This window comes from Salmo salar, chromosome ssa22, assembly GCF_905237065.1.
Source record: "Salmo salar chromosome ssa22, Ssal_v3.1, whole genome shotgun sequence".
In the NCBI taxonomy this organism is placed as follows: domain Eukaryota; kingdom Metazoa; phylum Chordata; class Actinopteri; order Salmoniformes; family Salmonidae; genus Salmo; species Salmo salar.
The window spans coordinates 6,569,252-6,630,199 of NC_059463.1; the positions used below are offsets into that span (position 1 = coordinate 6,569,252).

The following is a 60,948-nucleotide window of genomic DNA, read 5'->3' on the forward strand; positions in this document are numbered from 1 at the left end:
TGAAACACAAGGAAATTAACACAAATAATCAAACAAAAAAACAAGTGTCCTCTCTCTCTCCCCCTCCTCTCTTCTCTTCTCACACGGCAAACAGATATCCTCTCTGTAATCAGCTACAGCCACGCCCACCATCGTTAGCCGCAACTCGGTACACCTGTAATGCCCAAGACAAACACACTAGCAGGGGAAAAATGGGGAACAAGAAAAACGTAACACGTAACACGCCCCCCCAAAAAGAGTAAACCCCTGGGTTTATGATAAAACCCTTACATACATATATATATTTTTTTACAACAGCGAAGTTATCAATGCCTGGTGCTATTAGTATTTTTTTTTTTTTTTTTACTAGGCACGGGACAAGGCATCCGCAACGATGTTTTCCGAACCCTTTATGTGCTGAATTTGTAAATTATAACCCTGTATAACCAACGCCCAACGCATAAGACGTTGGTTGTGGTTATACATGCGGCTCAAGAAAGTTAAAGGGTTGTGGTCTGTGTATACCACAACAGGCAACACACTGGAGCCAACATAAACTTCAAAAATTGTAGGGCAAATAACAGCGCCAGGGTCTCCTGTTCGATAGTGGAATACCTTGACTGACAGCTGTTGAATTTTCGAGAGAAGTAGCAAACTGGGTGATCTAGACCATCGTGTTCCTGTAATAGTACAGCACCTGCACCCACTGAACTGGCATCCACCTCCAACTTAAATGGTTTCTGGAAATCAGGGGCAGAAAGAACAGGAGAAGTACACAATAGTGCTTTTACAGAGTCAAAAGCAGATTGACACTCAGCGGTCCACTCAAAGGATACTGAAGGACTGAGTAACCTAGTCAGTGGGGCTACAACTGTTGAGAAATTCCTACAAAATGTACGATAATAACCCGTCATGCCTAAAAATCTGCGTAATTCTCGGCGAGTGGCAGGGGCAGGAAACCGGGTGATAGCATCCACCTTAGCTGCTACGGTACGCACCTGACCCCGACCTACCTCTTTACCCAAATATGTAACAGTTGCCTTTCCAAACTCACATTTGGCTAAGTTAAGGGTCAAAGAAGCGTTGGCCAAGCGTGCAAACACAGCCCTCAATGTGCTCAGGTGATCAAGCCAGGTAGTCGAATGAACAACCAGGTCATCCAGATATGCAGTACAATCAGGAACATCAGCCAACACAATATTTACCAAACGTTGAAACGTGGCTGTAGCATTCCTCATTCCAAAAGCCATCACTGTGTACTGACAGAAACTGTCAGGAGTTACAAAAGCAGACACCTCAGAGGCACGAAGGGTTAAAGGCACCTGCCAATAACCTTTTAACAAGTCAAGCTTAGTAACATACGCAGCCGATCCAATGGTGTCTATACAGTCATCCATGCGAGGTAAAGGGAATGAGTCAGGTATAGTAACATTATTCACTTTCCTGTAGTCAGTGCAAAATCTTTGAGTCCCGTCAGGCTTTGGAATCAGCAGACAGGGGGAACTCCAAGGACTGCCACTGGGGATTGCCATCTCATTTTCCAGTAAATAAGTTACCTCTTTCTTCATCACTCCTCTCTTGATTGAATTCACACGATAAGGGTGCTGTTTGATTGGAGCAGCATCACCTACATTTATATCATGTTTCAACACATTGGTACGACTGGGAACATCCTGAAAGAGACTTGGAAAATCAGTGATTAGTAACTCAATATCAGATCTCTGCTGATCATTCAAATGCAACAACTGGGTTGGGAGAGACGCCACCATCTCAGAATTACACAAACGAGCACACTGCTCAGGAGTATTCCGCATCACCAAACCGTCCTCATCATTTAGGCTGACTCCTGGGTGAGTAACCAGGCTCACAGAAGCAACAGAGGATACAACAGGTTTTTCACTGGTAATGGGAGACTCGGTACCACCTCTAACAAGATAGGCTTTAATCATGTTAATGTGACATACCCTAAATGGTCGTCTACGGTCTGGCGTTTTGATAACATAATCAGTATCACTGAGTTTTCGGTCCACTACATATGGGCCAGAGAAACTGGAAGAGAGACACGAGCCGGGTACCGGCAACAACACCAAGACTTGGTCACCTGGTTGAAAAGAACGAAACACAGATTTAACATCAAAATGACGTTTCATTTTCTTTTGTGTGGAAGACAGATTTTCTCTGGCTACAGCACAGGCGTCATGCAACCGCTCCCGGACTTGACTAACATAGTCTAGTACATTAGTAGAGGACCCAACTGAATCATCAGCCATAAGTTGTTCTTTCAGTACCTTGAGAGGCCCTCTCACGGTATGACCAAAGATTAGCTCAGCTGGGCTAAACCCAAGAGACTCCTGTACGGTCTCCCGAATAGCAAACAGCACGTAGGGCACCCCCTCATCCCAATCTTTTCCTGTGTCCATACAGTATTTACGCAACATAGCTTTTAGCGTCTGATGCCAACGTTCCAGCGCGCCCTGACTCTCCGGGTGATAAGCGCTAGACATCTGATGGGACACTGACAAGGACTTCAACACACTTCCAAACAATTTTGATGTAAAATTTGTGCCTTGATCTGTCTGTACAATTTTTGGAAATCCAAAGGTAGAGAAATACTTAATCAGCGCCTTCACAATTGCCTTACTTGTGATTTTACGCATAGGAATCGCCTCTGGGTACCTTGTAGCAGTGCACATTATTGTTAACAAGAATTGATTACCCGACTTAGTCCTGGGTAAGGGACCAACACAATCAATGATTACCTTCTCAAACGGCTCTCCCATGACCGGAATAGGGCAGAGAGGAGCCGGGGAAATTACCTGGTTAGGCTTCCCCACCACCTGGCAAGTACTACATGTACGGCAATAGCGAGCCACATCCCGTTTCATTCCCGGCCAGAAGAAATGACGGAGGAGTCGGTCGTAGGTTTTAGTCACCCCTAGATGACCAGACCAGGGAATATCATGAGCTAGGGACAACACCTTTGTCTGAAACGGGGCAGGAACTACAATCTGGCTAACGGAACTCCAATCATTTTCTAGGTCAGCACGGGGAGTCCATTTTCTCATCAGAAGCCCCTTTTCAAAGAAATACGTCACACCTTTCCTGTTTTTGTCACTCAAAGGTAACATGGAGGAAAAACATTTGGCCAAGCCCACATCCTCTATCTGGGCAGCTATTAGCTCCTCCCGAGTAACTGGCAACCTTAAACAGTCCACCGAGGAAGCCATTGTCTTGTCTTTATTTCCATCATCATGATCAGAACTCACTGGGAACACAGGAGTAGAACACTGAATATCTTCCCCATTCAACATAGGTGCAAGCACAGAGTCAGCTAAGTCTACCATGGTACCTAAGCGACGTGACTGCGCCCGCGTAATGGCACACGCTGGAAATGCGTCGGGAAACGTAGTTCCCAAAACATCAGCACTTAACTGAGCATCAGGCTTGTCTAGTACTTCTAACACAGGCACAACTTTGCCTCCTGCTAGATCGTTACCCATGATTAGGTCAACCCCATGTACGGGAAGCTCGGACTGTACACCGATTCTGAAATATCCACTCACTAGATCAGAAGTCAAATGGACAGTATGTAACGGAACAGGCACACAACCCATTTCGATCCCCCTCAATAATACACTAGAGCCACAATAAGACTCTTCTGACCAAGGCAGAACACTCGAGAGAATTACAGACTGAGCCGCACCAGTATCTCTCAATATCAAAACTGGCTTTTGGTCTCCAGAATCACCTGTCAGGGAAACAAAGCCTTTAAATATGAACGGGTCGTATGATTGATCAGGACGACTTAGTACAACTTCAGGACTCTCCTTTACAGAGCTCTTATTGGTTACTTTAATCAAACCCACACTTTTATGGAGTTTAGGGGTTGAAGCTGGTGACTTGTGTTTTAGAGACATACATTCTGAAATTACGTGTCCTACTTTATGACAGTAAAAACATGCGCGTTCCTCCTTTTGATTCAGCCGTGTACTTCCTGAGTAACGGGGTGAATAGTAGACAGAAGAGGATACAACCGGTCTAGTCTCACTACGGTGTGTGGGAAACACCGTTTTATGTGTTAACACAAATTCATCTGCAAGCACCGCGGCGTCAGATAACTTTAACACTTTCTGTTCATTAATGTATACAACCAACCGCTCTGGGAGGCTGTTTTTAAATTCTTCCAATAACATTAATTCACGAAGACCTTCAAAGTCATTGATTTTACTCGCTGAGCACCATTTGTCAAAGAGAGACTCCTTCTCTCTAGCGAATTCAACAAAAGTTTTTATAGAGGATTTGGAGTGCTTTCTAAACTTTTGTCTATAAGCCTCTGGCACAAGCTCATACCCACGGAGCACAGTAGCCTTAACTATGTCATAATTAAGACTATCAGCGAGAGAAAGAGTACCCAATACCTCCTGCGCTTTACCGGACAATTTACATTGGAGTAGAAGCGGCCACACGTCCCTAGGCCAATTCAAAGCCACTGCTATGCGTTCGAATGCACAAAAGTAAGAGTCAACCTCAGACTCACGGAATTGTGGAACTAAAGCAATATGCCGGCTAATGTCAAAGGTAGAGGCAGATCCTGGGGTGGAAAACACACTATTGGAAATGGCAGGGACAGCGGCCAGCCTCGCCATCTCCGCCTCTAATTCCAATTTGCGCATTTCGAAGTCCATCTGCCTTATCTTAAGGTCCTTTTCTGCTTCCAACTCCAGTCGGCGCATCTCCAACTTGAGATGTAGCTCATCCTTTCGGATTTGTGCTCGCTCTTCTGCCTCCATCTGCAAATGTACAGCCGTAGGCATAGGAGAAAGAGGGTCAAATCGAGGCAAGGTGTCCGGGGATTTATACTCGACCTCATCGTCGGGCCTAGTCGGGGTACCCAGAGCATCCACCACCTCTCCAACCGTAGGCCGAGGCAAAACCAACACCTGCTTTTCCATCAGTGCCGCTAATACCAATGCCTTTACCTCCGCCTTAACAAAACCCCTAGGCACGGAGATATCGAAATGGTCTGCCAAAGTCTCTAAATTCACTCTCCTACAATTCTCAAAACCCTCCCACGTTGGGTTATCCAGAAAAACTTCAGGTTAAAGTTGGCCATATTCTAAATCCACCACCTAACTACTACACAGCACTAAACACTACACCAAACACAACAACCACCCAATCCACCTTTACTACCCTAGTGTGCAGGCACAAGCTGGATCAAAAATATCCCGGATGAGCCCCCATCTTACGTTCTCCCCTCGGGTGTAGCTCGTCTGAGGAGGAGACGTAAATGCCTGGGCCTAAACACACCAGGTAATACAGATGAAAAGGGAAGAAATGTGGGGTGCAATGAGCGATAAATAAATCAGACCACAACCAGAACTCAATTTTAACCCTCAGGGGATGTTTAGTGAATTAGTTAAATAAACAATATAACACACCCATAAATAATTAATAAGAAACAAAACAACCACAACAAGGGAAGGTAAGAGAAGGGAAATGTTTGGGTTCGGGGTCCAAGTAATGAAAATAAACAAAAGGTCCCTCCTCTTCTACACACCTAATCCTTCCTAACACATTCTAAACCCTAACCCACTGTCCTACCTGGTTCCAAGAAAAATACAAGGGTGACACCCGCCCGGCTAACCTAGTGTATAAAACAATGGGTTATCTACGTGAGAATGTACACCCATGGGCAGATCTACCTTTTCCCTTCTCCAGGACCTAGGTAGGGTGGAGCGCCTCAGGAGGACAGGCTGAAACACAAGGAAATTAACACAAATAATCAAACAAAAAAACAAGTGTCCTCTCTCTCTCCCCCTCCTCTCTTCTCTTCTCACACGGCAAACAGATATCCTCTCTGTAATCAGCTACAGCCACGCCCACCATCGTTAGCCGCAACTCGGTACACCTGTAATGCCCAAGACAAACACACTAGCAGGGGAAAAATGGGGAACAAGAAAAACGTAACACGTAACAATCTTCATTCATTATTGTCTCTCACTTTTGTCTCAAATGCTAAATTCAATGTAGAATCAGTTTAACAGCTGACAAAAGTTATTTTACTATTGTAACATGCAGTGGGAAGAAATATATTGTACCCGTCAGGAGCCCAGGCTTTTGCCACAGATTATATAGAGTTATCGTCTCTGAACCACACAAAATGTAGATTGCATTCTGCTAAGGCACTTGTCTCTCTCTACATCGGTCAGCTACGTTGGGGACCAGAGTGGGATCCTTTAGATGTGCCTATGGGGCCTGGGAACACAAATGCTCCTAGAGAGAAGGGGGAATACTGAAGCATGGTTAACAGTTCTTCAGTCTTCATCAGAGGCCCAGGCTTTGGGCATAGATGGTAAAGCTCTTTTCTGGACTGCAACATTGTAAGATTGTGACCTCCACGGCAATTGATATGCATTGATTGGTAGGTTACACTATATTTAGATATTTGAAATACTGCCTGAGACTTCTTTGCTATTTGTCTCCAGACTCAACAAATTGTGATGTTCTTTTTTCAAATGTATGTTCCCGAAAAGGTGTATTTGGCGCATGCACCCGTGGTCAAAAACAATACATAGATAATTTCCAGAGAAAAGGCTTTTTTTCTCGTTTGATTCTACATTTGAATGTATACCTTTTTTGGAAGTACTTACCGGGCATGACTGCAGTAAATGACAATAGTTGCTCAGCGAAACTCCATATTTGCGGAATATAATGAACGTATTCTGACATTATAACGCTTGCAAAGCTGTCCACTGGGAAAATAAATGGTAGCTAACTGTGCTAGTGAGGAGACTGGTCATATTCATCGTCTCCTCTGCCCAGACACTGGTTCAGCAGCTAGCCTACTACACGACATGATGTATACTAAAATGACCAGTTCCTAGGTGTATTGTACTAAGAGTAATTTATTGATATTGCTATATTTTTACTGGCTTCATGGGGGAGTAAGTTCACATCAGATTGATCTTAAATTGGTCAGCAATATTGAAAACATTATGGGATCACGCATTAACTTCTCCAGCTTTACATTATAGTAATCGACAAGTATTTTTGTACTTGAAACATTACATGAAAATATACGCCATCCCATCTGGTTTGTGCTTAGTGGGACTATCATTTGATTTTCAACAGGACAATGACCCAAAGCACACCTCCAGGCTGTGTAAGTAATTTACCAAGAAGAGTGATGAAGTGCTGCATCAGATGACCTGGTCTCCACAATCACCCGACCTCAACCCAATTGAGATGGTTTGGGATGAGTTGGACCGCAGAGTGAAGGTAAAGCAGCCAACAAGTGCTCAGAATATGTGGTAAGTCCTTCAAGACTGTTGGAACAGCATTCCTTACGAAGCTGTTTGAGAGAACGCCAAGAGTGAGGAAAGCTGTCATCAAGGCAAAAAGTGACTCATTTGAAAAATCTAAAATACATATTTTTTTGGTTACTACATGATTCCATATGTGTTATTTCATAGTTTTGATGTCTTCACTATTATTCTACAATGTAGAAAATAGTAAAAATAAAGAGAGAACCTTGAATGAGTAGGCGTGTCCAAACTTTTGACTGGGACTGTATACATCATTGGGTAAAACATTCTCAAAGAGTTGCAAGATTGAAAGAATTGCACACACGCACACACACACCTTGGAGCTTTATGTCCAAGTTTGGTACTCTATATCTATAGCTATGGGGGAGCTTCTCTCCGACTCAACCTTGAAGTCCTACATAGCGCATACACTATAGATGCTAGGGAAACCACATTCTGATTTCATCATGCATCTTGTGACTTGGGGATGGAGGATTTTAAATACATTCTATCAAATAACATTTTGTGACAGTGACATCTCTCCCCTCACTTCTAATAGACTAGACACAGAACAGAGGACAGGACAGCGTAACGAGTGTTCGAGGAGGCAATGATATAAAGATGGAGTGAAATAAAAACAGAGAGAAGGGTAGAAGAAAAAAAGAGATTAAATAAGTTAAAAGGGGCAGGATAAGCAAAAACAAACTCCCCAGTCCTCTACCCCCTCTCTCTTTCTGTGTGATTGAATTAGAGAGAAAAGATGGACATCAAAAGGTTGTATCCTCATTCTCATAAGGGACACGCCATGCTGAGATGAATCCACCTGATTGGGCATGGAACCTGCCAGTCATTCCTAAACGGTTCCTGTCACTAGGGGCAGTGTTCTAAATCAGTGCGCAAAGGGTGGGCGATGCTATGTGCTCTATTATAATAGTGACTTCTAGGCAGTATTACTGTGTGCATAGTACCATTTATTTACAAGAGTGCAGCCTTATTTACATATGTAAAACACTGGCAGGCATAACAACAGCGTACAGTTTGACTGTGGAGACAGAAGGTTTGTCATAGAAGGGCAGAGGTGATTTACACGGTTGGGTTTCCTACCGAATTCGATCCAAAAGGACGTAAAATAACATTTGGCTATACACTACCAACCTAAAATCATAAATAAATGTTTGAAGGTACCAGTGGTTTGTTAAATGAAATAATGTGGTTGATTGTTTTTGCCATATTGAACTGAGCACCTTTTCCAGGAATTTATTAAATAAGATACTTTTTAGCAAATAATGTAAAAATCTGAAGCTAACTTAACAGATATTCTAAACACACAAACAGTAGATACAATATTACAAAGTAATTTCCTCAGTTCGGCCCAGAGACCAAAACATAGACAATATAATATAATACAGCAAGCGGGAGGGTTGGGTCGGTCTCCTTTAACCCTTGATCTCTAACCCGAGAGTGACCCCAGAAATGAACGACGGCAGGCACTTGAATGTCGTGGTTTCCTGTTTGTTTGTTAAATAGTCCGGAGAGTTGATAGTCCTCACACAAGGTTGTGTGCTCTGGGAGGAAGTTGCCTCTAAATTCTGATCTAAGATAAGCTCAACCTACTCCCAGATCCTAACGTAAACCATTAGGGGAGGAAACGCATAACTGGCCCGAGGTCAAGGTCTACATGCCACTTCCTCCTCAACACAATTCCATAAGAGAAGGAAAAGAAGGCGAGATTATCAACGACGTCACCCTAGTTCCCTCAGGACTCCATCTCGTCTCCGTCGAATGGCGGGGTCTCGAAGCTGCAAACCTCCTCATAGGTCAACCCTGAGAGAAAGATAGCGATCAGAAGTGGCCAGAGTAGACATCAGTTTAGTGCGAGTATCATGTTATGTTAAACCTAAATTATTTTATCATCCTCCCTCCACACGGAGCCATTTCCCTCTCTCCCCCCGTCACATACTTTTCCACTCCTCTATCTCCAGCTGACGGCTCTCAAAGCTCTGGTCGTATGGCTCAGACTCTGGTTCATCGTCTGGGTCGTGGTACTGGGAGAAGTAGGGGTGGGCCAGGGCCTCTGACGCTGTGATCCGCTTATCAGTGTCCAGAACCAACATCTTCTCTAACAGATCCACCGCTGGAAGGGGGAAAGAGAGAGAGAGAGAATGTAAACGGAGTGTCTGTTTAGACAGTGTGAATGTGTGTGTTTGTGAGACACTAGACAGACTACCCCATTATTACCTAGTGGGTTAGCGCCAATGAACACATCAGCAAAGTTCCTCTTGGGCATCTGGGGAAGGGAGTTAATGTAGTTTCTGGCCTGTTAGAGAGATACACAGAACTGTTCAACACACACTGGATGGGGAACACACAACACTTGAACTGCTTCTGAAATCAAGCGATACCACATGTCGGCAGTGAAGACAGATTATTTCTGTACACTTAGGGCTCGAATCCTAACTTGAGATCAGAATGTGTAAATCACGCATTGATGCCAATAGGAGACTGAGTTACATGCCCTGTGTACGAATGTATCAAGCGTCTCAGTGTAGGAGTGCCGATTTAAGATCAGTTTAGCCTTTTACATCACAATGAATAGGATTACATGGACAGACAGGGGGAACCTGATCCTAGATCAGCACGCCTACTCTGAGACGCTTGATAAATGGCCCCAGATCTCAAGATAGGAATCCCATAGAGCACATCTAAAGGGTTATGAAGAATTCTGTAGTCTGGAGCTGTAGTTTGGAAGAGCACCCCTGTACACAACAACCAAACACATCATATACTATCAGAACACTCCAGATCACAGAGGGGCAAGGCCAGAAAAAACTAGTCAGGAATTAGGGATTGCAAAGCACTCTGGAAAGTGGTGAGATTACGTCAGAGATGCATGTCAGACAAAAAGCAGTCGGGTGCAGAGAGTAGGGGAGGGTTGGAAGAGCTCTGTAGGGCCTAACAAAAGACTGGGGGCATCATAGAGATCCTATTAAATTACTAGAGGGGCTATGTCATAAACGCTCAAAATTCCAGGATGGGGTAGCCATATTGGTCAGGGAGAAATCCAAACCAGTCTAATCGGAAAGAATGGCAGTAGAGGCATAATCCTGATTTTACTTATGCAGGAAAATAAAGTAAGACATGTGATATCAGAAATTGTGTAATAGAATTTAACCTAAAATACTGTCATACAATCATAAATACAGTTCATACAGTTTTATATGCATTTTCTGTATAAATAGTATCTAAAATATAAGTCAACGACCAGAAAAGTCTACATTTTTGTTTTCCTGGAAAACTGTGAGTGCTATTATATGATACAATATCAGTACTTGTTGCATTTATAATTTGGGCGACCCTGGGAAGGACATCTCATAGTGTCTCACCTCGTGGCTGGGCATCCGGCTAATGACAGAGGCCGGGGGCGTTCCTGTCAGCCTCATGATCTGCTGCAGCTGGTTAATATCTACAGCAGCCCAGGGTCAAGGGTCATAGGTCATACTGTCACATAGGTGAGAGGGTCACAGGGATGTCAAAGTGTCCCTAAACTAAATAATTTTGTTTCGTGGGGAGAAGGGGGGGGGGGAGATAAGGGGATGAGAGTGAAGGGTAAAAGTTGACATGCTGTATGAGGTATTATTGAATAGAGACACAACAACATGCTTTTAGAACACAGCCAGAGGAACGAGTGTCAGAAGAACAGAGCAACCCAAGATGAGAGGTCTCAAGGGGGCAGCTTTACTCAATAACAACTAGGTCAAGGTTCTCTTGGCTTCTGAAACAGCAGCCCATGTAGCTGTAAGTACATGGGGCGGCAGTGTAGCCTAGTGGTTAGAGTGTTAGAGTGTTGGACTAGTAACCGCAAGGTTACAAGTTCAAATCCCCGAGCTGACAAGGTACAAATCTGTCGTTCTGCCCCTGAACAAGGCAGTTAACCCACTGTTCCTAGGCCGTCATTGAAAATAACAATTTGTTCTTAACTGACTTGCTTAAACAAAGGTAAATAAAAGTACACAGGAAGTGGTGTTGAGTTACAGTGGCTATATAATGACAGGAAGAGAGTATAGTAGTAACAGCTCAATAAGGAGGCACAACCCAAACGCAGGCAGGCAGACGGGCGAGGGCAGAGTGGAACAGAACATGGTCTAACACGACAGAACACTCACAGACTCAGGAGATTTTTCATCAAGAGCTCAGGTTCCGGGGTTCGCATGAGGAGCATTATAAGCTTCAACTGACCAATGTCTATACCATACCAACATCAAGGGAAAACTGAGGGATGGAAGGATGGTAAGAAGGGAGGGTAGGGAAAAGTAAGAGGGAAAGATGGAGAAGTAGGAGGAGGGATACTTCTATGAGAACCTAAGACATATACTACCTGGTTTACCCATGCATGTAGTTAGTTATTTAGCTAAATGCACACAACTGGGTGTAGTGGATAGGGGTCAATATGGAATTGGGCCATGACAACAAGTGCTACACTTTTCTATGTCACCAAGACGACAGTGAAAGGATACGGTCGGTGCCGGGGAATAACGTCCTTCCGGTTAGCAGCTCCGCCATGATGCAGCCCACCGACCAGATGTCAACTACAACAACAAAAACAACACTTAGTGTTCAGCTAGAAACACATATCCCTAAAATTATTTGGTATGACCATTTACACCTGCAAAACTATTTTGGGGGATGTAAAAAAATACAATAAAACCTGGCCTATAGAATATACAGTATATTACTTATAGGTCATACCGGTCATATTGCAGAGATAGACTAATATACAGTGGATTCGGAAAGTATTCAGCTCCCTTCACTTTTTCAACATTTTGTTACATTACAGCCTTATTCTAAAATGGATTAAACCGTTTTTTTCTCATCAATCTACACACAATACCCCATAATGACAAAGCAATACATTTTTTTGAAATGTTGGCAAATTTATTACAAATAAAAAACTGAAATATAACATTTACATAAGTTTTCAGACACTTTACTCAGTACTTAGTTGAAGCACCTTTGGCAGCGATTACAGCCTCGAATCTTCTTGGGTATAACGCTACAAGCTTGGTACACCTGTATTTGAGGAGTTTCTCCCATTCTTCTCATTCTTCTCTGCAGATCCTCTCAAAACCCACTTCTGCATTGTCTTGACTGTGTGCTTAGGGTTGTTGTCCTTGTGGAAGGTGATCCTTCGCCCCCAGTCGGAGATCCTGAGCACTCTGGAGCAGGTTTTAATCAAGGATCTCTCTGTACTTTGCTCTGTTCATCTTTCCCTCGATCCTGACTAGTCTCCTAGTCCCTACCGTTTAAAAACATCCCCACAGTATGATGCTGCCACCACCATGCTTCACCGTAGTGATGGTGCTAGGTTTCCTCTAGACGTGACGCTTGGCATTAGGGCCAAAGAGTTCAATCTTGGTTTCATCAGAACAGAGAATTTTGTTTCTCATGGTCTCAGAGTCCTTTAGGTGCCTTTTGGAAAACTCCAAGCGGGCTGTCATGTGTCTTTTACTGAGGAGTGGCTTCCGTCTGCCCACTCTACCATAAAGGCCTGATTAGTGGAGTGCTGCAGAGATGGTAGAAATTTCAACTAGCTTTTTCATACAGAAATTTGCATCCTATAGCTCTAACTCCAGAACGTTTTGGGACACTGAAAAGTCCATGGAGAAAAATAGAACCTCCTCCCAGCTGCCCACTGCACTGAGGCTAGGAAACACTGTCACCACCGATAAATCCACGATAATCGAGAATTTCAATAAGCATCTCTCTACGGCTGGCCATGCTTTCCTCCTGGCTATCCCAACAAACAGCTCCGCACCCCCCACAGCTACTTGCCCAAGCCTCCCCAGCTTCTCCTTCACCCAAATCCAGATAGCAGATGTTCTGAAAGAGCTGCAAAACCTGGACCCATAGCGGGGCTAGACAATCTGGACCCTCTCTTTCTAAAATTATCCGCCGCCATTGTTGTAACCCCTATTACCAGTCTGTTCAACCTCTCTTTCGTATCATCATTGATTCCTAAAGATTGGAAAGCTGCCGCGGTCATCCCTCTCTTCAAAAGGGGGTTACACTAGACCCAAACTGTTACAGACCTATATCCATCCTGCCCTGCATTTCTAAAGTCTTCGAAAGCCAAGTTAACAAACAGATCACCGATCATTTCAAATCCCACCGTACCTTCTCCGCTGTGCAATCTGGTTTCCGAGCTGGTCACGGATGCACCTCAGCCACGCTCAAGGTACTAAACGATATCATAACCACCATCGATAAAAGACAGTACTGTGCGGCCGTCTTCATCGACCTGGCCAAGGCTTTCGACTCTGTCAATCACCGTATTCTTGTCGGCAGACTCAACAGCCTTGGTTTCTCAAATGACTGCCTCGCCTGGTTCACCAACTACTTCTCAGATTGAGTACAGTGTGTCAAATCTGAAAGCCTGTTGTCCGGACCTGTTGGCAGTCTATGGGGGGTACAACAAGGTTCAATTCTCGGGCCGACTCCTTTCTCTGTATATATCAACAATGCGGGCGATTCCTTGATCCACCTCTACGCAGACGACACCATTCTGTATACATCTGGCCCTTCTTTGGACACTGTGTTAACAAACCTCCAAACAAGCTTCAATGCCATACAACACTCCTTCCGTGGCCTCCAACTTCTCTAAAACGCTAGTAAAACTAAATGCATGCTCTTCAACCGATCGCTGCCCGCACCCGCCCGCCCGACTAGCACTCTACTCTGGACGGTTCTGACTTAGAATATGTGGACAACTACAAATACCTAGGTGTCTGGCTAGATTGTAAACTCTCCTTCCAGACTCTTATTAAACATCTCCAATCCAAAATGAAATCTAGAATCAGCTTCCTATTTCGCAACAAAGCCTCCTTCACTCACGCTGCCAAACATACCCTCGTAAAACTGACTATGCTACCGATCCTCGGCGATGTCATTTACAAAATAGCCTCCAACACTCTACTCAGCAAACTGGATGCAGTCGATCACAGTGCCATCTGTTTTGTTACCAAAGCCCCATATACCACCCACCACTGCGACCTGTATGCTCTCGTCGGCTGGCGCTCGCTACATATTCGTCACCAGACCCACTGGCTCCAGTTCATCTATAAGTCTTTGCTAGGTAAAGCTCTGCCTCATCTCAGCTCACTGGTCACCATAACAACAACCACCCGTAGCACGCGCTCCAGCAGGTATATCTCACTGGTCATCCCCAAAGCCAACACCTCCTTCGGCCGCCTTTCCTTCCAGTTCTCTGCTGCCAATGACTAGAACAAATTGCACAAATCGCTGAAGTTGGAGACTTATATCTCCCTCATTAACTTTAAGCATCAGCTATCTGAGCAGCTTACCGATCGCTGCTGCTGTACACAGCCCATCTGTAAATAGCCCATCCAACTACTTACCTCATCCCCATATTGTTTTTATTGTACTTTTTTTGCTCTTTTGCACACCTATCACGCCAGTGCTAATTTGCTAAATTGTAATTACTTCGCTACTATGGTCTATTTATTGCCTTACCTCCTTACACCATTTGCACACAATGTATATAGACTTTTTCTATTGTGTTATTGACTGTACATCTGTTTATTCCATGTGTTGTTTGTGTCGCACTGCTTTGCTTTATCTTGGCCAGGTCGCAGTTGTAAATGAGAACTTGTTCTCAACTGGCCTACCTGGTTAAATAAAGGTGAAATAAAATAAAAACTTCCAGAAGGACAACCATCTCTACAGGAGAACTTGGTCATCTCCCTGACCTTGTCCGTTCTCCCCCAATTGCTCAGTTTGGCTGGGTGGCCAGCTCTAGGAAGAGTCTTGCTGGTTTCAAACTTAAAAATTATGGAGGTCACGGTGTTCTTGGGGACCTTCAATGCTGCAGAAAGTTTTTGGTACCCTTCCCAAATCAAATACAATTGTATTGGTAACATACACATGGTTAGCAGATGTAAAAAAATAAATAAAAAAAAATGTTTTTTTAAATGTACCTTTATTTAACTAGGCAAGTCAGTTAAAAACAAATTCTTATTTTCAATGACAGCCTAGGAACAGTGGGCTAACTGCCTTGTTCAGGGGCAGAACGACAGATTTGTACCTTGTCAGCTCGGGGATTCGATCTTGCAACCTTTCGGTTACTAGTCCAACGCTCTAACCACTAGGCTACGCTGCCGCCCCAAAATAATGCGAGTGTAGCGAAATGCTCGTGCTTCTAGTTACGACAGTGCAGTAATATCTAACAAGTAATCTAACAATTCCCAACAACTACCTAATATACACAAATCTAAAAGGAGTGAATGAGAATATGTACATATCAATTATTGGATGAGCTATGGCCGAGAGGCATAGGCAAGTTGCAATAGATGGTATAAAATGCAGTATATACACATATGTGATGTAAGATATGTAAACATTATTAAAGTGGTATTGTTTAAAGTGATCCATTTATTAAAGTAGGCAGCCACCTCTCTGAGTTAGTTTAGCAGTCTGATGGCCTTGAGATTGAAAAACAGCTTCTTTCTCTCGGTCCCAGCTTCGGTGCACCTGTCGTGACCTCGCCTTCTGGATGGTAGCGGTGTGAACAGGCAGTGGCTCGGGTGGTTGATGTCCTTGATCTTTTTGGCCTTCCTGTGACATCGGGTGCTGTAGGAGTCATGGAGGGCAGGTAGTTTTCCCCCGGTGATGCGTTGTGCAGACTGCACCACCCTCTGGAGAGCCTTGCCATTGAGGGCGGTGCAGTTGCCGTACCAGGCTGTGATACAGTCAGACAGGATGCTCTCGATTGTGCATCTGTAAAAGTTTGTCAGGGTTTTGGGTAACAAGCCAGATTTCTTAAACCTCAGGAGGCTGAAGAGGCCTTCTTCGCCACACTGTCTGTGTGGGTGGACCATTTCAGTTTGTCTGTGATATGTACGCCGAGTAACTTAAAACTTTCCACCTTCTCAACTGCTGACCCTTCGATGTGGATAGGGGGGTGCTCCCTCTGCGGTTTCCTGAAGTCCACGATCATCTCCTTCGTTTTGTTGACGTTGAGTGAGATGTTGTTTTCTTGACACCACACTTCGAGTGCCCTCACCTCCTCTCTGTAGGACGTCTCGTCGTTTTTGGTAATCAAGCCCACTACTGTTGTGTCATCTGCAAATTTGATGATTGAGTTGGAGGCGTGCATGGCCACACAGACATGGGTGAACCGGGAGTACAGGAGGAGGCTGAGAACGCACCCTTGTGGGGCCCCAGTGTTGAGGGTCAGCGAAGTGGAGATGTTGTTTCCTACCTTCACATGTGCCTCAACACAATCCTGTCTCGGAGCTCTACGGACAATTCCTTCGACTTCATGGATTGGTTTTTGCTCTGCCATGCACTGCCAACTGCGGAACCTTATATAGACAGGTGTGTGCCTTTCCAAATCCTGTCCAATCAAGTTCTAGTCAATGGAAACAGGACGCACCTGAGCCTCATAGCAAAGGGTCAGAATACTTACCGTAAATTCCGGACTATAAGACGCAACTTTTTTCCCAGCTTTGAACCTCGCGGCTTAAACAATGACGCGGCTAATATATGGATTTTTCCCGCTTTCAATAAAAAATAAAAAATAAAAAAAAACACATTCTGTGACGTGCTCAGTTTTTTGGCGGCATGAAGCTTTCATTAGACCAATGAAATTGCCGAACGGGTTAAGGGCGCTCTCAAACTTCCCATCATTCTGATTATGGTAGTCATTTTGTCACCCTCATCATGGCAAAGACACGGAGAAATGCATATGATGCAGCTTTCAAGTTGAAGGCGATTGATCTGGCTGTTGGAAAAGGAAATAGAGCTGCTGCACGGGAGCTTGGTCTTAATGAGTCGATGATAAGACGTTGGAAACAGCAGCGTGAGGAATTGACTCAGTGCAAAAAGACAACTAAAGCTTACTGCAAATGTTTTATTTTTTGTTACAAGTCGTGTTTCGTTAAAGCCTATTTATTTTTGTTACAAGCTGTGTTTCGCCTGTGTAAAGTTAATTTGTTTCAATGTACCGGTAGGCACCTGCGGCTTATAGACATGTGCGGCTTATTTATGTTCAAAATATATATATTCTTTAAATTCAGTGGGTGCGGCTTATATTCAGGTGCGCTTAATAGTCCGGAAATTACAGTATGCAATTTATTTTTTCAAAAACATCTCAAAACCTGTTTTCACTGCCATTATGTGTGTATTATGTGTGCATTATTGTGTGTAGATTGATGAGGAACATTTTTGTTTTATCCATTTTAGAATAAGGCTGTAATGTAACAAAATGTGGAAAAAGTGAAGAGGTCTGAATACATTCTGAACGTACTCTATCATAGTACATTATTACCTGTCATGTTGTAGTGCATCCAGTTCAGCATGATCTCTGGGGCGCGGTACCACCTGGTTGCTACGTAACCCGTCATCTCATCATCAGTGTGTCTCGCCAGACCAAAGTCCAGGATCTGATGGATAGAAAAAGAGAGGACAAAAGTGAGTGTGTGTATGCATGTGTGTGCACGAGAGAGAAAGAGAGAGATGGTTGTGTGTATGCATCAAAAGGTGTGGACTCAAGTCACATGACCTGGACTCGAGTCTGACTTGAGTTACAAATTTCATAACTTCAGACTTAACTTGATAGAAAATAAAATGACTTGAACTTGGAGCCTAAAGACTCGGGACTCGACTTGAACTGGGAACAGACAAACAGAGAACACAGGTATAAATACACAGGGGATAATGGGGAAGATGCGCAACACCTGGAGTGGGGTGGAGACAATCACAAAGACAGGTGAAACAGATCAGGGTGTGACAGTTATACCCTATAGGGTCCAGATATATACCTGGTTAGGTTACCAGATTAGGAAAAACTCTGGGCCCAAGGGAAAACAATTTGCCCCACCACTCTGGGACCTGTTGTGCCACCTCGGACTGATTTGCTGTACAGCTATAGGATCGGGTGCAGTGCAATTGTAAAATTGTAGGGAGAGGACTGCCATAAATAAATATGCAGCTCCAAAAAATGTTGGTGATCAAAAATATTAACTGTTTACGTTGCAAGCTCATCAGCAATGGGGCATCAAGCAATAATTACTAGCATAGACCTACTGGTCTTTTGGTATGGAATTCCTTGACATTTACCATTGACTTATGAAGCTTGCATTTGTAATTTGTTGTAAACATTAATTAGGACAATCAAAATATGTTGTAGACAAAATAATGAAAAGGGCTGTCTGATAGTCTCAATAAATAGAAAAAGATTTATTGTTGAACAACACATTGCATGTATCGATAACTTTTTTACTTGACTTGAAAAAAACTTATGACTCAACTTGCTCTTAGAATGCACGGCTTGGCCTTGACTCGAGACTCGAACCGTTCTACTTGGGACTCAACTTGATACTCGAACCTTGCTTGTGACTCGAATAATACTGACTTCATCCCACCTCTGGTATTTACAGTGCTTTTAGAAAAAGTGTTCATACCACTTATTCCACATTTTGTTGTGTTAGAGCCTGAATTTTCACAAAATACCCCATAATGACAAAGTGAAAACATGTATTTTTTGTTGCTGTTTGTTTTGTATTCACACGCCTGAGTCAATACTTTGTAGAAGCACATTTGGTAGAGATTACAGCTGTGAGTATTTCTGGGTAAGTCTCTAAGAGCTTTCCACACCTGGATTATGCAACATTTGCTTCAAGCGCTGTCAAATTAGTTGTTGATCATTGCTAGACAACCATTTTCAGGTCTTGACATAGATTTCCAAGTAGATTTCAATCTAAACTGTAACTTGAGCCCTGTCTTCTTGGTAAGAAACTCCAGTGTAGATTTGGCCTTGGGTTTTAGGTTATTGTCCTGCTGAAAGGCGAATTCATCTCCCAGTGTCTGGTCGAATGCAGGCTCAGTAATTTGTTGTATTGGATTTGCCCCAAACATAATACTTTGCATTCAGGACAAAATGTTAATTTCTTTACCATATTTTTTTGGTATTACTTTAGTGCCTTGTTGCAAACAGGATACATGTCGTTTAATATTTCTATTCTGTACAGGCTTCCTTATTTTCACTCTGCCAATTAGGTTAATATTGTGGAGTAACTATGTTGTTGATCCATCCTCAGTTTTCTCCTATCACAGCCATTAAACTCTGTAACTGTTTTAAAGTCACCATTGGCCTCATGGTGAAATCCCTGAGCGGTTTCCTTCCTCTCTGGCAACTGAGTTAGGAAGGACTACTGTACTTTGTAGTGGCTGGGTATATTGATACACCACCCAAAGTGTAATTAATGACTTCACCATGTGCAAAAGTGTATTCAATGTTTGCATTTATTTTTATCCATCAACCAATAGGTGCTCTTCTTTGAAAGGCATTGGAAAACCTCCCTGGTCTTTGTGGTTGAATCTGTGTTGGAAATTCACTGCTTGACTGAGGGACGATACAGATAATGGTATGTGTGGTACAGAGTAGAGGTCGACCGATTAATCGGCATGGCAATCTGCATTTTTGGACGTTGATTATGGCCGATTACATTGCATTCCACGAGGAAACTGCGTGGCAGGCTGACCACCTGTTACGCGAGTGCAGAAAGGAGCCAAGGTAAGTTGCTAGCTAGCATTAAACTTATATAAAAAACAATCAAACTACACATGGCTGATGATATTACTAGGTTAACTAACTTGTCCTGCGTTGCATATAATCAATTTAATTTATCATCGAATCACAGCCTACATCGCCAAACGGGGGATGATTAACAAAAGCGCATTTGCGAAAAAAGCAATCGTTGCACGAATGTACCTAACCATAAACATCAATGCCTTTCTTAAAATCAATACACAGAAGTATATATTTTTTTAAACCTGCATATTTAGTTAAAAGAAATTAATACTAGCAGGCAATATTAACTAGGGAAATTGTGTCACTTCTCTTGCTTTCATTGCATGCAGAGTCAGGGTATATGCAACAGTTTGGGCCACCTGGCTCGTTGCGAACTAATTTGCCAGAATTGTACATAATTATGACATAACATTGAAGGTTGTGCAATGTAACAGCAATATTTAGACTTAGGGTTGTCGCCCGTTCGATAAAATACAGAACGGTTCCGTATTTCACTGAAAGAATAAACGTTTTGTTTTCTAAATGATAGTTTCTGGATTTGACCATATTAATGACCAACGGCTCGTATTTCTGTGTTTATTATATTATAATTAAGTCCATGGTTTGATAGAGCAGTCTGACTGAGCTGTGGTAGGCGGCAGCAGGCTCGTAAGCATTCATTCAAACTTTACTGCGTTTGCCAGCAGCTCTTAGCAATGCTTGCTTCACAGCGCTGTTTATGACTTGAAGCCTATCAACTCCTGAGGTTAGGCTGGCAATACTAAATTACCTATTAGAACATCCAATAGTAAAAGGTATATGAAATACATATGGTATAGAGAGAAATAGTCAACGCGTCATCATTTCTATAACAACTACAACCTAAAACTTCTTAACTGGGAATATTGAAAAACTGGGAATATTGAACCACCAGCTTTCATATGTTCTCATGTTCTGAGCAAGGAACTTAAACGTTAGCTTTTTTACATGGCACATATTGCACTTTTACTTTCTTCTCCAACACTGTGTTTTTGCATTATTTAAACCAAATTGAGCATGTTTCATTATTTATTTGAGACAAAATAGATTTTATTTATGTATTATATTAAGTTAAAATAAAAGTTTCATTGTTAATTCAGTATTGTTGTAATTGTCATTATTACAAATAAATATATATATTTAAAAAATGGCTGATTAATCGGTATCAGCTTTTTTTGGTCCTCCAATAAATCGGTATCGGCATTGAAAAATCATAAAATCGGTCGACCTCTAGTACAGAGACGAGGTAGTCATTCAAAAATCATGTTAAACACCATTATTGCATGCAACTTATTATGAACATTTTTACTCCTGAACTTATTTAGGCTTGCCATTAAAATGGGGTTTGAATACTTAAAAACTTGACTCAAGACATTTTAGCATTTCATTGTGAAAATTTCCAAAAACATAATTCCACTTTGACTTTATGGGGTATTGTGTGTAGGCTAATGACAATAAATCTTTAATCCATTTTAAATTCAGGCAGTAACAACAAAATGTGGAAAAAGTCAAGGGGTGTGAATACCTTCTGAAGGCACTGTGTGTGTGTGCATGAATGTTTTGGGGATTGAACCTTTATTTAACTAGGCAAGTCAGTTAAGAACAAATTCCTATTTACAACGACGGCCTACCCCGGCCAAACCCGGACGACGCTAGGCCAATTGTGCGCCGCCCTATGGGACTCCCAATCACGGCCGGATGTAACTCAGCCTGGATTCGAACCAGGGACTGTAGTAAAGTCTTTTGCACTGAGATGCAGTGCCTTAGACCGCTGCGCCACTCAGGAGCAAATACAGTGCCTTAAGAAAGTATTTACACCCCTTGACTTTTTCCACATTTTGTTACGTTACAGCCTTATTCTTAAATGGATTAAATAAAAAATGGTTGAAGTTGGAAACCCCCAAGACTCTTCCTAGAGCTGGCCGTCCGGCCAAACTGAGCAATCGGGGGAGAAGGGCCTTGGTCAGGGAGCTGACCAATAACCCAATGGTCACTCTGACCATTATCAAAGTAAAAAAAGGGGGAAAATGTTTATTGAGTTGATAGTCTGTTTCTTGTGGAGGCTGTTCAGATAAGAAATTTAGTTAACAAAAAGCAAATGGTAATCTCAGGCTGATGTTTAAAAAAACATTTTCTCAAACTGAGCACTTTATTTTGTTCTTTATTTATATATAATTGCTGCCCTTACTAGGGTTTGTCATATTTTATTATTTTGTAATGTTCGTTATTTGAATCTGTGGATTTGTTAGAAAGGAGAAGAAATCTGTAATTTGATTTTAATAAGCCATTTAAAGTTGTCAAACTAAAAAAAAGTTGACTTTTCTCATAAATATATATAATATTTATTTCAGAAAAAGATAGGCCTATTTTATTTTATAAGATTTGTATTTATTTAAATGTGCACCTTATGGAGCTTTGATTTCAAAAAAGGTACTCCTGTTGTTATACAGTGTTTATGTTTACATGTTATTGTTATTTGAACAGCTGAGCATTTAATCTGAACCAGGTGAAGAGCCCTGTTTATTATTTATTCATTTGATTTTTCAACTGTTCACTGAAATAGCCGGTTTCAATAAAACTACTTGAGACATGTCATATCTGGCTTTGACTTTGACTGAACATTTGCTCTCACTTTGCGGAAAAAATATCAGGATATATATCTTATATCGATATTCAGCCTAAATATATCGGGATATGACTTTTGGTCCATATCGCCCAGCCCTGACCTCCATGCTCTGGACACTACGCTGACAGACACAGCAAACCTTCTTGCCACAGCTCGCATTGATGTGCCATCCTGGATGAGCTGCACTACCTGAGCCACTTGTGTGGGTTGTAGACTCCGTCTCATGCTACCACTAGAGTGAAAGCACCGCCAGCATTCAAAAGTGACCAAAACATCAGCCAGGAAGTATAGGAACTGAGAAGTGGTCTGTGGTCACCACCTGCAGAACCACTCCTTTATTGGGGGTGTCTTGCTAATTGCCTATAATTTCCACCTGTTGTCTATTCCATTTGCACAACAGCATGTGAAATGTATTGTCAATCAGTGTTGCTTCCTAAGTGGACAGTTTGATTTCACAGAAGTGTGATTGACTTGGAGTTACATTGTGTTGTTTAAGTGTTCCCTTTATTTTTTTGAGCAGTATATATATATCCAGTCAAAAGTTTGGACAAACCTACTCATTCAAGGGTTTTTCTTTATTTTTACTATATTGTAGAATAATAGCGAAGACATCAAAACTTTGAAACACAAAAAAGTGTGAAACAAATCAAAATATATTTATATGAGATTCTTCAAAGTAGCCACCCTTTGCCTTGATGACAGCTTTGCACACTCTTGGCATTCTCTCAACCAGCTTCACTTTGAATGCTTTTACAACAATCTTGAAGGAGTTCCCACATATACTGAGCATTTGTTGGCTGCTTTTCCTTCACTCTGCGGTCCGACTCATCCCAAACCATCTCAATTTGATTGAGGTTGTGGGATTGTGGAGGCCAGGTCATCTGATGCAGCACTCCATCACTCTCTGTCTTGGTCAAAAAGCCCTTACACAGCCTAGAGGTGTGTTGAGTCATTGCACCCAAGTTTAATTCTCCTGGCAAAGATAACCAGGTTTTTGTCTAAAATGTACACTGGTACTTGGTAAAGTTCATGATGCCGTTGTCCTTAACAAGGGCCCCAGGACCAGTGGACGCAAAATAGCCCCATAACAGCAAAGATCCACCACCATATTTTACAGTACGGATGAGTATTTTCTGCATATGCATTGTTCTTTCAAAGGCCAAACCCACCACTGGTGTGCGTGGCCAAATAGGTATATTTTCATGTCATATATGACCATAGCACTGGTTCCAATCCAAGTGCCAATGCCGTTTAGCAAACTCCAAGCGGTGCTATGCTTAGATGAAATGATAAAGCCCTTTGGCCACGCACACAAATGGTGGGTTTGGCCTTCGAAATAACAATGCATATGTAGAAAATAACTAAATACAGTGGGCAGACTGTAGCATTCTGAAAGTTGCAACTTCATGAACTGCCCACCACGTCAGGCGTGCATTTTCACCAGTCTGAATGAAATATCTAACAACTGTAATTTTAGTTATACTGTATGCTTCATGTTGGTGACTGTCGTGTTGAAAATACTCTATAAAATAAAATCTCTTACTAGCTGGAGAGGAGAAGCAGTTCAGGGTAGGTGAACTATCGCTTTTAGTTAGGCAGACTGGTATAACAGATCTAAAAACTTTCTCACCTTGAGCTCACAGTCCTCATTCACTGCCAAGTTACTGGGCTTCAGATCCTGTGGAGGGGAAGGAGAGAGGGGAGAATAAGGCAGGTATTGAGTATGCACTAACACTGTCAGATATTCCTATTTCCACCCTCCACCCCATGCAAGCATCTTGACGTAAAGATTGATGTACAGTACCAGTCAAACGTTTGGACACACCTACTCATTCAAGGGTTATTCTTTATTTTAAAAAAAATCATTATTATTTTCTACATTGTAGAATAACAGTGAAGACATCAAAACTATGAAATAACACATACGGAATCATGTAGTAACCAAAAAAATGTGTTAAACCAATCAAAATATATTTGGGATTTGAGATTCTTCAAAGTAGCCACCCTTTGCCTTGATGACAGCATTGCACACTCTTGGCACTATTATTCCACAATGTAGAAAATAGTAAATAAAAGAAAAACCCTTGAATGAGTAGGTGTGTCCAAACTTTTGACAGATACTGTACGTTTGATGTAACTTACTCTGTGGATGATGTCTGCTGAATGGATATACTGCAAAACAAAAACAGACAACTATTTACAACTGCATACCTATGAATACCTATACCTGCTCCTACAGTGAGGGAAAATATATTTGATCCCCTGCTGATTGTGTACGTTTGCCCACTGACAAAGAAATTCAGTCTATAATTTTAATGGTAGGTTTATTTGAACAGTGAGAGACAGAACAACAAAAATGCATGTCAAAAATGTTATAAATTGATTTGCATTTTAATGAGGGAATATAAGTATTTGACCCCCTCTCAATCAGAAAGATTTCTGGCTCCCAGGTGTCTTTAAAACAGGTAACAAACTGAGATTAGGAGCACACTCTTAAAGGGAGTGCTCCTAATCTCAGTTTGTTACCTGTACAAAAGACACCTGTCCACACAAGCAATCAATCAGATTCCAAACTCTCCACCATGGCCAAGACCAAAGAGCTCTCCAAGGATGTCAGGGACAAGATTGTAGACCTACACAAGGCTGGAATGGGCTACAAGACCATCGCCAAGCAGCTTGGTGAGAAGGTGACAACATTTGGTGAGATTATTCGCAAATGGAAGAAACACAAAAGAACTGTCAATCTCCCTCGGCCTGGGGCTCCATGCAAGATCTCACCTCGTGGAGTTGCAATGATCATGAGAACGGTGAGGAATCAGCCCAGAACTACACGGGAGGATCTTGTCAATGATCTCAAGGCAGCTGGGACCATAGTCACCAAGAAAACAATTGGTAACACACTCTGTCGTGAAGGACTGAAATCCTGCAGCGCCCGCAAGGTCCCCCTGCTCAAGAAAGCACATATACATGCCTGTCTGAAGTTTGCCAATGAACATCTGAATGATTCAGAGGACAACTGGGTGAGAGTGTTGTGGTCAGATGAGACCAAAATGGAGCTCTTTGGCATCAACTCACCGTAATTGGAGGAGGAGGAATGCTGCCTATGACCCCAAGAACACCATCCCCACCGTCAAACATGGAGGTGGAAACATTATGCTTTGGGGGTGTTTTTCTGCTAAGGGGACAGGTCAACTTCCCCGCATCAAAGGGACGATGGACGGGGCCATGTACCGTCAAATCTTGGGTGAGAACCTCTTCCCTCTGCCAGGGCATTGAAAATGGGTCGTGGGTGGGTATTCCAGCATGACAATGACCCAAAACACACAGCCAAGGCAACAAAGGAGTGGCTCAAGAAGAAGCACATTAAGGTCCTGGAGTGGCCTAGCCAGTCTCCAGACCTTAATCCCATAGAAAATCTGTGGAGGGAGCTGAAGGTTCGAGTTGCCAAACGTCAGCCTCGAAACCTTAATGACTTGGAGAAGATCTGCAAAGAGGAGTGGGACAAAATCCCTCCTGAGATGTGTGCAAACCTGGTGGCCAACTACAAGAAATGTCTGACCTTTGTGATTGCCAACAAGGGTTTTGCCACCAAGTACTAAGTCATGTTTTGCAGAGGGGTCAAATACTTATTTCCCTCATTAAAATGCTAATCATTTTATAACATTTTTGACATGCGTTTTTCTGGATTTTGTTGTTGTTATTCTGTCTCTCACTGTTCAAATAAACCTACCATTAAAATTATAGACTGATTATTTCTTTGTCAGTGGGCAAACATACAAAATCAGCAGGGGATCAAATACTTTTTCCCCTCACTGTATGAAAACACACACACACACACACACACACACACACACACACACACACACACACACACACACACACACACACACACACACACACACACACACACACACACACACACACACACACACACACACACACACACACACACCTTGAGACCCCGGAGGATCTGGTATATGAGGAACTGAACGTGGTCGTCCGTCAGTTTCTGACACTTGACGATATTGTTGAGGTCCGCTCCCATCAGGTGGGTCACCAGGTACCTGCCAATCACAACCCATTTTGATTAGAATTTGATTTGAATTATTCGCTCTCATTTTAAGCCTCATCAATAGTGCATTTAATCTTGCTTATTCACAACGTTTGGCATGTCCATGGCTCAGACATTAAAGACATAATGCAATTTCAAGTGAATTTGGAAAGTATTCAGACCCTTTTACTTATTCCACATTTTGTTACGTTACAGCCTTATTCTAAAATGGATTACATTCATATTTTTCCTCCTCAATCTACACACAACAACCCCATAATGACAAAGCGAAAACAGGTTTTTAGACTTTCTCGCAAATGTATTCAAAATAAAAAACAGATACCTTATTTACATTAGTATTCAGACCCTTGGCTATGAAACTTGAGCTCAGGTAGATCCTGTTTCCATTGATCATCCTTGAGAAGTTTCTACAACTTGATTGGCATCCACCTGTGGTAAATTCAATTGATTGGACATGATTTGGAAAGGCACACACCTGTCTATATAAAGGTCCCACAGTTGACAGTGCATGTCAGAGCAAAAACCAAGCCATGAGGTCGAAGGAATTTTCTCGGAGCTCTCCGGACATGATTGTGTCGAGGCATAGATCTGGGGAAGGACACCAAAACAGCATCGAAGGTTCCCAAGAACACAGTTGCCTCCATCATTCTTAAACAGAAGAAGTTTGGAACCACCATGACTCTTCCTAGAGCTGGCCGCCCGGCCAAAACTGAGCATTCGGGGAGAAGGGTGTTCTCTCTGATAGAGCTCCAATGTTCCTCTGTGGAGATGGGAGAACATTCCAGAAGGGCAACCATCTCTGCAGTACTCCACAAATCAGGCCTTTATGGTAGAGTGGCCAGACAGAAGCCACTCCTCAGTAAAAGGCACATGACAGCCATCTTGGACTTTGCCAAAGGGCACCTAAAGGACTCTCAGACCATGAGAAACAAGATTATCTGGTCTGATGAAACCAAGATTGAACTCTTTGGCCTGAATGCCAAGCGTCACGTCTGGAGGAAACCTGGCACCATCCCTACGGTGAAGCATGATGGTGGCAGCATCATGCTGTTGGGATGTTTTTCAGCGGCAGGGACTGGGAGACTAGTCAGGATCGAGGGAAAGATGAATGGAGCAAAGTGCAAAGAGATCCTTGACAAAAACCTGCTCCAGAGTGCTCAGGACCTCAGACTGGGGCGAGGGTTTACCTTCCAACAGGACAATGACCCTAAGCACTCAGCCAAGACCACACAGGAGTGGCTTCGGGACAAGTCTCTGAATGTCCTTGAGTGGCCCAGCCAGAGCCCGGGAATTGAATCCAGTCAAACATCTCTGGAGAGACCTGAAAATAGCTGTACAGTCACGCTCCACATCCAACCTGACAGAGCTTGAGAGAATCTGCAGAGAATAATGGGAGAAACTCCCCAAATACAAGTGTGCCAAGCTTGTAGCATCATACCCAAGAAGACTCTAAGCTATAATTGCTGCCAAAAGGTGCTCCAACAAAGGGTCTGAATACTTATGTAAATGTGATATTTCAGCTTTTTATTTTGAATAACTTGCAAAATTTCCCCAAAAATGTTTTTGCTTTGTCATTATGGGGTATTGTGTGTAGATTGCTGAGGATTGTTTATTTAATCCATTTTAGAATAAGGCTGAAGCAAAATGTGGCAAAGGTCAAGGGGTCTGAATACTTTCCAAATGCACTGTATAGTAACCCTAGCCTCTAGATCACAGCAAATGCTATGTTTAACAATATATTTTCATATTGAAGTCATGCAATTAGACGTCTTACAATGTGGACTTATCAAGGAAGGGATAGGCTGACATACATTTTGTTATTTTGTTTCTGTAGATTATTTAACAAATTAGGCTACAATGGACTCACATTCGAATTGGAGTTGATGACAACGCAATTCGTAAAATACTGTAAAATACACAACTTGAAGCAACCACATATTTAGCCATGGAGCACTTTCTGATTGGCCAGTGAGGGGGTCAAGCACATCTACAACTTATTTATTCATCCAAACCCAGTGCTTGCACACCGCCAGCATCTGTGCCCATAATTCCGTTTGTGAAAATAGCAAAAATATTTGACACACCCCCAAACCTATGGTGCTACCACCAGCACTTAGATGTACCATTGCATTAAGTTTGTTAAAATGGAGCCCACAGTATCGATATAAAATCGGCACAAATAATATTGCAATATTCTACTGTTAGCTTGGGTGGTGTACTGTATAAACCGTATACCGGGGTATTTGGAAAAAGCCACGGGATGGTTTTTCAATACCGTCCAAAGTTCTTCAATACATTTGAATATTTGTAGCTACTTAAGTTATTACCTTGCAGTCAACTTGTGCAACACCTTAGGAGATAAAGCAGATTGTGTTCTTCATTTCACCGGTCACATTATTTGAAATGATTAAGCTTTACGGTAGATCAACAAAACAGTTGAGCCAGTCACTGTGCTTGTTCGTAAATAGCACAACGGGAGAAAGCGAGCTGCTGAGTCCATAGCGTTCTATGTCTATTGGAGAGTCTCTCTGTGTGGCGTGCATGAGGTGATAAAGTTATACTTGTACGCAATTCACAACTAAATGTTTGCCATCAGATATCTTATAACGGCTTCCTGCCGGAAGACAAAGAGCTCTGGATGAGTTATTTTTTTCCCTGTGCTTCCTACTAGCGTTTTTTTCCCCCTCAGTTCTTCTCCCATCTGCTCCATGTACACATGCTGCTCTTCCTTCAGAAAAAGCATGCATCACAACTTTGTTCATTTTCACAATTTATCTCGTTCACTTTCGCTTGTAGCTATGCTTGTATAACTTTATGAGCTGGATTTGCAATAGGTTTGTCAGTTTTCGCTGTCTATGCGATTTCGTTATTAGTATGTGCTAATTTTGTTAGCATTCCGGTAACGGAGGCCCAATGGGCTTTTATTGTGTTTTTAGTGCCCACTTTAGTGTGCTATGCTGGTAATACCACAAATCTCGGTATGAGAGAAGGACAGTACAACAATATGAAAATCAGGAACTGCCCAAGTCTACCGTATCGATTCCCCCCCCCCCCATAACATATACATTTGCATGTGTTCTGCTAGGCAACTTGAACTCCTATACAACAGCTATTAGAAATGCCAGAGCGAAGGGTTTAGAAATGGCGAGCGAGAGAGAGAACAAGAAAGATGTTACTCACACATCGTTGAACTCCTCTAGGCTGGTAGCGGGCGTAAACACATCCAACAGGCCAATCACCTGACAGAAAGAGGATGGCAAAGGTTAGACAACATTCTAAATACAACAGACACAACTCACATTGCAAACATAACTCATACTACAAAAAAAGCTCACACTACAGACAAAACAATAACAAACACAACATGTGGTCTTCTTCCAACTGCTAAAATCACTCAGGGTGATTGAGGCAATGTGCAGAGTGCACAAACAGAGGAGAATGGTTTATGCATTTGTCTTTGTGCAAAGAAAAGTAGAGACTTCTTAGTGTGAGACTGTGCTACCGCCCGTTGTCCTTGACATGGTCTTTTACTGTGTTTAATAACCATCAGATAAAGGTCGCTTTGACAACCAACAACATCATGTTTCATCAAACAAAGTTTATGGATTTTTGGATGCAGTCATGGCAGGTCGTTCTAAAGCTTTGGAACAGAGCCTAAACCACTGTTCTGCTCAACACAGGACAGACAGTACGCAGTGACAGTCAGGGCTCTGTGACACAGGCTAATGCACTCATAGTTTGTGTGTGTGTGTGTGTGTGTGTCTTGTGTTGCTGTTAACACAGGAGAAAGTGATGACTGAGCTCTTTACAGGAAATCATGCAGAATACAAGAAACAGAAAGAGAGAGCCAGAGGGAGAGAGATTGGCAGAGGGAGAAAACAAGAGGAAGAGAGAACAAGGGAATGAGAGGGAAAAGGAGAGAGAACGAGAGGGAGGGAGAGAGAGGGAGATTGAACGATAGGGAGAGAGAACTAGAGCCAGTGTGACCGAGAGGGAGAGTGAATGAGAGGGAAAGAGGCATAGAGAAAGAAGAGCTAGCATGCAGGCACTGTGTGGGTGGCTAGAGAGGAGTTGAGGAGAGTGGACAGAGGGAGGAAGCAGACATCGGTGCCAGACCCAGTGTGCCCCCCTCTAGAGAAACTGACTGATGTAGGTGGGTGTCATAACACCACGACTCGACACTGTCCACCCGCAGGGCAGAGCCCTCTGCGATTGGTGGACTCTAGCCAAAACAAAAAGTGATTGGCTGAGTCAGGCTTTCCAAAAAACATAGCCTGCAGTGTAACCAGGCAACAGCGGGGAAATTCACTCAGAGAATAAGTGGGTCAAGACTCAAGAGCTGTGATCAAACTGACACATGTATCTACTCTACTGCTTCCTTACCTGCTGCTAAGCGCTAACTGTTACCTGAACTCAAGAGACATTTTAACAACTCAAACCCACACACTCTCTGTGGCAGGTGTATCCTGCTGTTGCCTGCAGTTGAGAGTTACCTAAAGTCACAGAGAGATTACATTTAGATTTTGAAAAGACCTGATGCACAATCACCACTGTCAGCATTGTCAGATTAAGATGAATTTATTGCCATTTGCCACACACAACCACCGTTTGCCACACACAACCACCGTTTGCCACACACAACCACCGTTTGGTGGTATTTGCTTTCGGTGCAGCAGCATGGTAACTCTTAAGTTAGACTCTGGGTCAAACCCTCGATCATCTTCAACTTGACCACGACACACAGCAGTTAACCTAGTGTGTTCAGCTTCACCACCACTGAATCATTCAGTGAAACCCCACACCCCTGAAGGAAGAGATTTGCTGCAGTGTTGTTTACACCACTGGTTTATGCAGCGTTAACTTCCCCTCCACACCACAAGCATAACAGGCATAATATCGGATGTAACCAGTGGTTGTAAGGGTGAAGTGTTGGGTTTGCAGCACCATACCACCGTGAGAGTGAAATCAGTGAGGGGCTTCTTCACTTCCTACAACTTAACTCTCCTATAGTGACTCAATGTTAGAGAGGGGATGTGACCATAGAATTAGAACGACTAGAATATTGTAACATTTCCACTTAAGTCAAGGTACTCTGGTGGGTGGCCAACTGAACTAAATGACGATCGCCCTGTAGCACTCACTTCTGTCATCATGAAGTGCTTTGAGAGGCTAGTTAAAGATCATATCATCTCTACCTTACCCGACACCCACTACAATTTGCTTTCCACCCCAATAGATCCACAGACGATACAAAAGCCATCGCACTGCCCTATACCATCTGGACAAGAGGAATACCTACGTCAGAATGCTGTTCATTGAGTATAGCTCAGCATTTAATATCATAGTACCCTCCAAGCTCATCATTAAGCTCATGGCCCTGGGTCTGAACCTTGCTCTGTGCAACTGGGTCCTGGACTTCCTGACGGGCCTTCCCCAGGTGGTGAAGGTAGGAAACAACCCCTCCACTTCGCTGATCCTCAACACAGGGGCCCCACAAGGGTGCGTTCTCAGCTCCGTCCTGTACTCCCTGTTCACCCATGACTGCGTGGCCACGCACGCCTCCAACTCAATCATCAAGTTTGCAGACGACACAACAGTAGTAGACCTGATTACCAACAATGACGAGACAGCCTACAGGGAGGAAGTGAGGGCCCTGGCAGAGTGGGACCAGGAAAATAACCTCTCTCTCAACGTCAACAAAACTAAGGAGCTGATCATGGACTTCAGGAAACAGCAGAGGGAGAACGCTCCTGTCCACATCGACGGGACCGCAGTAGAGAAGGTGGAAAGCTTCAAGTTCCTCGGCGGACACATCACTAACAATCTGAAATGGTCTACCCACACAGACAATGTGGCGAAGGCGGCGCAACAGTACCTCTTCAACCTCAGGAGGCTGCAGAAATTCAGCTTGGCCCCTATGACCCTCAGAAACTTTTACAGATGCACAATTGAGAGCATCCTGTCGGGCAGTATCACCGCCAGTACAGCAACAGCACTGGCCGCAACCGCAGGGCTCTCCAGAGGGTGGTACGGTCTGCCCAACGCATCACCGGGGACACACTGCCTGCCCTTCAGGTCATCAGCACCCGATGTCACAGGAATGCCAAAAAGATCATCAAGGTCATCAACCACCTGAGGCACGGCCTGTTCACCCCGCTATCATCCAGAAGGCGAGGTCAGTACAGGTGGATCAAAGCTGGGACCGAGAAACAGCTTCTATCTTAAGGCCATAATGTTAAATAGCCATCACTAGCCGGCTACCACCTGGCTACACAACCCTGCACCTTAGAGGCTGTTGCCCTATATACATAGACTTGGAATCACTGGCCACTTTAATAATGGAACACTAGTCACTTTAATAATGTCTACATACATATGAGATAAGTAAAGAAGTATCTACTGTAATCTACTCTACTGTATTTAGTCAATGCCACTCCGACATTGCTCGTCCTAATATTTATATATTTCTTAATTCCATTCGTTTACATTTGTGTATTGTTGTCAATTGTTAGATACTACTGCAATGTTGGAGCTAGGAACACAAGCATTTCGCTACACCCGCAATAACATCTGCTAAATGTGTGTATGTGACAAATACAATTTGACTTGATATTAAATGTTATGGACCAAAGGGCCAGGGGCCTTTTGTCGGTTCAAGTGAATATTGTTCTATGGATGTGACACTGACCTGTTGATCACTCAGAGAGAAGCTCCAGTACACTGTTACAACAGGAGCTGGAGGATCATATAAAACACATACTTCGTCCACTTGACTCCCTTCGCACACACACGTCTACTCCATCTGCTCTTTAGATTAAGCGATAGCAATCAATCGCCTTTCATAACACACAGATACAGTACCACAGTCAGTAACTCTCACTCTGAGGTCAGGTCAGCTTGCCCCAGAGTGGAGACAGATGGCGGCAACACACACACACACACACACCCACCCACACACACACACCAGATTTTTCAGAAAACCCAGTTGGAGGATTATTGAAACTTGAATAAGCAGGGAGGGAATCCTCTGGGCTCAAACTGGGACTCGTGAAAAATCCAGTAACTTTTGCAAAGTTGGACTGATAGATCAGTAAAAGGTCAAGGAAAGGTTAACTCACACGCTCCGGGAGGTGTGTGTGGACGGGGTTAACTCACATTCTCGTGTTTCATGTGTTTGAGGAGTCGTAGTTCTCTGTAGGTCCTCTTAGCGTGGATGATGGACTGGAACGGTCTCGACAGCTTCTTCACCGCAATCTTCAGCCCCGACTTCACGTCATACGACGAGCTGCGCAGTGTCAAAGAGCACACACACACACCAAGAGATACCTTACACCTTGGTAATTCTAACATTCATATCACATGTATAATATTACTGATATAACATGACATTCCTGTTATCACAGTAATGACGTTAGATCAATAATTCAACACTACATTTCTCTTATTTAGATTGTATGCTACTTTCAACCAGAAATTGAAATAAACAATTATTAAATGTAATATTGTGTGAAGTGGTCCTTGGGACCTGGAGAGGCGCTGTACACAAAGGTGTTTTATTAAACATCATGATCGTTGTAGCCTCGGGCATTTTGCAGTGCTCCGTATCAATGCTGTAGCCCTCCCTTCCTGCAGCATGTAACACAGCACAGTTAGGGCGAATCTGAAGCAAGGCAACAGCACACATGTCGTCCCCCACGAATGACGCAGCGCATCATTTGACTTCGATACCGATACCAGGCTTAGTATCACGATACTCGGTACCATCGCGATACCTGAACGTTACCGCAGCAACAAAAAAAGAAGGCGTATTAGCCAAAGTCACAGTCAAAATGGCACTTGATCCAGACAGATCCTTTGAGATCAATATATCATTACATTTGAAATGTTTGATGTCAATTTTTCTGAGACACCCTTGTGTGCATTCATGAATCAATTATACAACCAATTTGACTTTGTTCTAACCAATCTACATAAAAACACAAGTTATAATTTACTTAAAATGGTAAGTCTCTGTTGATAAACTGGGTAAATAAAGATGTAGCCTAAGCCAATTTACAATAGAGGTGAATGCATACTCAATAGGAGTGTGTGCATGCATTGAGGTGTATGGAGCTTGTTTTGGCTGATTTCAGGGGGCTACAGATGAAAAACAAATCTGTTTCCCTTCCATTTGAGACTTATTTTATTGTACTGATCAACAACATTTGCATAGAAGAAGCAATCTCTTATAAAAGTGCACGCTGTCTCAGCCCTAATGATGTCATTCACACACACGGACAGAGAGACGTGACTGATGCAAGGGAGACGAAGTGAATTAATAAAGTTTTGGCAATGACTACGGTTTTTGGTGACGCTCAGCTTTGAAATAAGGATATTTTGCATTATTGTTTGCATTTTATGACAAACAAAGTACTAGGGTAGTGAATTGATGTTAGCTTCAGCTGTGAGCTAGCAAGGAAAGTTATCCTACAAAGCTGGAAGCTACCTGTATTTTCTTGCATTGTAAAGTGTTCTAGTAATGGACATTGTTTTGAGAACAGTAATTAACAGTTGCAACATTTCTACATGCTGTGTCGCATTAGTCGAGTGTGTTAACTTCTGTGCAGCATGAGGGGGGAGCTAACATGTTGCAGCACACACCCCCAGTGAGTGAAGCGGTTCCTCAGGACAGGCTAGAGCTAGCATTGAGTAAGTGTAGCAGGCACGGTGCGCTCACGCTATAAAGGAGACATCAGCTGTGCTGATAGACAGACTTGATCCTCTCAAATCAGTAGATGACGTCAGACACATTTGATAGAATTACTGAAAGTAACAAATTCTAGTACCGAACAGTTTCAAGTGCTGGTATTGAAAAGGTACAAAAGTTTCAGTATACCGTGCAACACTATTCATTCGTGTTTTTTTCTTATGGGAAATATTTTGCCCATGAGGGTCTGTATATACAGTGCCTTCAAAGTATTCACACCCCTTTACTTTTCACATTTTGTTGTGTTACAAAGTCATTTTTTTTGTCAGCGATCTACACAAAATACTTTTAATGTCAAAGTGGAAGAACATTTATATACTTTTTTAAGAATGGGAACAAAAACACTAAAATATCTCATTCACATAAGTATTCACAACACTGAGTCAATACATGCCAGAATCACCTTTGGCAGTGATCAGAGCTGTGCGTCTTTCTGGATAAGGCAAAGAGCTTTGCCCACCTGGGTTTCACAATATTTGCCAAGCTCTGTCAAGTTGGTTGTTTATCATTGCTAAACAGCCATTTTCAAGTCTCTCAATAGATTTTCAACTAGATTTAAGTCCAAACTGTAACTAGGCCACTCAGGAACATTCAATGTCATCTTGGTAAGCAACTCCAGTGTATATTAGGTGTTGTGTTTTAGCTTATTGTCCTATTGAAAGGTGAATTTGTCTCCCAGTGTCTGTTGAAAAGGATTAGACAACCAGGTTTTCCTCTAGGATTTTGCCTTTGCTTAGCTCTACTCCTTTTCTATTTATCCTAAAAAAAACTCCTTAGTCCTTGCCGCTGACAAGCATACCCATAACATGATGCAGCCACCACCATTCTTAAAAATATGAAGAGTGGTACTCAGTGATGTGTTGGATTTGCCCCAAACAAATAGCTTTGTATTTGGTTTTTTTGTTTTGTTTTGTTATATACCACATTTTTTGCAGTACTACTTTAGTGCCTTATTGCAAACAGGATGCATGTTTTGGAACATTCTTATTCTGTACATGCTTCCTTCTTTTCACTCAGTCATTTAGGTTAGTATTGTGGAGTAACTACAAAGTTGTTGATCCATCCTCAGGTTATCACCTATGACAGCCATTAAACTCTGTAACTGTTTTAAAAGACACCATTGGCCTCATGGTGAAACCCTTCAGTGGTGTCCTTCCTCTCCAGCAACTGAGTTAGGAAGGGTGCCTGTATCTTTGTAGTGACTGGGTGTATTGATACACCATCCAAAGTGTAAAACAAATGACAGCACAGTAAAGCTGACTGTTCTTAGTAAACTGATTGAGAGAATTGTGTTTGAAACAAATACAATGGCATTTTTTAAAGAACAAGTTACTTACTGACTTTCAGCATGCATATAGGGAAGGGCACTCAACTTGTACTGCACTGACTTAGATGACTGATGATTGGCTAAAATAAATGGATAATCAGATGATAGTTGGAGCTGTATTGTTAGATTTCAGTGCAGCTTTTGATGCTATTGATCATCACTTATTATTGAAAAAAACACTTGTTATGGCTTTACGTCACCCATCATCACATGGTTGGAGAGTTATTTATCCAATTGAACTCAGAGTATTCTTCAATGGAAGCTTCTCTAACATCAGAAATGTACAGTGCGGTATTCCCCAGGGCAGTTGCTCTTCTCTTCTCTATATATGCTCTACTCTTCTCTATATTTACAAGTTATTTGCCACTTGTCTTACAAGCTAAAATGACTATGTATGCTGATGATTGCACACTACCCATCAGCACTTACAGCCAGTGAGCTCCCTGAGACTCTCAGCAAGGAGTTACAGTCAGTGTTAGAATGGGTAATGAACAATATACTGGCCTTAAATACATCTAAAACCAAAAGCATTATATTTGGTTCAAAGCATTCTCTTAGACCTAAACCTCAACTGGAGTTGTGTATAAAAGGTGTGACCATTGAGCAAGTTGAAGAATCTGAACTCCTAGGAGTAACACTGGCTGTTCAGCTAATATGGTCAAGTCATATTGACAAAGTTGTTGTGAAGATGGGGAGAGGCATGTCTGTTATAAAATTATGTTACGCGTTTTTTTTTTACACAACTGTACTAGTTGTTCAGGCTTTGATCCCAACTTGATTAATGGCGGGTAATATGATCAGGTGCAGCAAAGTAAGAGCTATGAAAGCCGCAGCTGGTTCAAAACAAAGCAGCACGCCTTGCCCTTAACTGCACACACAGAACGAACATCAACAACATGCATGATAGTCTTTCACGGTTGAGGAGAAATTGACTACTTGCCTTCTAGTCTTTTTAAGAAACATTTGTGTGTTGAAAATGCCTAACCAGTTGTATAGTCTATTTGCATACAATTCAGGCATACATACCCCACCAGACCCGCCACTATGGGCTTCTTCACAGTACCAAACCAAAAACAGATTTAATGCGTCACATTATATATAGTCGTGTCAACGTGGAATGCTCTGACACCAGTGGTTACTCAGGCAAACAGCTAGTTTAGCTTTAAAAAACAAATAAAAACATATTGTATCACAGTGCCTCTCCTCTTTCTAAAGACCTAATTTAACTGTACTGTATATAAGAATATGTACAGTACCAGTCAAATGTTTAGACACACCTACTCATTCAAGGGTTTTTCTTTATTTTCTACATTGTAGAATAATAGTGAAGACATCAACACTATGAAATAACACATATGGAATCATGTAGTAACCAGAAAAGTGTTAAATCAAAACCCTTGAATGAGTAGGTGTGTCCAAACTTGACTGGTACTGTATATATGAAGTGTGTAAATATTATTTTTGTTGTCTCTTGGTGTCTTGGTGTCTTCTATATATACACTTTTTAAAATTGTATTATTATTTCATGTATTATTATCTTATGTTGTTCTTGTCTATTACTGTTCTGTACTTTGTAATGTATGTGTACGTTTTATGTGGACCATAAGAAGAGTAGCTGCTGCATGTGCAGTAGTTAATGGGGATCCTGATAAACTACTACGTGTAAAGTTTACCCTAAAGTTTACCAAGGAATAAGGAAGCAAGTTCCTACGAAGTCAGATACGTATAGAAGCTGGTTTCCACTCTGAGAGTAAACTTGTTACCACATCTACATATGGTCTTGTCAATGAAGGCAAACTTTTCCGTGGTCATCTTAGTACCATTGTTTTGTTATGTATTATAAATGCATTTGTGTTTGTGTAAGTTTGGGTTAGCGGCTGGCTCTGAGGGCACTGCATACCATAGCACTCCCCACTGTACCAACACCTAAAGCAAACTGCTCTAATGAGGCCGAGGCAATATCTGTTTACACATTTTTTATAAACTTCATATTTTACTAATTATTAACCGTCTATGAACTACCTTTAATAAAACATTTACAACCCCCCTTTAAATGTCTTAAAGTCTTACCAATATATATTATTAATAACTCTGAACACTCTTTGCATAAACACTCTTAGCATGGAACTCCTGGGTGTTTTCCACATTCTAAGAACCAATTCTAACAACAGAGCAGGAATAGAGTGAGGGCTGTGATGGGAGTGGTTTTCTCAAAAAGGCTTGGAATGACAGATGGGGTAGAATCTAGAATCCCTAACATGGTACTTTACATTCCTTTATCAGGCAGAGTTCACACTGAGGACTGGGAGGGAGGGACAGCCTGGTGGCAGGAACAAATACATACATTAACTCTGACCGACTGGCTGAAAGGTTGGCATACCAGCTTGTCTTTCTTTGCAGTCCTGCTGGGCATATGATAAGATCCATTCGCCGTATCAGGGACCACTTTAACATGATATGTTAGACATTTCTCCAGGCGATGTGAGATCTGATCATCTGAGTAGCTGGACTGCAGAAAATAAAACCTAGAACGCAGCCACTGACTGACTGACTTCCCTGAACAACTGTCTGACTGACTGGCCGGGCAACCGACTGACTGACTGCATAGCGCACTACTTGACCATATGACTCTGGTCAAAAGTAGTGCACTATCTATAGTGCCATTTCAGGCACATATCTAGTCTATTAATACCCCACTACTCTCCCATTATACAGTACTGCACTGCCGCTCTCTCTCTCAACGTTGCTTCTCTCTCAACAATGTCAACGCACTCTCAAAGTATGTTTCACTGCACCGCCCAGGAAGGTACAGTACTTAGGCCTATAGAGTATACTCTGAGAGCACTGAGCAGTGTAGTCCTATGACAACGTTTTAGCTCATGCCTGCCAGCACTATCAGTCTAATTTAGCCTACTGCAGTGTCCCACAATTTACTGCAACTGCACTGTCCAGGAGACCAGAGTGAGACGCAGCGGCTCATCAATATTTGGCTATAATACAGAGACAGAAGTTCAGAGCTTTCAACCGCTGACCCTAACTTAACATTAACCCTTACCGCTACCCTTACCACTAACCCTAAACGCAAATTGAAGTACAAATAGCTCATATATTTTTGCTCACTTTCTGATGATCAGTGGTATAAAGTACTTAAGTAAAAACACTTTAAAGTATTACTTAAGTCGTTTTTTGGGGTAACTTTTACTTTACTACATTCCTAAAGAAAATAAGGTACTTTTTACACGATTTCCCCTGACACCCAAAAGTACACATTACATTTTGAATGGCTAGCAGGAAAGGAAAATTGTTAAAATCATGTACTTATCAAGAGAACAACCCTGGTCATCCCTATTGCCGCTGATCTGGCAGACTCACTAAACACAAATTCTTCAATTGTAAATTATGTCTGAGTGTTGGAGTGTGACCCTTGCTATCCGTAAAAAAAACCTCTAAAACAATGATGCCGTCTGGTTTGCTTAATATAAGGAATTTGAAATTATTTATACTTTTAGACTTTTACTCAAGTAGTATTTTACTGGGTGACTTCCACTTTTACTTGAGTAATATTCTATTAAAAAGGTATCTTTACTTTTACTCATGACAATTGGGTACTTTTTCCACCACTGCTGATGATATTGCCATTGTCACCTTTGTCCTTTCTAGCATGGCCATCTTGTGACAAAAGGATCAATTCATCACTTTCCAACCGAAAGCAAAATGATGCATCAACAGCTGCTACTGTACAAAACAACTTAACAGTGAGACACACACTTAACATGTCCAGAAGAATAACTACTCTCACAGGACAGGAGCGGCTGTGTTATAATTACATTATAATGAAGTCTTCTTCTCAAAGGGACCTTGAGGAGACTACAGCAAGATGAGTCAACCGAAACGGAGCTGAAGATACTAGGCTACCTAATCTCGCAGCGATGACTCAGTGTACACACACACACAATGGGAAAAGATGACATCATTCCAGACTCATCGCCGGCAGGGCAGCAGATGCCTATAGAATAGAACGCTCACTACTCTACTGACTGGGGAGGTGGGGCCGCTTTCTGCCCGGCAACCACGTGACTTTCTATCCGTCACACTGCCTGCTGGCCTGGCTTAGAGTGCGCTACTAGAACATGCAGGAATGTAAAGGGAGCAAGGGGCTATTGGGCACAAGGTGATGTAACTAGAAACTTCCGTACAGTTTCAGTCACTTCCTGATTACATTCAGATGTAAGCATAATGATTTAGCCAAGTTCAAGCAACATCATGTGGGGCAAATCGAATACCCACCCCGTATGCCTAGCCTACATTGTTATCATCATGCATAAAATGTTTTTCATTCAGTAGCCTAATCATGATCATGCATGCCAAAGACGTCACATTATGCCACATTTCGATTCGGAATAGGCACAAGAACCATACACAGTAGGGTTTCTACAACTGACAGATGATGCATTAGCGTTGTTGTTTATGTGCTGTTGGTAGCGTCGGCAAGCCTTCTGTGCGTAACCATTGTCATAGCGCGACGATTCAACCTGCAGTCAGTTGAGGTTCCTTGCTATCTGGGATCCTTGGAACATCCAACTCTGACGTCACCCCACTGAAGTTGAAATGTAAAATGATTAAGGTAAGGGTTATGGTTAGGGATAGAGTTTAGGGTAGGGACAAGCATCGTGTAGGAGTGACACCACCTGTTGGAAGACAATGCTCACTGACAGCACTGGGGCACTGCGTCCCCACTGATAAGTAGGCTTCTGCATAAACATCAATATCAATCTGCACCATAAACACTTCCTCAAAAACAATTTCAATGGTGCCTTTTTGTTTACTTGAGAGGCAGTAGTGAATAGGCGACTGAAGTCTTTCGTCTAGATTGTTAAATTCTCATAAATGAAAAAGCTAGCAAATCTATTTTTGTATACAGGATGTTGTTCACCAGGAAAACCATCCCGGGAGGCACTTTTTTTTCTATCTGCACAAAAACAAAGATAAATCTGATGTTTGAAAGACAGTCAGACCCGAGCCACTCAGAAGAGTGCGTAGCACAGCGATCTGGTTACAGTAACCTAATTTTTACACTGACCGACACTTTGTAGGCAGCTATTGTAAAATGCTGAGAAACAAAGTACCCCTGGCCTGATTTTGTGATTTGAAACATTGCAGATTGCTACACTCTGCAATAGTTAATTAAAAAAACGATTTTATTTGTCACATAACATCTGCTAAACATGTGCATCGCGGGTGTAGCGAAATGCTTGTGTTTCTAGCTCCAACAAGAGTGTGCCAAGCTGTCATCAAGGCAAAGGGTGGCTACTTTGAAGAATCTCAAGTATAAAATATATTTTTGGATTTGTTTAACTCTTTGTTACTACATGACTCCATATGTGTTATTTAATAGTTGATGTCTTCACTATCATTCTACAAATGCAGATTACAGTCAAAATAAAGAAAAACACTTGAATGAGTAGGTGTGTCCAAACTTTTGACTGGTACTGTGCATGTATGCATGCATGCATGTATGTAAACTCAGCAACAAAAAAAAACATCCTCTCCCTGTCAACTGAGTTTAATTTTCACCAAACTTAACATGTGTAAATATTTGTATTTACATAACAAGATTCAACAACTGAGACATAAACTGAACAAGTTCCACAGACATGCAACTAAAAAAAATGGAATAACGTGTCCCAAAATCAAAAGTAACAGTCAGTATCTGGTATGGCCACCAGCTGCATTAACTTCTTGGTGACAGGTGGCAGTATTCAGAAATTCAGATGAATACGTGCCCAAATTAAACTGCCTGCTTCTCGGGCCCAGAAGGTAGGATATGCATATCATTAGTAGATTTGGATAGAAAACACTCTGAAGTTTCTAAAACTGTTTGAATGATGTCTGTGAGTATAACAGAACTCATATGGCAGGCAAAAACCTAAGAAAAAATCCAACCAAGAAGTGACTTGTAGTTTTTCTATTTAATCCCTATTCAAACTACAGTGTCTGTGGGGTCATTTTGCACTTCCTAAGGCTTCCATTGGCTGTCAACAGTCCTTAGAAACTTGTTTCATGCTTCTACTGTTACTGGGCAGAGAATAGGAGCTCAGTCAATCAGTGGACTTCCTGGGACCAGTGAGATGTTTACTGCGCGGCCACGCTGGCGCGCCGCTCCTTCTTTTTCCTCTGTAATGAATACGCTATTGTCCGGTTGGAATATTATCGAAGTTTTATGTTAAAAAGACCCTAAGGATTGATTGTAAACATCGTTTGACGTGACTTTTCGTCTCTGGTTTTGTGCTCGCGCGTTATGACTTTGGATTAGTGATCTGAACGCGCGAACAAAACGGAGGTATTTGAACATAAATATGGAGTTTTTCAAACAAAAAGAACATTTCTTGTGGGAGTCCTGGGAGTGCATTCTGACGAAGATCAGCAAAGGTAAGGGAAGATTTATAATACTAATTCTGAGTTTAGTTGACTCCAGAACTTGGCGGGTAACTGTATAGCTTGCTTTGATGGCTGAGCTCTGTACTCAGTATATTGAAAAATGTGCTTTCGCCGTAAAGCTATTTTAAAATCTGACACGGCGGTTGCATTAAGGAGAAGTGTATCTGGCAGCAGGCAGGTGTGAGTGCATCTGCACGCACAGTGAGGTGAAGACTTTTGGAGGTGTCAAGAACGGCAGCAAAGAAGCCACTTCTCTCCAGGAAAAACATCAGGGACAGACTGATATTCTGCAAAAAAGTACAGGGATTGGACTACTGAGGACTGGGGTAAAGTCATTTTCTCTGATGAATCCCCTTTCTGATTGTTTGGGGCATCCGGAAAATAGCTTGTCCGGAGAAGACAAGGTGAGCGCTACCATCAGTCCCGTGTCATGTCAACACTAAAGCATCCTGAGACCCTTCATGTGTGGGTTGCTTCTCAGCCAAGGGAGTGGGCTCACTCACAATTCTGCCTAAGAACACAGCCATGAATAAGGAATGGTACCAACACAACCCAACCATCCAGGAACAGTTTGGTGACGAACAATGCCTTTTCCAGCACCATGGAGCACCTTGCCATAAGGCAAAAGTGATAACTAAGTGGCTCAGGGAACAAAACGCCGATATTTTGGGTCCATGGCCAGGATAGTCCCCAGACCTAAATCCCATTGAGAACTTGTCGTCAATCCTCAAGAGGCGGGTGGACAAACAAAACCCCACAAATTCTGACAAACTCCAAGCATTGATTATGCAAGAATGGGCTGCCATCAGTCAGGATGTGGCCCAGAAGTTAATTGACAGCATGCCAGTGCGGATTGCAGAGGTCTTGAAAAAGAAGGGTCAACACTGAAAATATTGACTCTTTGCATCAACTTCATGTAATTGTCAATAAAAGCCTTTGACACTTATGAAATGCTTGTAACTATACTTCAGTATTACAGAGTAACATCTGACAAAAATATCTAAAGGCACTGAAGCAGCAAACTTTGTGGAAATTAATATTGTGTCATTATCATAACTTTTGGCGAGGACTGTTCACACACTACCATTCAAAAGTTTGGGGTCACTTGTTTTTGAAAGAAAAGCTTTTTTTTTGGTCCATTAAAATAACATCAAATAGATCAGAAATACAGTGTGCACATTGTTAATGTTGTAAATTACTATTGTAGCTGGAAACGGCAGATTTGTTTATGGAATATCTATTTAGGCATACAGAGGCCCATTATCAGCAACCATCACTCCTGTGTTCCAATGGCACGTTGTGTTTATCATTCTAAAATGCTAATTGATCATTAGAAAACCCTTTTGCAATTATGTTAGCACAGCTGAAAACTGTTGTCCTGATTAAAGAAGCAATAAAACTGGCATTCTTTAGACTAGTTGAGTATCTGGAGCATCAGCATTTGTGGGTTCGATTACAGGCTCAAAATGGCCAGAAACAAAGACCTTTCTTCTGAAACTTGTCAGTCTATTCTTGTTCTGAGAAATGAAGGCTATTCCATGTGAGAAATTGCCAAGAACCTGAAGATCTCGTACAACGCTGTGTACCGTGTTATTTTTTTCATTTCACTTCACTAATTTGGACTCTTGTGTATGTCCATTACATGAAATCCAAATAAAAATAAATTTAAATTAGAGGTTGTAATGCAACAAAATAGGAAAAACACCAAGAGGGATGAATACTTTTGCAAGGCACTGTAAGTCATGGTAAAATATGTAGAATTGCAGGAAATTGGCTTTATAGGTGCAATATGCAGAAATCGCCCCACCATTTCCTGGTTGTTTAAATTCTAATAGTTTGCCTAATTCCAGTTTATGTGACAAAACAAGCAAAACAAGCCCCCATTCTCATCGACGGGGCTGTAGTGGAGCAGGTTGAGCGCAGGTTGAGTATCCACATCAACAAACTAACATGGTCCAAGCACAACAAGACAGACGTGAAGAGGGCACGACAAAACCCATTCCCCCTCAGGAGACTTAAAAGATTTGGCATGGGTCCTCAGATCCTCAAAAGGTTCTACAGCTGAACCATCTAGAGCATCCTGACTGGTGCATCACCGCCTTGTATGGCAACTGCTCGGCCTCCGACAGCAAGGCACTACAGAGGGTAGTGCGTACGGCCCAGTACATCACCAGGGCCAAGCATCCTGCCATCCAGGACCTCTATACCAGGCGGTGTCAGAGGAAGGCCCTAAAAATTGTCAAGGACTCCAGCCACCCTAGTCATAGACTGTTCTCTCTGCTACCACACAGCAAGCAGTACCAGAGTGCCAAGTCTAAGTCCAAGAGGCTTCTAAACAGCTTCTAGCCCCAAACCATAAAGACTACTTAACATCTAATCAAATGGCTACCCCCTCCATCTCTTTTATGCTGCTGCTACACTCTGTCATTATCTATGCATAAGTCACTTTTATAATTCTACCTACATGTATATATTACCTCAATTACCTCGACTAACCGGTGCCCCCGCACATTGGCTCTGTAACGGTACCCCCTGTATATAGCCTCGCTATTGTTATTCTACTGCTGCTCTTTAATTATTTGTTACTTTTATTTATTTATTTATTTTTGTATTTTTCTTAAAACTGCATTGTTGGTTAAGGGCTTGTAAGTAAGCATTTAACTGTCAGCTACACCTGTTGTATTCGGCACGTGACAAATAACATTTGGTTTGATATGTCGAGAATCACTGTACCATTTAAATCGCTCCGAAATATATTTTCCATAACCAAAAATATAGTATTTTCAGCTTTTTGAAACTGGTGTACAAAATCAAAAGTAAAAGACGCAAAAACAAAACTTAAGGGAAACTTAGAAATAGCACACATAGAACTGATCTACCACTTCTTAGACTTGCTTTCAATGTAAATGACAGATCTATAGCTCATATTTCTATGTAAATTTGGTCAGGTCTCCCAAAACGTTACATATTGCAATTTTGTTCTCTGCCCCATGGCAGAATTAGTATAATTGCATGAAATATGTTATAAAATGTATATATTTTCTCTCTGCCCAAATGACAAAATGTGTACAATAGCAGAAAACTTGTTTTAAAACTGTAAAATCTTCTCTACGCCTTTGGCAAAATGTGTAGAATTGCAGGAAATTGACTTTAAAACTTCAATTTCTCTCTGCTGACAAGGGGGTGCACAAAATGTTTCGCTACAAGGTGGGAGCCCCCAACAAAATCTTACTTACGCCCCTAAAAGGCGTGTGTAGTAATTGAACCTTTTTTCTGATATGAAAATGGTGTTCCTTATGTCTCCAAAACCGTACCGCAAGGGAAAGCAAACCTCCGTCAGAATAATTATACCGTCAATAGGGGCTAAAGCATTTAGCGCCTATGAACCGGGTAACTCTACAGTAGCTCTAGTTTAGATCCTTGTAATATGGATGGATATCTTTTGTAGGACGGAGCAGCGTTTACTAAGCAGGCTCTAGTTCTCGTAGATATTGTTGATTTACTGGAAAGGTACCTACCAGACGGATCCGTAGGCTCCCGAGCCGACCGGGGACAGGGTCTGGTACCGCTCCGGGACCTCCCATATCGTCTTGTTGAGCTCCTGTCGGTAGAAAGTGGGTCTCTCCTTGTGAGACATTCCCTGCAGAATGCAGACAAACAAGCCCGTCGTAACTTCGGTTTCCTCGTTTGCGTGGTACTAGTGGTACTAGTGATGCTGGTGGTGCCTAAAACTCAATACAACGATAACTATTGTTGACCCAACCAATAGACGAATTTGGTCTCGCGCATTCCGGACCATGCAAACTTTATCCCGTGCACTACATGAGAACAACAGAGGTGGAACACAGTGAGCTATGACTGAACAGCAGAGCCCGAAACACAGTGAGCTATGATTGATTTCTCCTCTCTGCAGATTCCGATCCTGTTCATGGGTACGTTCAGCGGATCACTTTTGTCAAGTCGACTTTCAAAATGCATTGCATTATGTGGTTAAAAATTGTCCGATTTGTGCCTACATGTGGACAACATGAACTTCACAAAAATCATGCGATCAAAAGTCATGACGTTTTGACTGCAGTCAACTGCAAGTTTTTGCAGTCGCTCTTCACCATAGAGAATAATAGAGTGCTCTAGTTGCCAAAGGGACGTTTTAGAATTGTCAGCCCCATTTTTGTTTTATTGAACCTTTATTTAACTAGGCAAGTCGGAGCAAATTCGTATTTACAATGAAGGCCTACATTGAGGGCTTCCACCATGCTTCTGCCATTTTAAAGTATATATACAAAAAGTATATATACAAGTATATATACAAAAAGTATATATACTGCTCAAAAAAATTAAGGGAACACTTAAACAACACAATGTAACTCCAAGTCAATCACACTTCTGTGAAATCAAACTGTCCACTTAGGAAGCAACACTGATTGACAATACATTTCACATGCTGTTGTGCAAATGGAATAGACAACAGGTGGAAATTATAGGCAATTAGCAAGACACCCCCAATAAAGGAGTGGTTCTGCAGGTGGTGACCACAGACCACTTCTCAGTTCCTATGCTTCCTGGCTGATGTTTTGGTCACTTTTGAATGCTGGCGGTGCTTTCACTCTAGTGGTAGCATGAGACGGAGTCTACAACCCACACAAGTGTCTCAGGTAGTGCAGCTCATCCAGGATGGCACATCAATGCGAGCTGTGGCAAGAAGGTTTGCTGTGTCTGTCAGCGTAGTGTCCAGAGCATGGAGGCGCTACCAGGAGACAGGCCAGTACATCAGGAGACGTGGAGGAGGCCGTAGGAGGGCAACAACCCAGCAGCAGGACCGCTACCTCCGCCTTTGTGCAAGGAGGAGCAGGAGGAGGACTGCCAGAGCTCTGCAAAATGACCTCCAGCAGGCCACAAATTTGCATGTGTCTGCTCAAACGGTCAGAAACAGACTCCATGAGGGTGGTATGAGGGCCCGACGTCCACAGGTGGGGGTTGTGCTTACAGCCCAACACCGTGCAGTACGTTTGGCATTTGCCAGAGAACACCAAGATTGGCAAATTCGCCACTGGCGCCCTGTGCTCTTCACAGATGAAAGCAGGTTCACACTGAGCACATGTGACAGACGTGACAGTCTGGAGACGCCGTGGAGAACGTTCTGCTGCCTGCAACATCCTCCAGCATGACCAGTTTGGCGGTGGGTCAGTCATGGTGTGGGGTGGCATTTCTTTGGGGGGCCGCACAGCCCTCCATATGCTCACCAGAGGTAGCCTGACTGCCATTAGGTACCGAGATGAGATCCTCAGACCCCTTGTGAGACCATATGCTGGTGCGGTTGGCCCTGGGTTCCTCCTAATGCAAGACAATGCTAAACCCCATGTGGCTGGAGTGTGTCAGCAGTTCCTGCAAGAGGAAGGCATTGATGCTATGGACTGGCCCGCCCGTTCCCCAGACCTGAATCCAATTGAGCACATCTGGGACATCATGTCTCGCTCCATCCACCAACGCCACGTTGCACCACAGACTGTACAGGAGTTGGCGGATGCTTTAGTCCAGGTCTGGGAGGAGATCCCTCAGGAGACCATCCGCCACCTCATCAGGAGCATGCCCAGGCGTTGTAGGGAGGTCATACAGGCACGTGGAGGCCACACACACTACTGAGCCTCATTTTGACTTGTTTTAAGGACATTACATCAAAGTTGGATCAGCCTGTAGTGTGGTTTTCCACTTTAAGTTTGAGTGTGACTCCAAATCCAGACCTCCATGGGTTGATAAATTGGATTTCCATTGATTATTTTTGTGTGATTTTGTTGTCAGCACATTCAACTATGTAAAGAAAAAAGTATTTAATAAGATTATTTCTTTCATTCAGATGTAGGATGTGTTATTTTAGTGTTCCCTTTATTTTCTTGAGCAGTATATATATACAAATATAAAGATAAGTCCTCTATCTATCTCTATGCTATTCACCAACTTCATCCTGCAGCCATCACTGCACTATGGGAAGCTCTAATTAACCAACGTTGTTGCCGTTCATGTCGAACAGTGGATATATACAAATAACGGTGATATTTGGGTTTCTCTCTCACTAATTGACTGTACAATGTAAAACACTTTTATAAATAATTGCAACACTGCCATGTTGAAAAACCACATTAGTGTCTGACTTTCGGCTGCCACAGCTGTAACTCCCCAACTTTACTTCTCACATTTGTCTACTTTCGGTTGCTTTAGCCACTCAAACGCGCCCCTTGACTGTGTTGAGAGGGAACGTGAACTGGGTGTAATCATTAGTCCAAACAGTTGAATTTAAAAAAAAGTTTTTCTATTGAACAAACTCAGGTAGGGCCCTACCCGTTTTGTTCAGGTTGCTTCCGTTTAAGAAACGTTTCGCAACATAATCGGTTTTAATAAGACCCTGAAGTGCTACCCGTCCCTATTCACACATCTCGCGTGATTTGAGTTTGGCGATGGGGAAATCCCACTGAAATATGTTGTAATTCCTAATATCCTTTGCCTTTTACTGTAAGCTACATGTTGAAATCAAAGACAGGTTTAGAAACTCTGTGTTGAAATGTTGAAAAAAATGATGTATGCAATAGTGATTGACCCGCTGGGCTTATTTAATATATCACAGTCTTATGATGGCCTTACTATCTTGATGTTTACCCAATATTTTGAATTGCCATCTGGACAAGCCTGTTGCATACATTTGTACTTGCAGTAATCATAGGCCTAGCTGTTAGTTTAATTAGGTTACAGCTAACGATTAGCATACGTATGTTATACATTTATATCAAAGACACTCATTACACCCTATTTGTTTAGCTTTATATACAGTATGTAGAAAATCCTCCAGACATTTCCTGACTGACATTTCCACCAATCACCCCCATTTCCAGGTTTCTACAGGGGATGTATGTCCTAGCCTCATACAAACTATCCTGATCTCGCTAGCTCACATTCCATTTCGCTACACGGATAGAGCAAAACAGAATTTGAGCTTGTGAGATCAGGATGGTTCGTACGAGGCTAACGTCCTCTCCCCCAACACACCTTAATTAGGCTCACATGCTTCCAATTAGTGATGGGAAGTTTGCTCTTTTTACCGACTCAGATCTTTTCAACTCGTTCAGTCAACAAAAAAAAACGTTCGACTCATTTCTTTAATTTGATTAAATAATGCCCAGAGCACGCAGGACCCCCAACCGGCGAACGATGAACAAAAAACTTGAAAGAACTCTACAAGCCTCTTGTTCGCCATAGGGGGCTTCTTGGAGCTGTCATTTGTGAATGAGAATTATAAAAGTGTGCTTCAAACAATGTACATGTCTGATCTCTAGGCATAGCCTACAAATAAGATTATTTATTGATACGTTTCAAACAAGGTCAATGGCCACAACCGGACTAGACTGTGAACGACTTGGCGGAATGCAATTGCTTGACTGCCACCAGGGAGATTAGTGCAATATTATTTGCAAACTGCTGCCCCCCAAATGATTCGTACTAGAGTTCGAGTTGAGCTGTGTAGGCCGTTTTTCGGTTCTACAAAGCTGTGTCCATCGATAATAATCAATTATTGCACCATGCGATCAATTATCAGTTCTAAACATGTATTTTTCTTCTCTACGTTGCCTGCAGCATGATCTATTTTTCTGTGCGCACAGTTGGTCGAGCAAGTGCCGTATCCTGAGCCGGGGGAGCGCATATCAATCCTGCTGTAGAATTCATCGCAGTCACAAGGTCAAACTAACGACAAAAAATAACAAGTCACTCGGAAAAACACATCACGACTCTCGAGCGAGTAGAAAGAGTAGTTCAAAAATAATAAATCGTTTGCGAACTGCACATCACTACTTTTAATCAGTCTGGCAACCTGATAGACTGGAAGCATGTAGTGTTTGAACATGTTGAATGTGTTATATAGTTCCTAGTCCTTACCTTCTGATGTTCATCCCCTGTTTCACCTGGATGCATTATTGCTTAAAAATCATCAATCCATCCATGCATCTTTATGGGTTCTACTAAACTAAGATATGGGGAAAAGATGTATCATAAGGAATAAGGTTTGGAAGTGTCTGTCCTATATCTAGGAGATATAAGAAAGATTTTTGAACAGATATTTAACCTCCATACTTCCATTCATTAAACCGGTACCAGGTTTACATGTTAGTCATTTAGCAGACGCTCTTATCCAGAGCGACTTACAGTAGTGAATGCATACATTTCATACATTTTTTTTCTTCTTCCGTACTGGTCCCCCGCAGGAATCGAACCCACAACCCTGGCGTCGCAAACACCATGCTCTACCAACTGAGCCACACAGGTTACCTTCATATGAGTCCTACTGGGCTTTGTGAGAGTCTCATCTTTCCATAGAGTGGTCATATTAATTAGTAGGCCAAACCATCCACCACATATGTGGAAGGCTGATATAGGCTGAGTAAGTGGATTGAGACGCAGCCCATGCAACAAAACAGATATCTCTAGCTTAAACGGACAGATTTTTATGGGTGCAACAGTAGATAGTCAACTGAAAACTGAGATCCTAGTGTTCTTACAGACACTCCACTGTGAAGCTCCATAACCCTCCAATATTTTTCAATATACTGTATCTCTCCTTGATACACAATTGGCTGGGACAAAGATCACCTGACCAACTTTGATTTTGGTGTGAATTGTCCCTTTAATGTGGAGGAGACCGTAGATTAAAAATACAAACATTTAAACATTTAAGAAAAATACAGTACTAACACAGTTTGTCCACAGAGTTTCTAAACCATCTTTGGTTTGGCTTTGTTACTCACAATACCTGAGTTCCATTGCTCTGTTCTGATGAACCCGGATATGTCGTTTGTTTTCCATCCATTAGTTGTCGCTCGATTGGTCATGCTGGCTGCTGACTAACACAGGGAAGGAGGACAACATTTGACAACAACATGGACCTTTGAAAATAACTGAGACTTCAACACAGTCTTGGACAACAGCAAACTGCAAACATGACAAATGGTAAGTTTAATGTGACGTGTGTCGTTTTATAGGTCATCTTACAGGAGATGCACTGATTTCAAAGTAAAGAAGCAGACGTTAGCGATATACCGTAGCTTTAGCAAGCTAGCTAGCTATCCCTTTGTGATTCGATTAATTAGCATTGTGCCAGCTACTTTGCTAGCTAGCTACCATATGTTTCTGTAGACATGGCTACAGACCGTACTGTAGCTAGCCAACATCAATTTGCTAACGTTTTGATTTATGAACTGAAAAGTCCATCGTCAATTTGCAACCTAATACGTCCATCTGGTAGCTAGCTAGCTATCTATGTTGTGACATGTTTGGTGGGAAGTTTATAAATCACCTAGCTATTACTGGCATCTATGCAACCCTGCTTTTGTAATTGATGTTGACATAGCTAGGTATCTAGCAAACTAATCACACGGGTATTAAGTGTAGCCTAGCTGTCAAACTGGTTTAACTGGCAATGGTATTTTACCTGTAGACATCAAAAAGTGATTGTGTGCTTGCTACAACAAGATACAGTCTGCCAATCTTTTGTTGTCAATACAATATTTAACTATCCAAGCCAATGGTAGTTCATCTTCGAAAATTGAACCACCATCCATATCTCCAGGTGTCATCTTCAGACCAAATGATGTGTTTTTTTCTCCTCTCCTCAGTGTACTCGTTGGATGGGATTGTTGTATTTGGGATTCTGTTCATCTGTACATGTGCATACCTCAAGAAGGTGCCTCGCCTCAACAGCTGGCTACTCTCAGAAAAGAAGGGTGTGTGGGGGGTGTTCTATAAAGGTAAGCCATCAGTCAATCAAGCACTAATTTCCATCTATGTAATAGAAGAATGGGATATAAATACTGGGTTTGTGTTTCTAACTACAGCCAAAAAGCCATGCTACAGTTTCATCATAGTCTGAAGCAGAGAGGTCCACTTACTCCTACTTCTGATCTACTGACTTTTTCTCCCTCATTCCCCCATTCTATTTCCCCCTCTATCTGTCCATCCCTCCCCTATCTGTATCCCTCCCATCTCTCTCTCTCTCTTGCACCCCCATTCTCTCTCCCCCTTCTGTCTTCCTTGGTCTCTTTCGCTCTCTCCCTCCCTCTCTCTTTCGTCTCTCAGCTGCAGTGATTGGGACTAGACTCCACCATGCTGTGGCGATAACCTGTCTGACGATGGCATTGTACCTGGTCTCCTTAAAGTGACAGTGTCAGGCTGGGATGGACCAGACTGGACTGGAGTGGACCGGACATGGCCAGGCTTGGCTGGGCTGGATTGGGCTGCGCTGGTTTGCCACCCATGGACACTGTTTGGACAATGTGTGCCCAAGACTCCAATTTATTCACCCAGGACCTGTTAAGGATAAGCCAATAGTGCCCCACATTAGGTAAATAAGATCCCTGTAGCTCACTGCACTCTTCTAAACCTGACATCATCCATCCCTGCACGACACAACTGTCATCCAGTTTACCCTGACTTACCTGTACAGATATTATAGAACAGTGTTTCTATTCTTGAGGTGCACATTTTTGTTCTAGCTCAACACTAACACATTCTGATTCTACTGTTCAATTGCTCAACCAGTCACCAAGCCATTGATTAGTTGAGTGTGTTAGTGCTGGGCTGAAACAAAAATGTGGTCCACCTGGAATGGATTAGGGATCACAGTGATAGAGATGTCAGCATGCTAAGTAGTGTCAGCATGCTAAGTAGTGTCAGCATGCTGATGTACTCAGCACGCTCGTGTGTTGAGTAGGGTCTTTATTTAATATTGTTGTTAGCAGAAATAGTTTTTTTTTTTTTATTATCACCTAATTACCATTCTCAATGGTTTATTCTGGGGAAAGGACTGGTATAAAGGAATAGCCTAAAATAATGTGGAAAATATTAATTCCTGTGTAGTCAGACTTCGGTTGTATATATTTAGGGGGGGAAAGTCATTATAATAAGATTTGAAAAAGCTGTATTGTTGTTAAGTCTAAATATCTCTTTGTTTATTCAAAGGAATTTTTTAACATTAAAATGGTTGTACGTTGTCATGATTATCGTCACTATTATTTTTCAACAACCAGGAATAACTCTGGGCCATAGTTAAAAGCTATAAGGTCACATGTTCAGGTGAAACTCTTGGTTCCTTGCCAAATTTTGAAAAACAAAACTAATATAGGAGAAATGTCTTGGTGGCCAGCTTAACTTCTTATTTTCTTTCAACCTCTGTTCTTTTTTTTTTTGCTCTGTAATTTATGTATGATTTCCATATCTGGAAAAACCACTACAAATTTCTGCACCAGTGCTTTGTGACTGGCCCGTTGTATATTGTGTGACAATAGCGCTTGTACATCTCTGGGGAAAAGAAATTTTAAAAAAATACTTAAAACAACTTAACAGTGCAGTATGTTACATTTTAGTGAAAGATGCAATGAGAACCTCTGTCAATGTGTTACTCATGACACAGCTCAATAACATGTACATTTTGGCATTGTCTTCATCTACAGTAAGTAGTAGACGTGTGTGTGTGTGTATATATATATATTTTTTTTTAACCTTTATTTAACTAAGCAAGTCACTTAAGAACAAATTGTTATTTACAATGACAGCCTACGACGGCCAAACCCGGACAACCCTGGGCCAATTGTGCGCCGCCCTATGGGACTCCCAATCACGGCCGTTTGTGATACAACCTGGATTCAAACCAGGGGGTCTGTAGTGATGCCTGTAGCACTCAGATGCAGTGCCTTAGACCGCTGCGCCACTCGGGAGCCCATTGTTGGAAAGATAGCAACCCTTATAGCACTCGTGTATGATAATGGTGGGTTAAATTCTGGATGAGGGTAGAATAGCCTGGCAATGTCACTTTTCATTGCTTTCATCATTATGCTTTGTATACTTTAGAAATGATTATGTTATCTGGTGTTGATGATCCATTGACTGGGATTTCAAAAAAGGTCCAATCAAAGATCCCCTTGGTTTCTTTCTGATTGTTTTACAGAATTATGTTCACACTCCTCAAATGAAACAAACCTAGTGCTTGATTCAATCCGTATCGCCGGAATTGCGTGTATGCAATTTAAAGGTAATTTCCGATTGAGCTGACATATGCAGCGTTTACCGTGAATGCAGTCTCCGCAAACGCGGGAACATTGCCTTTAAATATATAGGCCAGGGCTTCTCAAGAATCTCAATATCCATATTTGGTTAACTCTCTTTAAAAAGAGTTGTTAACTGCTGTCTGTGTTCTCAGGTGGACAATTCCCCATCTGCTCTCGCCCCCCGCTCTCTCTTGAGCTGAGCAGCTGTGACACCAGTTTCTCCTGCCGGAGGGAGAGCGGGAGGGAGCGACAATTAGACAGGGAATCAGATTTTACCTGCATAGAGCTGTAAGATGCACCTGTTCAACATAACACCACATTCACTTCCACCGCTGCTGATTCAACTCTGAGTGATGGGATAGCTTCACCTGGAAACAAGATTTTACTTTGGCGTGCGTGTCTGTGTGTGGGTGCTTCTCCCTCAATCAAGATTCATCCCGAGAGAGCACAAGCTTCCTCCCTCTTTCTTCAGAGCAGCAGTTCAGCTGTTATGTGACTATCCCTGCACACAGGTAAGGCTGTTTTTTTGTGAAGTGGGGGTTTATCATGATACAGTGAGTGTGTTTTAAGGAGAGTTATAAAGTTGAGAGAAAATGTTGTGACTTCACTATAAGATAAACGTTTTGACATCACCGCGAGAGATATTGTGATTTCCCTACTGTTGTGTGAATTCCTATATATTGCTTATCTTCCACTCTCAACAGGTGTTCACAGGAAATAGATATCAGAAGCCACAAGAGAGGTGAGTTCTTTGTGTATTTTGTTGGCAATAACATTTAATTTTGCCAAAGAGCATGAATAGTAATGGAAAACAATAATTTATTACCTTAAAGATGACTCGTACAATACCTCAATGAAGTGTCCTATTCCTTTCCCCAGCAATTACTGCATAATAACCATTTACTTTGTTATCTTCAGTAAATACTAAGGCAATTATGGTTAACACAAAATAGGACTGTCAGAGTTAATCAGTCAACTTGAGTTAACCTTTTATGTAATTTTAGTGCAACATATTTTTTTGCTGTGATTTAATCGTATTGTCTGAAAGCATTTGAAATACACTAAACATCATTTAGAGAGCTAAAAACAGTTGACGTTGAGGTTAAATAAAGTGTGCTTTATCAATTTACCTGATTTTGCTAAACATTCATTTGGACCAAATCAAGACACAAATGATTAATGATTTTCAATCTTAAATTACAGCTTACTTTTAAGCAAATTCTGAATTTGCAATAAATCGGGATTAATAACAGCAAATCCTGCGATTAACCCGATTGCATTTATCATTTGACAGCCCTCTAAAAAAATGTAACAATCTCTTCTTCCTCTGTCGGGGAGCTACGTCTGTCAAAAGGTCCATTTGTTTGTCTCTGTCGAGGGCCACGATGACATTATCCATGACCTCATCCATCCTGGAATCCGTCCAATCCCGTCCAGGAATCTCCCCTACACCGTGACCACCAGCGCGAGCTGATGCTCAGTCACAGATGGTGAAAACAGTAAACAGTCAACACGACTAGGTTATAATGGGAGACAAGATTTAACTGTCATATTAGGCCCGCTGAGACAATGTTGTTATATAGCTTAGCGTACAACACTCTTTATTCCTAAATGACAGATATACAGTACCAATAAGTATAGGTGTATACATATTGATATGAGTACCTATTAATCAATCTCAGTTCCAGAAAACTGTGCCAAAACAATATATTGCTACAACAGCTCTAAGTCTGCTGGCTTTTGTCTTAGTAACAAAAGTGGATGGTATTTTATTCCAACAAATAACTGCTTAATAAAGATTTTATAAAAAAAATACACTTTTCAAAAGCATTTCAATGAAATGTTCAATAGGTCAAAATGTTTTAAACAAACAATTCAATTTGAAGTTGTGTGACAAAACGTTTTTAAACAACACTGGTGATGAGGAGAGGACAGTCACACTGTTTTTCAACATCTTTAATGGAAGCAGTTATTTTTTCGTTTGTTGAAAAGTAACCAAATGCCAGCTGGAAAACTGCCAATACAGAAGCTCAGCTGAACACACACACCCCTTACACAGCTCTGTTGGGCATCACTGGGCTTTGCAAATACGTCAACCAAACACAGACAGCAGGTGGGTTAAATCTCCCAGCAGAACAGAACAGGCTCTCAATAATCAGGGGAGAGGAGAGAGGCCAACATTATACATATTTAACCTCAATACAACTCCAAACACCATCAAGCCCTGAATATATAATTCTGGACCATTGTTCCTCATCAATAGGTAATAAGCACCATATTCATATCAAGATAATCACCTTCATCACATTCACCAATAGGTCCACTTTCACTTCAAGACAGACCCCAGGAATATATAAATAGAGAGAGGAATGAGATGGAGGAAATCATACCTTGAAGACAGAACCCAGTGTGTCAGTTAGCAATGAACTGTCGCCCACTCTGATGTGGGCGTGCCCCAAGGCTCAATACTGGGGCCCCCCCTATTCAGCCTGTACATTAATGATCTGCCTTCTGTCTATACTGGGTCTGAAGTTCAAATGTATGCAGGTGATATATGTGCATGCAAACAACAAGCTGCACAAGAACTCACTACTGTAATGGTCCAGGTTACAAAGTGGCTCAGTGACTCATGTTTGCATCTCAATGTGAAAAAAAACTGTCTGCCTGTTCTTCACAAAGAGGGCAACTGATGCTACTGAGCCAGATGTCTACGTGTCAGGGGAGAAGCTCCAAGTGGTGTCCGATTTTAAGTACATTGGCATCATACTTGATTCCAACCTCTCTTTAAAAAAGCAGGTGAAAAAAACATAACTCAACCTCGCTATTTTCTGATTCATACGAAATTGTGACTACTGAGGTAGCAAAACTGTACTATGATACTCCCCCACTTAACATACTGCTTCACTAGTTGAGCCCAATCTTGCTGTACAACATTAAAACCCATTCAGTCTATCTACAAACAGCCTCTCAAAGTGCTTGATAGGAAGCCCAATAGCCATCATCACTGTCACATCCTCAGAAAGCATGAGCTCCTGAGTTGGAAAAATCTTGTGCAATACATCGACGCATCTCTTGTATTCAAGATCCTAAATGGCCTGGCTCCCCCTCCACTCAGTACTTCTGTTAAACAGAAAACCCAAACCCATGGCAGCAGATCCACAAGGTCTGCCATGAGAGGTGACTGTACAATTCCTTTAAGGAAAAGCACCTTTTGTCAATCTGCTTTGTCTGTGAGAGCTTCAGTGAGTCAGTGAGGGCACCAGAATAAATAAACAAGTAAACATATAAAAAGGGAAAGGAAACAGTGTTTTCCTCAGGTCTTTTCATAGGCAGGCTGCCATAACAGACACGTTCTATGGAGGTCAACACAAATGTTTTAGTTGAAGGGCAACAGAACAAGAGGGGAGGTGGGGGAGAACACCATACTGCCTGGGAAAACATCGGTGAGGATGGACAGGGTCAGAGAGGGTCAGGGGTTATCAGGGTACTCCATCCTTCCTCTGGCAGCACTGGGATGGCGGGACGCTCCAGTCGTATACATAACTCAGTCTGTGTTTAACCTCTTCTTTACACAACCTCCCGTCTCTCTGCAGTGTCTGCTGTTTCTCTAACATATCCTCCAGGCTCTGCTTGTGGGTCACCAGGTACTTATTACTACAGCCCCGTGACTTGTACTCCGTGTCGAAGCGTGGGTCGTGCATCCGTTTGACGTCCACGGGGGCCAGCCAAGCACCCAGCGACACGTCCTCGCTCTGCCACACCTTGAGGAAGGCAGCGTTGATGCGCACGTAGTGGATTAGGTCGCAGGAGAGCAGATAGCCTCCACCCAGGGCGTAAGGTAGGTAGTAGTCACACAGCTCCCAAGCCGACTCCCTCCACTTCCCTGCAGTTTTGACACGACCGCGGCCTGAGAAGAACCCCCAGTACAGCCGGCTGGGTTCTTTAGTCTTTAGCTCCTCCTTTAGATGAGAAGAGATGATATGTTATTGTGTGTTTGCACAGAAATGTGTTTCTATCCATATCACACAACATAGAAACGTTTTAAAAAGGCAAAACTGTAAAGAAAATCACATAACAAACAACACATCACAAAACCCCAGGGCTGCGTACCAACACCAGGGACGCATCCCATATCAAAACACACACCTTCAGCAGGTCCAGGCGAGCAAAGGTGTCGTCATCTGCTTTTAAAACAAACTTAAAGTCTACATTGTGATCCAGCCATGAGTACATGTGCAGCAGCTTCAGAGTCAGGTTCTCATACGAGTCCCGTAGCTCGGGGAGTAAGAGCAGGTCTTTGTGTCGGCCCTGCTCTGTGTTGAGGTTCTGCATATCCTCGGCCAGTAGACCCTCGGTTCCCACCACAAACATAGCTAGAACCTCCGGGTCCTTCTTAGTCAGCCATGTGCTGCGGATAATGCTCCGCCGCTCTGTGTACTTGGGTCCTGTGGTGATGAGGACCACAAGGAAGGCTGAGAGGTCTTTGGGGCGTGAGGGGGGCTTGGGGTCCTCTGCTCTGGGCCGGGAGTGGGCAGCGTGGGGTGCAAGGCCTGGAGGGTTGACCTGGCCCTGTTTCAGGGTCTCGGAGGTACACTTGGCGAGGAAGAGGACGACTACAGCAAATAGGCAGACTCCTGCAATGGCCAGAGCCGTCTTGTGACGACACAGGAGGCGAACCAGTTTCATGGTGGGGAGACTGAGAAGGGGAGAGAGACAGGGGGAGAGAGAGATCTGTAAACAACATGTCTGTGAACAACAGCAGTCAATTAATGTCTCCCAGAGAAAGTAGCTAAAGAAATAGACACTCTAGAGTTAATCAACTGTATTGAACAGCTAGCTATTAAATCAGTGCTAACCAGACCACCAACAGCTTGCAACCTGGCTAACATTACCTGACCAATCTAATTCCAAGCGCCCCAGAGAAAGCATGCTTATTCAATCAAAATCAAAACAAGGAACAAAACAAAGGAGGGAATATGGGCAACAGTACCTGAGTGTCACACAACGCTAGGTGTCGAATGCATTGATGACAGTTACCTGGGCATTGCTTCTGTCTGTAGCTATTTCGCTGAGCTAACACAAATGCGAAACGTTAGCAGACTGGCTAGCTCAACAGCTATCGAGGAACAATGATTTGCTGCTCACAATTCGCTTGCTAACAAATAACGCGAGCCATTTGGTTCAGTATAACTCCCTGAGCTCTTTGGTCGGTGGAAATGAATAAAATCGTTAACTGAAACAAAAGAGCAAATCATTGTGTGTAGCCTTTACGTTCATTTCGCCCCGTTCACACGCAGTCAAATTCTTTTTTTTTCTTAAATTCAAATTACAATACAATAGCAAATAAACATAGGATATCACTACAAATATCCTTTCTTCTTATGAAACATAATAAAAATAAATATATATCTAAAAATCACTACACATGAATTGCCAGCATGGCTAATTCTAGGATTAGAAGCCAATATAGGGCCAAAGCCAGTAGGGGGGTCCGGGGGCATCCTCCCCTGGAAAGAAAAGAGCAGAATTTGAACAGAGATTAACATTGAGAAATGTGAACATTTCCCAGTCAACATGGTGGGTTCGGGCCTATTCCATTTGAGAGTCGGGGGACTCGACATCGACTCATACACGGGGGGCTTCATACTCTTGCCGAGTCCGGCAGAATCATATTACTCTAGGGTTCCGGCTAATGGTATTCGGGCCGAGTCAATTTCAGCATATCTGGCCCGATTAACTTTTTCA

At 42.4% G+C, this 60,948-nt stretch overlaps 3 protein-coding genes across 4 annotated transcripts; 1 reads left to right on the plus strand and 2 right to left on the minus strand.

Annotated features, from left to right (window-relative positions):
- Positions 1–8,990: 8,990 nt before the first annotated feature.
- p38a (mitogen activated protein kinase p38a) lies at positions 8,991–46,946 on the minus strand. Its single transcript, NM_001123698.1, is given in 12 exon segments — positions 8,991–9,110; positions 9,247–9,420; positions 9,525–9,603; positions 10,670–10,749; positions 11,801–11,872; positions 17,629–17,743; positions 24,168–24,215; positions 24,680–24,709; positions 26,490–26,601; positions 29,790–29,848; positions 33,765–33,894; positions 46,639–46,946. Coding segments are annotated over 12 exon segments (1,086 nt in total). The 5' UTR covers positions 46,758–46,946; the 3' UTR covers positions 8,991–9,042.
- LOC106582683 (protein kish-B) lies at positions 46,790–54,150 on the plus strand. Its single transcript, XM_014165978.2, has 4 exons — positions 46,790–47,052; positions 51,975–52,111; positions 52,777–52,908; positions 53,237–54,150. Exons 2-4 carry the CDS (start codon positions 52,102–52,104, stop codon positions 53,317–53,319), a joined length of 225 nt encoding a protein of 74 aa, XP_014021453.1. The 5' UTR covers positions 46,790–47,052; positions 51,975–52,101; the 3' UTR covers positions 53,320–54,150.
- A 2,628-nt stretch (positions 54,151–56,778) lies between these two features.
- Positions 56,779–60,669, minus strand: LOC106582684 (beta-1,3-galactosyltransferase 6). 2 transcript variants are annotated; one of them, XM_014165979.2, is made up of 3 exons: positions 60,241–60,669; positions 59,350–59,899; positions 56,779–59,162 (listed from the first exon to the last, which is right to left on the minus strand). In XM_014165979.2, exons 1-3 carry the CDS (start codon positions 60,246–60,248, stop codon positions 58,683–58,685), a joined length of 1,038 nt encoding a protein of 345 aa, XP_014021454.2. In that variant the 5' UTR covers positions 60,249–60,669; the 3' UTR covers positions 56,779–58,682. The 2 variants fall into 2 exon arrangements, with proteins under 2 accessions (XP_014021454.2, XP_014021455.2); XM_014165980.2 differs by having other exon boundaries at positions 60,194–60,667.
- Positions 60,670–60,948: the final 279 nt, after the last annotated feature.

Excerpts from the sequence above, each read along its gene's own strand:
- LOC106582684 (XM_014165979.2), bottom strand. Across the intron at positions 59,163-59,349 it reads CTCGCCTGGACCTGCTGAAG|GAGGAGCTAAAGACTAAAGA; the intron begins GTGTGTGTTTTG and ends TCTCATCTAAAG.
- LOC106582683 (XM_014165978.2), top strand. Across the intron at positions 52,909-53,236 it reads GTGGGGGGTGTTCTATAAAG|CTGCAGTGATTGGGACTAGA; the intron begins GTAAGCCATCAG and ends TTCGTCTCTCAG.